This window comes from Haliotis cracherodii, unplaced genomic scaffold (genome assembly GCF_022045235.1).
Source record: "Haliotis cracherodii isolate W230 unplaced genomic scaffold, xgHalCrac1.p SCAF_4, whole genome shotgun sequence".
Classification (NCBI taxonomy): domain Eukaryota; kingdom Metazoa; phylum Mollusca; class Gastropoda; order Lepetellida; family Haliotidae; genus Haliotis; species Haliotis cracherodii.
Genome location: NW_027266297.1, coordinates 11,518,442 through 11,580,782, shown reverse-complemented (window position 1 = coordinate 11,580,782; position 62,341 = coordinate 11,518,442). Strand labels below are relative to the sequence as shown.

General features: G+C 40.2%; 4 protein-coding genes across 4 annotated transcripts; 1 reads left to right on the top strand and 3 right to left on the bottom strand.

The window, feature by feature from the left end:
• The first annotated feature begins 1,794 nt into the window (after positions 1–1,794).
• LOC139478439 (uncharacterized) lies at positions 1,795–9,501 on the top strand. The gene is made up of 2 exons (XM_071260898.1): positions 1,795–1,878; positions 9,106–9,501. The coding sequence occupies exons 1-2, from the start codon at positions 1,795–1,797 to the stop codon at positions 9,499–9,501; spliced, it is 480 nt and encodes a 159-aa protein (XP_071116999.1).
• Positions 9,502–13,856: 4,355 nt separating this feature from the next.
• LOC139480577 (uncharacterized) lies at positions 13,857–31,477 on the bottom strand. Its single transcript, XM_071263717.1, has 27 exons — positions 31,397–31,477; positions 30,918–30,977; positions 30,605–30,765; positions 30,242–30,490; positions 29,984–30,136; positions 29,410–29,864; positions 29,128–29,293; positions 28,705–29,034; positions 28,064–28,594; positions 27,531–27,874; positions 27,241–27,423; positions 26,733–26,994; positions 26,392–26,539; positions 25,925–26,182; positions 25,537–25,809; positions 25,157–25,400; positions 24,220–24,436; positions 17,704–23,340; positions 17,165–17,503; positions 16,694–16,859; positions 16,093–16,549; positions 15,829–15,976; positions 15,530–15,650; positions 15,139–15,380; positions 14,648–14,959; positions 14,460–14,534; positions 13,857–13,993 (listed from the first exon to the last, which is right to left on the bottom strand). Exons 2-27 carry the CDS (start codon positions 30,943–30,945, stop codon positions 13,922–13,924), a joined length of 11,571 nt encoding a protein of 3,856 aa, XP_071119818.1. The 5' UTR covers positions 30,946–30,977; positions 31,397–31,477; the 3' UTR covers positions 13,857–13,921.
• On the bottom strand, positions 31,400–35,561 carry LOC139480578 (vitellogenin-like). Its single transcript, XM_071263718.1, has 9 exons — positions 35,484–35,561; positions 33,990–34,049; positions 33,677–33,837; positions 33,314–33,562; positions 33,056–33,208; positions 32,482–32,936; positions 32,200–32,365; positions 31,777–32,106; positions 31,400–31,666 (listed from the first exon to the last, which is right to left on the bottom strand). The coding sequence occupies exons 1-9, from the start codon at positions 35,536–35,538 to the stop codon at positions 31,415–31,417; spliced, it is 1,881 nt and encodes a 626-aa protein (XP_071119819.1). The 5' UTR covers positions 35,539–35,561; the 3' UTR covers positions 31,400–31,414.
• Positions 35,562–41,062: 5,501 nt separating this feature from the next.
• LOC139480500 (uncharacterized) lies at positions 41,063–59,866 on the bottom strand. The gene is made up of 27 exons (XM_071263592.1): positions 59,797–59,866; positions 58,303–58,362; positions 57,990–58,150; positions 57,627–57,875; positions 57,369–57,521; positions 56,795–57,249; positions 56,513–56,678; positions 56,090–56,419; positions 55,449–55,979; positions 54,916–55,259; positions 54,626–54,808; positions 54,118–54,379; positions 53,777–53,924; positions 53,310–53,567; positions 52,922–53,194; positions 52,542–52,785; positions 51,605–51,821; positions 45,091–50,727; positions 44,552–44,890; positions 44,081–44,246; positions 43,480–43,936; positions 43,216–43,363; positions 42,931–43,051; positions 42,540–42,781; positions 42,049–42,360; positions 41,861–41,935; positions 41,063–41,265 (listed from the first exon to the last, which is right to left on the bottom strand). The coding sequence occupies exons 1-27, from the start codon at positions 59,849–59,851 to the stop codon at positions 41,224–41,226; spliced, it is 11,628 nt and encodes a 3,875-aa protein (XP_071119693.1). The 5' UTR covers positions 59,852–59,866; the 3' UTR covers positions 41,063–41,223.
• Between the last annotated feature and the right edge of the window lie 2,475 nt (positions 59,867–62,341).

Below are 62,341 nucleotides of genomic sequence, written 5' to 3'. Positions count from 1 at the left end.
TCCTATCTGCAAAGGGCTCCATATTGCTGTTTGTGAACAAACACCTTGCCCATGGACTCATGGTGAAAAAACCTGACTCTAAAATTAGCACCGGAGTGTAAGCCTCGTTTTGGGATTAATCAGGGCTTGAAATAAGCCATTGATGGTTATCTTTAAGCCATATATGGACTTAATAATGTTTCAAAGTGACCTATCAAGAGGTTCAGAGATGGACTTTGTTGCACAGTACCAGAGGAGATTCAGTGTCATGTTTGAAACTAAGGCTTTGTGTATTGTTTCATGTATGTTCACATGGTGCAAGGCTATATTACATCTTGTTAGCTTATTGTAATTTATTTCGGTCTCTCAAATCATTTGCTGGCTAAATTTCAGAGGGTAAAAAAACATAACAGCAAGAGATGCATGGCCACATCACTGCAGTTCTTCAACAACTACGCAGGCTGTCTGTGCATTATGGTATACAGTACAAGGTATTGGTCCTTGTCTTCAAATGGGTAAAAGGACAAGCTCCTGGGTATCTTACCTGTCTACAGAATCAGCACCAACCAGCTCAATTGTTGAGGTCAAGGGATTGGCACTTCTGCAAGTTCCGTTCATAGGCTCAAAAAAGTTTTGCGATGGCTCTTTCAAAAGATGAGGTTTCAGGACAAACAAAGGTGGTTTTGAATGATTAGAATAAAACTTGCTAGGAAGCACAGTCAGTTAGCCCGAGTTCAGACCAGCTTGAGCAGAGTGTTCTGAAATAAACTGATGACTGGGATCTTTGCCACGTGGTGAGTACAAGGTGTGGAATAGGCATGGCGAACCATCGTGTTCCTTTCTAGCTAAAACGGAGTTGCCACTACAACTGCTGATAAAACTAAGGTTTTTAAAGAATATCAGATTACAACGGAAAATGGAAAAACTATTCACAAATTAAACAACCATTTCACACTCTCACTGAAATGATTGGGAACATTTAAGGTCATGACATATGCCTTTGTCTTTGGTAAAAAATATGTTTTTCTATCATAAAGTGGGCACGGCTGGACCTGTGCAGAGTAGCGTCCCTTGGGCCTGCCAGATTCTAGTGATCGTAGGTTCGAATCTTAGATTCGTCCTGGTTACGATTCTTAGTTTGTGAGCATGGGAACTAGTCAACTCGTTCAAGAAAAAGTTGCCGACACGCCTTGATATAACTGTAATCCCGTTAGAAGTAGTGTTAAACCCAGTTCACTAACCCATTCACGCCTTGTAACAATCCATTTGTTTTGGCCTAGAATCGAAATACCTTTGCTACAATGTTTATAGTACAAACAATTTTAGAAAACTTCAGTGGTTTCAATAACATGGAACAAGGCCTGTATTCGACAATCTCTGTCTAAATAGAACCAATTGTTCACCAAATCATTATCCTGTATTGACCTGTCTGTGAAGTGCTTCCTCCGTGTCACACCCGCTCGTCCAGGTATCAAGTATCACTCTCGGCTCATTATCTCAGCGTAAACAACGTTCCCCTGCAACAAGCTTCTCGTGGACTTTCTCTTTTGTCCGTATGACAAGCCGCTTTGACTTATACCCTAACTCAACTGAGTATTTGTCTTCATATCAACGCTGGTTACGTTCCAATGCCTGCTATTTGTCTTGCGATTTGTCGATAAGATTAAAACCTTCTATAAATATCAAAAATTTACATTTGAAGTCTAGAGACCACTCGGTAGGGGATTAGAGTTACACGAACGATTTGTGTATTAGGAAACTTGAAAGATTGCCTGGTATTTATTCAGCGTGTGGTCGTAGAATGGTATAGTAATCATGGCTTTTGATGGAGACTCGTTCTATTTGTATACAAGTCTCAAAGAGGAAGATTACACTGAAGGAGTCTATGCTTTGTTACATGTAAGTACTATGTATTTTCTGCTGTGGTGGATGCATGTCTCTTATTGAATAATGCCTACAGTATGTTCAAATTGGAAGTTTCACTCTGGGAGTTTCAAAGTGTTTGCTATGGAATCCTAGAAGGGACTTGTCGCGTTGTCACCCTTACCAAAACAAGCAACAAGTATCATAATTTACCAAAGCGCGCCAACGCGAAAATATCCCTTCTAGGATTCCATATACTCCCTATGGTGGCTGGTTTCTGCAATTTTTCAATTTATATCATCGCAGGTGTTCCGCTACCACGCCTCCCGACTACAGCGTTGTGTCGTCATAAACAAGAGTGTGTGAGTCGGGTGTTACGCCGCTAGTACACATGATTCAGCAATATCACGTCGGGTGACGCCAGGAATGGGATACCCATGATAGGAATCTAACCCGGGTCTTTGAGCTGACTATTAGGCTACCAACAGCCCCCAATAGACAAGCAATAAGTCTGTGTTCGCCGGACAGCGAATGTGTACACTGTAGGATCAGAATATGATATCAATGTACAGCTGTCAGAGTGCCAGAAGCGCCCGTAAAAGTATGCCGACACCCAGAGACGTCGTTTACCGTAAAATAGCGATCTGATGTGATTGTGTATATTTCGGTAAAGGGGCCACTGGCCCATTATAGGTAGCACATTTCATCAAACAATGACGATCATGTGGTCCGGTAAAGTGAGTCAGTGAGTTTAGTGACTGGGCTACCCGTGCTCCTGGGTCGGTTGAATGATTTTGTGTGTTTGTTTGTTGTTTAACGCCGCACTCAGTAATATTCCAGCTATATGACGGCGGTCTGTAAATAATCGAATCTGGACCAGACGATACAGTCATTGACATCATGAGCATCGATCCACGCAATTGTGCTGCTAAGTGTACCTTTGATAATATGTGGTAAATAGAGATATGGACCTTTCACTGTTCATAAACACCTCTCCCAAATCTACGCAAATCAACTCACGAAGTTATCACAGCCTGCCTGAAACTCGTCGAGATAGTTAAACTGAGATCAGCGATAGAAGTGGTGACATCGACACCATGTCATGTTTTTTGCTTTGTTTGTTTGTTGTTTAACGCCGCACTTGGCAATATTCCAGCGATATGAGGGTCGCCTGTAAATAATCGAGTCCAGACCAGACAATCCAGTGAGTGATATCATGAGCATCGATCCACGCAATTGGGAGACGATGACATGCATTAACCAAGTCAGCGAGCCTGACCACCCAATCCCGTTAGTCGCCTCTTACGACAAGCATGGGTTGCTATTCTAACCGGGATCTTCACGGGTACCATGCCACGTGACATCAGATATGTACAATGTTATTGATATCTGACACGCAATAGACAACGGACAGTGACTGTACACATGCATATCAATAATGCAATTAGGGGCACGGGTGGCCCAGTCGTCTAAGGCGCCGCGATTCGCTGTGCAGAGTTGCGTCCCTTGGGCACGCCAGAAACCTATGATTGTGGGTTCGAATCCCGGTTCGCCCGATTATGTTTCTAAGTTTGTCAGCACCATACCCGTGCTCGTGGGTTTCACCGAAGTGGTAAACGTCTGAGACCTGCATCACTTCGGGCTTTCCTCCCACATTAAGCTGACACGCCGTGATATAACTGGAATACTGTTAAAAGCGGCGTTAAACCCAACTCACCCACTCACTTACTCTTCGTAATCATAAACTACTAGTATATGCATATATGGGCATGTTTCTTGAAAATTGTTTGAATACTTAGTATTGTTTCGTGGCACCGTAGTAACCGGGGTAGAATTGTTAACGCCGTGCTGTGTAATTCCATAATAGATCCCAATTTACATTTGCACATTTGCACCTACTCACGACATGGTGCAAATTTGACCCTGGTGTAAATATACACACATGAGTAAACGCGTTCACATGACAAGTATACTCACGTATGTATATTTACGCACGTATGCAAATATACACACATATGTATAGGTGCATGTGAACGTGTAATATACAACCTATTTTTAAACATGTTTTTATATGGTGTTGATGTTGAGTTAAGTTTATCAATTAATAATTTCTCTTCTATTTAATAACAATTAATCATTTCTAAGGGATCAGTTGGTTAAAACCGGCGTAAATTCAGTACCCTTTTCAGTCTACAATCTGATCCAATGAAAGAAACCACAACTAATAGTTAAGGGGTTAACACGGCTTTAAACAGTATTTTATGGTGTCAGCTTGATGTGGGAGGAGAGTCCGAATTGATGCAAGTCTCAGACGTTTACCACTGGTGAAACCCACGAGCACGGACACGGTGCTGACAAAGCCAGAAACATTATCTTGAGAAAGGTCAAATTCTAACCACCGATCATAGGTTTCTGGCAACTGTCCACAGCGAAACGCGAAGCCCCAGCCGACGGGGCCACCCGAGCCCCTGTTTCATATAGGAGGTATACTGGGTACGGATAGAGGAACCAGAGAATAACCAAAGTCGTAATGGCGTACTTAACATGTAAAATTCTATAGTAAAATCAAAGACGGACTCCTAGGTTCGAGGTAGTTCAATGTATTTTTTATCTCTAATTCGAGATAAGCGAGAAAATGTATATGTATTTATATAATGAGATGGTTAGGACCAGAGAATAGGTTCGAGATATCAGTACATTCGAGGTAACGGTGTCCAACTGATTTTATATTGGGGCGCACGAGTGGTTCAGTGACAAAATGCGCAAATTCTCTCTGTAGAGTTGCATTCAGTGTTCGAATCATGCGCCCCGATTATAATCCTTGTTCTGGCTGCTCGTTTGTTTCAAACAAAAACGTCTGTTGGTTGCCCATCACTCCAGACACCGTTGAAATACTGATCAAAGAAGCGTCAGACCCAACCCATTCACTTCCTGGAATATATCCAACAGACTAACTATTGCATGTCACGCACTGAACGATAGGAGTAGGGCCAGTCCACGAATACTGGCACACATTCAAAGTGAGCTTACATTAAGAGTTATTGATTTATTTGTTAACCACAAAACCTACTTATATACTTTCAACCTATAATGGCCAGGAGATTAGGGGAGAAGATTGTATTCTGTATTTACAGTGCCTTTTCTGAGCCAGCTTTTGCTTTAATCCGATTTGAATTCCAATGCTGTATTACAGCGTTGTTCGTTTTGTAGTCAATAGAATCTGTATCTTCAGAAACAAATGAACATAAAAATATAATTGATGTGCATTTTCTCGGACTTGCCTCCTCTCTATGCTGCGTGCTAACCTACTTACAGAGACATACAGATAAACGGGGACAGCCATTCAGACACATACAAACAGACACGGATCAAACATAAAGATAAACGTTGACACAGAGACATACAGACAGAGGTCATAGACATATAAACGAGGACAGCCATTCAGACACATACATACAGACACGGATCAAACATTAAGTAACAAACGCAGGCACATACAGACATACAGCGGTCTTGGACACATAAAAGGTAAAAGACATTCAGACACATACAGACAGACACGGATCATATAGAAAGATAACAAACGCAGGCACATATATAGACATACAAACATACAGACAGCGGTGAAAGGCATATACTGACGGAAATGAATAAAAGAACACCTCGTTGTAGACACAGTAAATTGATATGCTATCATGAGTTCCCAGCCTTATCTACTAGATATGCGTTGGAAACAATGCACACAAACACATCTCAACATTTGATTCTGATATGTGTTGAATTTGTATGCGCGATATTTCAAATGTAGTAACAGTAAAACCTATATCCCCATATATTTCATTGCTCCCTTATTCGTTTCCACCAGTATAATTATATAACTAGCCATTCAGACACATACATACAGATACCGACCGTACATAAAGATAACAAACGTGAACGCATACATAGACATACAGACATAAACAGGGACATCCATTCAGACACATACATACAGATACCGACCGTACATAAAGATAACAAACGTGAACGCATACATAGACATACAGACATAAACAGGGACATCCATTCAGAAAAATACATACAGATACCGACCGTACATAAAGATAACAAACGTGAACGCATACATAGACATACAGACATAAACAGGGACATCCATTCAGACAAATACATACAGATACCGACCGTACATAAAGATAACAAACGTGAACGCATACATAGACATACAGACATAAACAGGGACATCCATTCAGACAAATACATACAGATACCGACCGTACATAAAGATAACAAACGTGAACGCATACATAGACATACAGACATAAACAGGGACATCCATTCAGACACATACATACAGATACCGACCGTACATAAAGATAACAAACGTGAACGCATACATAGACATACAGACATAAACAGGGACATCCATTCAGACAAATACATACAGATACCGACCGTACATAAAGATAACAAACGTGAACGCATACATAGACATACAGACATAAACAGGGACATCCATTCAGACAAATACATACAGATACCGACCGTACATAAAGATAACAAACGTGAACGCATACATAGACATACAGACATAAACAGGGACATCCATTCAGAAAAATACATACAGATACCGACCGTACATAAAGATAACAAACGTGAACGCATACATAGACATACAGACATAAACAGGGACATCCATTCAGACAAATACATACAGATACCGACCGTACATAAAGATAACAAACGTGAACGCATACATAGACATACAGACATGAACAGGGACATCCATTCAGACACATACATACAGACACGGGCCATATAGAGAGTTAACAAACGTGGACGCAGACATTGATATACAGGCAGTTGACACAGACATATTTAATGAAGACAGACATTTGAGAGATATACATAAACAGACAGAGAGCACAAACACACATTCAGACACAGACATGGACATGTATTCACTGAGGCAGAACCACAGACAGACAGACAGACAGACAGATATGAGCACAGACACGGACGCAGACAACTGGAATACCCAGTCGCGGACACATCCATATGCACACAATATTCCACAGATTGCAGACAAACTACAGACACGAACCAGAGACTGCAAACACAGAGATACATTATTAGCATAATGAAACACTCTCACTTATTATATACCACCTTCTATATGACGTAAAATATCATTAATTCCATTCCAAAACATTGTCATCTCAAATGTCACATTTAATCTCAACATAAATATTTCTCATCTATAATCCATATATTATGTTTGCCGAAACTCCGCGTCACGTTTATTCTGGACGTGACATACATCGACCCACAGGTAGGGATCAAGCGTGACGGTGTAGGGATATTAAAACCGAATACCTCTCGCCTACCAAGCATGATATCTGTATTAGAACTGAGCTCATTGAACGCAGAACAATAAGTGCGTGAGTAGTTTTCAATACAGCGGATTGGATTAATAATGCACCTTGGTTGTGTAACCAGAACCTAGCTTTATCCCACGAGCTCGTCTGACCTAGCCAGTCCAGTTCTGTGGGTCATGACGGGAGCAGTATGGTGAAATTAAGGAAGGAAGGCACACTGTTACACATGACTGTCGAAAACAGAGATATTGATTCGGTAGGTTGTTGTTTTTCTACATGTATATATATATATATATATATATATATCAATGGAAAACTACCAGAAACAAGAGACTTCATTTTTAGCTCTCTGTAGCGGTCTGTAAGTAATCGAGTCTGGACCAGACAGTGCACTGATTGACAGTTGGGATACTATAACATGCATCAACCAAGTCAGCGAGCCTGAACACCCGATCCATTTAGTCGCCCCTAACCCGGATTATCGCGGGTCCCTCCCACATCAAGCTTATAGGTATAATATTCGGCGTTAAACCCAACCCACTCACCCTAAAATGAAGCTGTCTGTGTTATTTCAATGTTCCGCAATTACTGTCAATATTGTAGAAGGATCATTTCGACGCCATGACCATATATGTCAACTTACTATTTTCTAAATAAATAGCGAGATCTTAATGGTCGGATTATTATACACGGGATAGCTATGGAGTGGAAGGGTACAATTTCACATTGATCGAGATTCCATCGACACTCCCAGTATGATTCACCACAAAGGCTCACAGTTGGCGCAATTATTTTAAACTGAGTTGAAGTCGTTTTAAATACTAGTAGTTCTGCAGAGTGTCGTACCATTGTTAGGTATCCACTAGTCGTGGGTTCGACTCCAAGACTCACCCTGATCATGATATATCGATCCTTGGTTTGGCAACGTCATATCCTTGCTTGTGGGCTTCACTATAGTGGGGGAACATGTACAGCGTTTGTTACACTGGGGTTTCCAATGCCCTCAAAGTCCAAAATGACTGTCAAATCACAGACTCACTTTAAATTCAAAGACATACTGCAAATACATTAATTTTAATTCAAGTTAATCAAAACAGATGTCTTTGTCAAGTTCTGTTCGAATCCCCAATAGCCAATACTGTGAAATGTAAATATCTAAATATACCTTGACAGACATTCTTCGGTAATTTCCATAATAATTTAGGGATGTTATGACCTTCCCTGTGTGTGAATGTTTGACCTTCATGTATGACCTTCCCTGTGTGTGAATGTTTGACCTTCATGTATGACCTTCACTGTGTGTGAATGTTTGACCTTCATGTATGACCTTCCCTGTGTGTGAATGTTTGACCTTCATGTATGACCTTCCCTGTGTGTGAATGTTTGACCTTCATGTATGACCTTCCCTGTGTGTGAATGTTTGACCTTCATGTATGACCTTCCCTGTGTGTGAATGTTTGACCTTCATGTATGACCTTCACTGTGTGTGAATGTTTGACCTTCATGTATGACCTTCCCTGTGTGTGAATGTTTGACCTTCATGTATGACCTTACTTGTGTGTCATCGTCCCGAACCGGCATAGATCGTTTCTCATGTTTTCAGTCACTGGATTGCCGAGGTCAGACTATTACTTGGCCAGACTATTATTTAAATTCCGTGGTGAAATTCCGTTGGGAAATAATTGACAACATCATGTATTCATATCGGGTACACATAAAAAGGGGAGTAAAACCCAACTCACTCACTCGCCTTCATCTTTGTTGTTTGTATCCACAGCATGTATTTCGTCATGATACTTTTATATGTGCATTTCCGGTACAACGTAGGGACGTCGGATGAGTTGCTATATATGACATGGTAGAAATCATTTGCAATATTATGTTTCAGCCATCGATCACATGGAAGGACTACGTCGACGTGTTTATAAATGGCGGATTTGCCTCAAAGATCTCAATTCATAACACCGTCGACGGGAAAGTATGGGCAGCGTCACATAACGCCGCCTTCCACCCTGTAGAGGTCAAGGACATTATTGACGGCTTCGATGACCCGTCGAAGCTTCACTTACAAGGGATGGGCTTGGGGGGAAGGGTGTTCACCCTCACTAGGGTGACCGGACCCAGTATCATGGTGGGGCGGGATGCCCGCACCGCTGCCGGATGTGTGATATTCAAGGCTAACACGTGCGTGTTGATCGCTTTATACGAAGAGGGCACTCACCCCGGGAGCTGCTACAGCACCATGGTCAAAGTTGGGGATTATCTTCTTGATAGAGGCTTCTGACTTGAATTGAATTGAATTGACTTTTTGTAGCATTAGGATTTCCTTTGCTCTATCCAACAAAGATTATTTGACTCTATTCGCTTCTTGATCCTATCGGATAAGGAACATGTAGAGATTACTACACCAGTAACTGTCAGATACCATTTACCTTACAACGACTTGTTTCAGAACGTATCTAAGGAGCAAAAGGAGAGTAACCTTCATAAACCGTTCTTAGCTCATCGCCATGGAGTAGCTAGTAACGGACCTGGAATTCGGCCTGACACATATGTTTGATAAGTGTTATCTCAAATAGGTTTCGACCCGTGAATATCCGGGGTAGAATAGGTCTTCAGCAACCCATGCTTGTCGTAAGAGGCGACTAACGGGATAGGTGGTCAGGTTCGCTGACTTGGTTGATGCATGTCATCAATCACAATTGCGTGGATCGATGCTCATGGTGTCAATCACTGGACTGTCTGGTTCAGACTCGATTATTCACAAACCGCCGTCATATAGCTGGACTATTGCTTAGTGTGCGTTAAACAACAAACCAACCAACCAAATAGGTTTCTCACCAACCTGTGTGTGAGATAAGAATGTTGACAAGGTTGTTGTGTAGTGAACATGGACGTGTACCGTGGCATCACGGCTTTGTGGATGGTTACGTTGAAGCCATTCTGGACTTTCAAATACAGTGGATTTTCTGTACAACATTCCTCGTTTTTTTGACAAGATGAAAAGAAGAAAAAATGAACAAAGACGCGTCCATATTGACATATAATTTTAATTTAAAGGTTTGCCATGCTGACCAAAGGTGACACTGGAACAATACGAACTGTGACGCGTTTAACCGAAGCAGAGGCAGGATATGAATTACCTCTCTTGAAGTATGGGCGTGGATTATTATATTTCTTCAAACATTCAGATGACGAACCTACAGCCGTGGTGTAAAATACCCATGAACAACAGTTTATAAAAAGTAATCTGTGGGGCTGGGTAACTTAAGATATTTTTTGATAAAATCACCTGAGAGGTATAGTTTCTTTTGCTCCTCGGTATAGAAAGCGACCACAGCGAAGACAAACATGTCACCCTGCACAGGAATCTACCCGTTTCTTAAATGTTTAATAAACATGTAATTAAAAATTCAAGGTATATGACATTTCTCCTGCGTGTGTTTCCGAAGCATAAAAAGGACATTTCTTGTTATGTTTCTCTTAGGCCTCCGTTTGTTTGATTGCTGAACTAATTGCAGACATTAGTGACGTTTTGTTATCATCATGCAGTGGTTGTACCACTGTAATGTTAAACCTGTGATTGTGGGTTCGAATCCCGGTTCGCCCCGATTTTGTTTCTAGGTTTGTCAGCACTTTAACCGTGCTCGTGGGTTTCACCAAATGGTAAAGATCTGATACCTTCCTCACAGCTTTCATCCCACATTAAGCCGACACGCCGTCAGAATAAGGTATTTAGGCGGCGTTAAACCAGCTTCGGACTGTCCCTTAGTGTGTTCCTAATAAATTCCCCATTCGGAACATACTGCGCTTACAACCCTGCCATACTGTACATGTATCGTAATCTCACGAAAACTGCAACACGATTCACTTCCTAAAACACTTGCCTTCAATTATGTGTAGTTATTTACTGTCGTACAACTTTCTATGTACTTACTGGTTTGGCGCCATCGGGAGTGTACGAATGTTTGGCCGCCATTGCTAAGTGAATAAAAAGATTTTTACCGGACAGGTTTCCAACTTGATAAGTAAATATATTGTTGCACGATATTGTGTTCTACAGTTACTCATGTTTAAAGACAAGGGAAGTGAATCATGTTTCATTTGTCGATAGATCACGACGTATGCACTTGGACAGTCCTTAGCTCTGTGTAGCGACAAGTCATTATCACAATCTCTTATAGGGACAGCACAGAGATTGACGAAGATTGACCTGGTGTTATGTAAAATTGGCCTTTATCAATTATAACATGTGTCAAAAACTTGGATTGTCATTGGCGAAGTAAATACAATATCAAAATGGGGTAAAGTGAGTTGTTATACAACAATGAAATAAATAAAAGCGACAAAACCATTTCATTCCTTAACCATTGTTCATTGTTCGATTCCGACTATATCATGAGCATGTGTTCATGAATCACTTTCAAATAGTGATGATACCAGGTGTTAAAGGGGAGCGTAACCTGTCCCAACGGCGGTTTCAGTCACTAACACGGGTGAAAGGCAAGTCAACTGTTAACCTAAAAACAAACCATGTCAACATATGATACAATGTAAACTAGGGGACAGGTTGGATTATTTCAATTCTATTTCCTGTTTTTCACTTTGTGCGTTCCACATCACGCAGTGACTTCGACAGGTTCATGCATCTTGCCTTTTGCCCATTTCCCCCCTTCCACCGATTTACCCCCCCCTGAACTAGAAATAGAAGACACCAGTGAAACCGCCTCATTTGTTTCATATTTAGATCTATGCATAAAGGGACTAAGACTGTTTGACAAGAGGGATGACTTCATTTTTTTCAAAGTCAACTTTCCCTTTGTCGAGCATTATTAGCAAATTTTGAGATACAATCGAGCATGCTCTTTCTACCAAGATTTCAAAGAGCATCATACGACTCTTGCTCAGAAGTTGTTTTTGGTGTTGACATTTCATGTATTTAAATCCTACACATTTAGTGTGGTCTATCTAAACACGTTTAGGATTTAAACTCATGAAATGAGCTACCGTCTCAAAGCCTAAACACAAAACCCCCATAATCTAAACATGTTAACAACAAAAAGCATATGATTCTGTATTATCCTAATGATCTAAATATGTTTAAAGTGCACATCGTTGGGCATTATGTCAAATATGGATAAGATGTAAAATATATATTGAAATTAGATATGAAACTAAGATTCATAGGCATTTGCATAATGCAGAAACCACAAGTGACACAACACCCTACACAAGACTGTATGACAAGAGTGATGACTTCAACTTTCCAGCAGGTAACTTTCCCTTTATATCGAGCAATATTCCTGCAGCTCCAGCTATTGCTCTACATTTCACAACTTTTGAAGTACAATCGAGCATGCTATTTTTCTTCCAAGATTTCAAAGAGCATTAAACGACTCTTGCTCAGAAGTTGTTTGATCAAGCTTACAACATTCAAGGCCTCAGTAAAGCTTTCAAAAAGTTGTATGGTAGATATGTAGAGAACATTTCCAAACTTGACGCATCAGTGAATTATCACGAATTATGTCCGATGCAATTCCCTATTTTGACTTGTACCATATGTTCCCGTGTTTTTTCAGACGTTCAATTGACTTTACATGTGTTTGTGACGGGTGCCACCGTTGGGGCAGAATACGCTCACCTTTTCGCGAAAAGCTTGTATCATCACTATTTGATAGTGATTCATGAACATATCCTCATGATATAGACGAAATTGCTTTTAGCAGAGATTTCTTATGAATATGGAAAGGGTTTTGTCGCTTTTACTTACAACAAACTTGGAACAAAGTTAATATAAAAATGTACAAACAAACCAAGCTTAGTTAATGGCGACCAGGAAAATTTACATTTGTGACGACAACCGTCAACGCAGCACAGGACTACAATCAAGAGGTTTCAGGTTCTTATACCCCGCGGTTTCTAACATTGTTGTGTGCAAACTATTGGTGAACATATATGCATGCATCATTGTAAATCACTGATGACACCAGGTGTTCGTGGTAAACATGTCCTGCCATACCGTTTACACCCACCACTCACACAATTTGCATGAAGAAATACGTGTTTGTTTGTTGCCCGACCATGATCACTTCCTTCCCACATTATGATGACACGCCGTGTCATAACTGAAATTCGGTTCAAGGCGGGTTTAAACTCATCTGACTCGCTGTATTTACAAGTTAGGATATTCTGTGTTTTGTGTTTGGCTACTGTTAATCAGAAAACTAGCTGTTCTAGCTGGGTACTGTTAGGATTGTCTACATAAAGTAAGAGGATATCAACTTGGCACGATGGCGTCCGAACAGTTGTGTTTCACTGAACACAGACTCTTTGAAACAGAATGTGATGGATGTAACATAGTAACAGCGCCTATTTTTGTTATTTTGACACTTCGTTTGCTGATTATATTCCGTGTGTCAAATCGTTCAAGAGGACCTAACATTCTGAATCAGTTAATTCAACTGCAGTCTGTGTTTTACTAGCACTGTAAAATGTATATGTTAGGTTGGTGGAATAACATACACGTGTGTTGTGGCCATTACCATTGAGAAAACCTAATAGAAGTGATAAGGATCAAAATGGTACAGGTCAATGTTTTATTTTCAAATAATGCAATATATTGAACATAAAGATCATTCAATAAGAACTGTACATTATACACAATGAAATAAATAAATTATTAACATATTACAATAATCTCAAGATCATTTTGGGACATGCCAGCTTCTGGCTCGGTAACGACGGCGCTGTCTAAGTGACTTCTTCATCACGAACTCCTGCAACAAATGACAAATGAAAAGGGCTTAGTTCTATTCTTACAGTGTCAACATTGAATAACTCAGGGACCAACTCACTGCTTCATCACTGACCAGTAGACATGTTATACACGTACGCCAAAGGGACACAACTCTGCACTGCGAATTGCTGATTGGCACACAGCTAGGCCTCAGGTGTTTCGCTGTGTTTGTTTGTTTGCTGTTTAACGACGCGATCAGCAATATGCCAATCCGTTAGTCGCCCCTTACGACAGGTATAGTCTTCACGTGAATTGACGACAAGTATAATCGCCTTTTACGTCAAGCATGGGTTGCTGAAGACGTATTCAAACCCGGATCTTTAAGGGTGAATATTTAGCCACAGATGTGATATGTAATATATTTTATTTTTAACCATGTTTGGTTGTAGTAAAAATTTATTACTATTTTAAACATTATAGGCCACGAACTGTTTCATTCTACTTACATTGAGCTCTTCAGTGAACTGGTCATCGCCTGGTTTGGTTTGATTTGCAGATCTCCATTTGATGTTAGGCATATACTGAAACACAGTGAAATATAGGTAGTTTTGTGTTGAGTGTGTTAATTGTGTTATTTCAAGTTGTTTGGTTATTTTTCTCTACCAGTGAACAATGGCGTACGAGAAGTATATACCTTGTCGTAGTATTGCTTGATGGTTTCTCTGTCCGGGGTGTATCGGTCTACAGCATTCTTGACCCTGTCAACATAGGCGTCCACCTCGGGAAGGGAGTCCAGAGACTTGAGTGGGATGGGCAGGTACACATCCATCTGGATTTCACCATGCTCAGGGTCCCACACGGTGACCTTGGATTTCTCCAGAAAGTTCAGGTACTGTCGGTATTTCTGGATCTCCTCCTCAACCATCTCCTTGATGATCTCATAGATGCTGCTGAGGTGCTCTTGTAGATTTTCCTCCACCTGCCAGTAGTTGTATGCCCACACACCCTGAAAGAGGAATACGTATCGTTTGCATCCTTTTATCTTTATCGAACATTTAGGTTTATGTTAACTTGCATTCTTTGTGGTATTACTGTATGCTTCAGTAGCATTGGAACCTACACATATCACCCACTGAAGTTTAACAACTTGAGTTGATGATGTCAATTTTTCATATTTCAAGTTACCTCTTGGTAAACGTTGTTGGCGACGGATCTCATGTGTTTGACATCTTCATGTTCCAGGACATTGGCGAGATTGCTGTTGATCATCTCACGGGCATTGTAGATAACAGAGTTGTATTTCTCGGGGATGTTCCAGCTATTTACTCTCTCCTGGACCATTGTGATGTACCTTTGGTAGTCGATGTCAGACATTCTGGCTTTCAGGGCAATAAGTCTTGGGTGGTTCTTGATTCTGTTTATGGATTCTGCAAACACATAGCCCAGAATACTCATGTATGATATTGGTATAGAGAACGACATTTTACTTTCTTCACCATCACAACTACAAATATAGATACAATTGTATTGTATAGATCTGTCCAGATCCGTAGTATCTGATACAATAGACTTGTACCTGAAACTCCATCCTGGATTCTTTGAGATTGGAATTGGTATTGATCCTTGAGGGCTTTCAGTTGGTCATCAATCTTGCCAATAAAATCAACAGCGGATCTCACACTATAATCGATGACAGTCTAAAATAAAAAGAAGCTTTCATTGAGCAAGTTGTGTATGTAAGGAATTTATAGACGCCTTACAATAAATGATTAGATATAAATTCAATGGTTGGGATGCTAATGTGATCTAAAGTGTTACTTTGCAACACTGTATTTCAATGTCATTTCCCAGTGAATGAGAATCAAGGCATTTTACCTTTAGCGTAGTAAGGGACTGGGATACCATCTCTTGGTACTCTCTGTTGATTGGGTAGTTCTTCACTTCCTCCAGGTACGAGGTCATTGCCTCGCTGATCTTGGCAAACCTGGCTTTTGTAGCCGTGACAAAATCCTTGTAGCTCTCACTGTTAATATAACATAAAAAGAACATGAAAATATACAAAGCAATGTAAGCAATGTAAATGCTCCTTCAAAACTATTCCCAATTCTGCCAAAATAGTAAGAAAAAGCAATTACTTACAATGTGGATAGGAATGTTTCTCCCAGGTCTGCAATATAGAGGTCGTTTCGGCTATACATGCGCCTGATGTCACGTCTGATGTCATCTAGCTGAGCCTCAATGCTTGCCATCTCTCTTTCAATGAGCGTTACGAAAGGGGCAATGTCCTCACTGAAAGCTGTAGCAATTCGTTGGTATTTCCCAGTGATTTCTCGTCCAACAGATTCATAGATGTCATGGAATTCACTCTTTGCCTTCTGACCAAACCTCCGGACCTTGTCAGTCAAGTACTCCTGCGTTTCCTGAACAACTTCTGGTCTCCAAGAGATCCTGGTGTGGAGGATTCTTGATGTGTTAAGACGAACGAACACAAGACTGTCGGTGAGTCGTCTGCTGTTGGTTGTACTATACAGTTCAGCTTTCACTGCAGTTGAGTTGATGTAGTTGGCATGCAAGTTGATAGTGTTACTTGGGTTATCTGAAAATCACAGTTCCATAATGAATAATAAATAATATAAGTGTGTAAGTTAAACTATAAGCATATTGTGACATGAATCGCAAGACAACAACGTTTATATTTCAGCGATGTGATACAACAACCAGTTTCAGTTTGTTTAGTTACCAAGGTCATAGTTCGTCTGGAAGTCAACAAATCTCCTCTCCTTGTCAAAAGTCATCACACATTTGAGAGTGCGGTCATCACCATAATTGTTACTGATTCTGAGACGATAGGGGTTGGTGGTGTCAACCTCTCCTGACAGAGTCATCGTCGTCAGAGGAGACATCATCTATGGACAAAAACAATACACATCTACAACTGTTTCCTTTTCATTGCCATAATCGCATCTACTTTTAATATTTTTGATCCACAAAATATCATAATGTTAAAGGAAGTGATGAAATCTTTCTGGCCAGCGGGTTTTCCATCATAAGCTTAGGAAACTTGCAATGCCATTTAGTAGAGGCCAGCATGTCTACGTGTCTGATTTTGATGTTGTTCAAACCGTTATGTCATAAGACAGAGAGAGAAAAGTTGAATTGTTTCCAAAATTGGAATTGATTAATTTCTATGCAAAGTGTATTGTATCCGTACCTGAAGATCAAGTTGCTTTCTGATCCGGTTGATTTCACCACGCAGAGCAAAGTTCTTACGCTCACGTCTGGCAGTCAGGTACTTGGCATTCATACCACCAGTGTACTTCTCTCTGGACATTCCAATATTGGATGTCAGACTCACATCAACATCAGTGTAGGGGTGTGAAATCGCCACTGTCATGCTGTAGTTCTTGTTGGAATAGCCATATGAAATGTCCTCAACTTTGGAGCTGAGGGTGAGAGTCTTTCTGGAGTCTGAAGAGTAAGAGAGTTCTGTCTTGCCATCAAAGAGGGTTCGTCCATCATTCAATGTCAACTCAGTGTCAACCTTGATGTCCTGTAAAAACAAGTCAGTTGCATGTTGACATAAGTTACGTTAATTAATTTCTTATATCAAGATATGCAGCACTGAAATTCAAATTCAGTGTTGACAAGTGAGTGATTGAATATTGCTTAACGCCACATCAGCAATTTTGCAGGTATTCACGGCGATCATTGTTGACAAGACTGAAAGGAATAAAAATCGCCTTGACCCACCTTTCCAATGGAAGGCAGTTTCAGGCTAAGCTCGGCTCTCTTTTGGACGTCAGATGGAGAAAGAACAGCTTTAATACCAACTTGTTTCGTCTGATCACGGACAGCATCCCAGAAGAAGGTACCATCCATTATCTTTCTTCCACGGGCATTGCTGAATGAACCATCCATTTGGAATCCCCGCACAGGAGTTCCCAGGCGTAGTGATCCATCGTACATTGTGCTGTATCTGCGACTCTTATCAGTCAGGTCCAGATCATAGGAGAACATCTGTCCGGCATCTTCATTCCAAATAAGTTGGCCCACACTCTTGGTCTGACTTCCACTCTTGGCAATTGTACCAGTGACACCGAGTGTTCTAGCAGGGTGGATTAATTTGATTGTCATAGCCTTATCAATGGTGTTTCTTCCACTTTGGTCATTGAGGGAAGTTTGGAACCTGACATTGCTCTCTGGTTCATCTCTATCCCAGTTGACAAACAGATCAGTGTCGATGCTGTTGTCTGCAAACTCACCAGACACAGTGTACTGCATGGCTCTTGGCTTCCTGAATGTAATAATGCTTTCGTGCTTGTTTGCCTTGTGGTACTCCATGTCTACATCCAGGACAGTCTCTCCGTTGTAGTCAGCTTCAATCGTCTGAGTTGACCTTTCATTCCCTCGACTGTGTTGGATTTTCAGTGCTGCTTGTCTCAAAGGTTTAAAAGGCGTAGACAAAGAAGCATCTGCAGATAACTGTTTCTCCGCGAAGTTGCTTGAGTATACGTAGGATCCATCCAGAGTTATCTGCTTCCTCGGCGCCCAGGCAGCTACAATGTGGGATCTTTGTCTGCTTCTTCTCAGCGTGTTTTCTACAGAGAGTTTAAGGTTGTCTGTGAGAGAAACTAAGGCATCCATTTCAAATGGAGATGTGTAGTGAAGAGCAGCTTCTCCAGACACTGTACTAATGAGTGGAGATTTCATGTCCAATGTGGACCTGAAGTTCTTCCATTCTCCATTATGGGTGATTGAAATTTCATTGTTGTCAAAGTTTTCCAGAGGGGTTTTAAGTGTAGCTGTGGCTGTCATCGGAGATGTTGAGAGGTCAACTGTAGAGTCCAAAGAGAATGTATTCCTTCTTCCTGTACTTAGCTTACTGACCAAGACATACCTGTCCATGGACTTTCCCATACTCATTTCTGCACTCATTTTTCTTTGCGACCCATACTGAACGTCAGCATTGCACTTTAGAGAGTTACTATCTCCTCTATGCCTGTATTCGACCTTTGTAAACTCATAACTGCTAAATGGAGTTTTCACTTCAATACTTGACTGGATACGTCTCAACCTATTGTTCATGTGGTTGATTTTTCCAGATAGTTCCTTACCATCCATGTACCTAATAGTTCCCTCCGATGAAAAGCTATTTAGGACACCAGAGTGATCAAACTTGAGTGCAAGATCTGTGAAATCTTCAAAGGGAGTAACAACGCTGACTTCTCCGTGAATGTTGTCATCAGATCTGAGAGCTGCTTTAATGTTAATGTTTTTGTCACCGCAGTTTGCTGTGAGGAAGGCTGTGAGGTCCTCAAGTCGCCCATGCTTCCCAAGTTTGATGGCATAGTTGTTTCCACTTCCGGCCATAGTATACGCAACATTACTTTCCATGTTGATGGCAAGATCTTCCATGTTGAACACCACATTACCTGTGAGTGTTGCATCTCGACCCATGTTGGCAGACACCTGGCTTTTAAAGTTGGAAAGGATGCCATTATGATCAATGTTGAATGTTATTTCCTGTATGTATGGGTCTCTTAGTACAAAGGCTGTAACAAGACGTCTTCCTGTGAAACGGTTGTTCAGAGATACCTCAGAGACAGCATCACGAAGAGAAATCTGTGCACCTGTCCTAAGATTCCTCAAAGTGCCTTCCCTGTTTGCTTTTATCTTAAGACTCTCATAGCCTTCCATGTTTGTGAGGATGACAAGATCTAATTTGCTTGACTCTCCATGCATAACACTAGAATCAGCAGTCATGGTCTTTCCAGCCATCTCAAACTCTGCGTGGCTTTTACAGTTACCAAGAGGACCTTCATGGGAGATAATCAGTTTGGAGACCTCAAAGGATTGAAATGGTGTTCTGACTTCAGCTGACACATCTATCTTAGGAGATTTCATTGCAGAAACTTCAGCTGTAATTTTCTTGCCTGTACCATATTGAACTTCAGCATTAGCTGATATGTTTTCATCATTCATTGTGTGATGGTAAGTAGCTGATTTGGAACCAGTAAATGGTGTTCTGATCTCTGCTTTAGTATCAATCCTTCTTATGCCATTATGAGAGAATGCAACAGTGCCTTCAGCAGCTTGTCCATCCATGTACCTGATGACACCCTCGCTATTGAATCTGTTCATATTCCCTGAATGTTTCACGGTCATACCAATGTCTCTGAATGGCTCAAAGGGTGTTTGGATCGTAAGACTTCCATCTATATCTGTGATCATCTTTAGTGCTCCTCTGATTTCAATACGCTTGCCATTGTATTCTCCAGTCAGGTGGCTGTTCATGTTGTTTGCCTGTCCTTCTTTGTGGAATGTTATTCCGATGTTCCTGCTACCTTGATCATATTTTAATCGAAGGTTTGTATTAAAATCGATGGTTGGTTTCCTCAGGGTAAATCCTGTTTGAGATGACAGAGAATATGTACTACCAACAGACCCTTCTAACTTTGTTGTAAAGCTTGTGAGTTGCCCATTGTGATCAACTGACATGTGGATGTCATCGGTGAAAGGTGCTTTGATCAGTAGCACAGAATCAAGTGATGAAGATGTCAATCTGTTGGTGAAAGTGGCTTCAATTTCCTGTGCATCAGCATATGTCAGGGTGAGACCTGATTGCAGGCTCCTTATTCCCCCTCTCCTGTAGACCGATGCTTTGGTTTCCTCAAAGTTGGTAAATGGTGTCTTCAGTGAGAAGGAACCCTTTGTCCTGTCTCCATGTTTAAATTTAATGTCCATTTCACATGTCTTATCGCTGTTAAATTGAAGCTCTGCATGACTCTTGAAATCAGTTGGTTCACCTTCATGACGAATGGAGGCTGATAGTGTCTTTAAACTTCTGAAGGGTGTTACAATCATAACTGATCCATCAATATCATTGTTCCATGACAGTTTTAGAAGTCCTGTTATTGGTCTATAGGGTGCATATGTCACATCAAAATCAGACTCGATACCTCGACGGCGAAGGGCATGATTAAAACTTACAGAAACATGCTCAATGTTTTCAAATGGTGTGCTGAGCATTATATTCAGATGAATATTTTCTAGTGAATTCAGTTGATATGTGACATCAAGGAACAATTTCTCCTTTGGGTGGTACTCAACCTCAATTCGAGAGTGCCTCTTGCCATTGTTCTGTTTCTGGCTCGAGAGGATCATCTGCATATATCGAAGTGTTTCAAGGGGAGTATCGATTCTAAGCTTTCCTGAAACATCTGAATTGGCATAGTTCCAGTTCATAACTGCAGCATACTTCCCAGTGGTTGGCTGAAGCTCAAAATCCGCTCTGCTGTCAAAGGTCATGAGTCCACCACTGAACTCGATTCCTGCATCCAGCACACTCAGATCATCAAAAGGTGTCTTGAGGGTTACTCTTGCCTTCTTTACCAATCCAGTGTTGATGTGAGATTCCAGTTCAATGGATTTTCTGGGAGCATAATCTAAGCGAGCATCTGACAGCCATTCACTATTTTCATATTTGTGAGAAGACTTGAGCAGAATGTTTCTGAAGTTCCTGTATGGAGTGGTAATTCGAAGCTCACCATCAAGGTTTTCAATTGATGCAAGATCAATCGACCCATCTGCTGAAATCATTTTGCGTGGCGCCCATTCAAATTCTAAGTGGCTAGACATCGGGTAAGAGTTGTATCTTGAGTTGAATTTTCCTTTCAGGTCTTGTGTGACTGGTGTAGTAATGATAAAGTCAAATTCTGCCAATTCAGTTGATCGCCTGTAGTTGATCTCACTTGATGCAAGGGTGGATTTGTCCTTCTTGAAATGAGAAATGCTACGGATATATCCTCTGCCAACGGCATTGTTCAAAGAGATGTCAATATCCCTCACAGGTTCCCATGGTGTTTGAAGAACGATGCCTCCTGTTGTAGTGTATCTTGCAGAAGAGTCATGATTGCCAGACAGATCGAAATGAACTTTTCGCTCTCTTCCCCACTCAGATGTCAAAGTGGTCTTTAACTCTCTTTCTGTGTTTCTGTGAGACCATGTGTTCGTCATTCTTATCTTTGGTGCCATAAGGGTTAATTCTCCAGCATTTTGGTACTGCCAGCCAGTCAGAGCATGTGTCATACCAAGGTTATATTGATACCGATCACCATTTACATCAGCTGTAACTTCTGTCACAAATTTCCTGTTATCATCTTTGTGTTCCATTTGTAGGGCGATAGACTTCATTTTGGGAATGTTGGACATCAGAACCAAACTGCCTTCAACATCACGATCATATAAGTCTCCTTTGTTTTGAGCAGAGATGGTGAATTCAGCATTTCTTCCTTCAAAGGCCCCTTTGATGTTGGTATTCAATCTTTGGTCAGAGATAGAATGTTCCAGTTCAGCATTCATTCGTCCGTATCCTTTGAAGGGTGAGCTAGCTGTTATTCTTAGATCAATGCTCTTGGGGGAGTATGGCTTCTTCAAAACAATGGCACCATTGATTGCATTTCCTTGAGAACCCCAAATCAATTTGGCTGTTGAAGTGTACTTTTGGGGACGATTATCAGCACTCATTTCAGCTGACATTTCTTCGAACTTCTTGAAAGGTGTTTGCAATTTGATAGAACCTTGAATGTTCCGACTGTTGTATGACCCTTGGTTGCTGTACGTAGTGTCAAGAGAGATCTGTTTCTTAGATGACCAGGAGAAGTCAGCATGGGAAGTCAAGGTATTTCCACCCTGGTGTTTAACATTCAGTTTCAGGACTCTTGACGGATATTTCAGTGATAGAGATGAATCAATATCGCTGACTGATTTGTAGTCAATGCTGCCTTGTGCATTTACTTTCTTCTGAGTGTCATTGTTAGCATCCCATTTCGCATCAACAGATCCAGCATAGATAGTTCCCTTTTTGCCACCCTCTACTTCAACAACGATGTGGCGGGCTGGGTAGGTAAGATCCAGTGACCATTTTCCTTTTGGATCCTTGGTATATTTGTAGGCTGTAGCAACACCATAGGACTTCTTGGCATGATCCACCTTTCCTGAAACCCTAAAGTCTTTGAGGTCCAGATCTATCTCACCCATAACCCTTGTTGGATTCATGGAATGAAGATTAATCTGTGAATCCACACTGTGGATGGTTCCCCTTTGTTTACTGTAAGTTGTGACAACCGTCGACTTGGCTTTGTCCAGTTTGAGAGTGATTTGATGTGTAAAATCTCTTTTCTTCTGTGTGAGATCAGTCTTCAAGTTGATATCTTTGAATGGGGAGTCCAAATTGAAGATACCAGACATTTTCATGGCCTTCTTGCTGCTGTCCTTTAAGTTAAGGAAGGCTTTTATTGCCTTACCTTTAGCATAGTCTAGTTGCACGTTTGATACAAGGATGTTCTTATCATGCTTGTGTTTTCCCTTCAGTCGGATGTCAACTTTCTGAAACGAATAAATAGGCAATGTATAGCATGATTGTTTTGAAATGCTTAGATAACTCACTTAAAATAACATACACTGAATTCCTCTTCTAGATACTGTCTTAAATTATACAGGGTTCAAATTGCTTCAGTACAGGTTAGCACAACTTACTTGATCAGTTATCATTTCCAGACATGGATATGTAAAACTCCACACAGGTTTTTCATTCATGGTTATTATAGAGTCACATATATGGTCACAATACTTTCAACAAAATGTTGAAATATTTAATGTTTATTAAATATACTATTTTGGGATCTTTTATTAGTACTTTAGAAGGTTGGTTCGGATTGGAGAAATATTTTCCCATTGAAATAAATTTTCAAGTATAGTAGTAGTGTTTGGTGCTTGCTATAATTCCTTAAGGATGTGTCCAGTTTGCATCAAAGTAATCATGTGAAAATGCTTAGGTTTTGCCTTTTACGCCAAATGGAATCTGTTTAATCGAAACTGATCATTCTCTTGTGTTGACATTTATCATAAATGTAAAAGATGGACTCCACACTTTTGTTAAAAATAGACCCTTTACTTTTTAAATATGATTCAAATTCTACCAAGACAGGCATGTTTACACACACACACACACACACACACACACACACACACACACACACACACACACACACACACACACACACACACACACACACACACATACATATATATATATATATATATATATATATATATATATACAAGCAGTTCACAGCTACAAGCAAACCTTCAGATACAAACAAACCGTATTTTTACTTCAGATAAATGTTTGGATTAATAAACAATGACAGTAACACATATACTTTAGAACTCGAATATCTTCAGCACTATCTATCTTTGACATACCTTTAGTGGGAATTTAGCTTGCATGTCATATTTGACGTTTGCTGATTTGGCTCCCACTTCGTGGTTGATATCAACTGTAGTAGAGATTGTTTTAATTGAATCCTTCTGCTTCTTTCCATACTTCAGCTGCATGCTACCTCCAGTCTGTTTTTTGTTGTGGGTGAAGTCCAGATCTGTTTGGAAGTTCCAGTCCTTGTTTTTCTTCGACACGAAGTTTCTGAAGAGGCAGAATGTACACTTCAGATTTTGTGAAAAAATGGCCAACCCTTTCCATAATCAAATGAAATAAGAATCAATTGTACATTGTCAATTGCATGTGTTTATGAATCACTATCAAACAGTGATCATACCGAGTGTTTGCGAGAAGGAGAGCGTATCCTGCCCCACCCCATAAACACATGCCAAGGCAAATTTGGAAATGTTCCCCATACGTCTACCATAAAACATTTTGAAAGCTTTACAAAGGCATTGATTGTTATTACCCTGATCTAACAGCCTTTGAATAAGAAATCTTTGAAATCTCTGTTGGAATATTGCACGACATAAAGATAAAGTTGGCTATTGGAGTGTTGAAATTACCCTCCTTGTCATACGGTCTTGTGGATAGCTTTTTTATACAAAGGTGACTCTGACCAGATGTTACTACTTTTATTTCTCGTTCATATAGTTACATCAGTTGAAGGGAGTTGGCTATTTGATAAATAGTAAACGATATTATATTAGCTGAAACTAAAGTTACACTTATAAGCCAGATTTCCTCGCTTTGATTTAGCCCATTCGACCTATTTTTTTTATTCATATGCATAATAAAACAGATCAGCAAAAACGGGAGTACAATTGGTGCCTACCTTTTCCCCTAAATGTCTTATCTGCAAATGTCACATAGATGGTAATTTTGTAAATTGATATCAATGAATGAATGTGGATTTGTACTTACGCATTCAGGTTATATTTCAACGTTGACTTTGTACTTCTGTTGGTAAATTTGGAACTGATATCAAACTTATTTGGTTTGATGGACTTCAAGGCAGGAACACTGTAGTCGACGGTAAGTTTGGAGGACACAATATTCTTCTTCTTCAGATCAACGCCACCCTCAAGTCTGACATTGACGAACCTGGATCTCACTCTAACTGAACCTTTGTATTCGACATTTTTTCGACTGTTGACTCCGAGTTTCCCTATGAAATAAAATAGAACATGCAGTTAGACGTTGACGTTGGTTATATACATTTTATAATCATAGTAATTACAAAGATTACTAATCGATTACTAAGGAAAACATGTCTCTGGAATGACGCCGATAAATCAACTTACATGAGGCTGTGAGTGGCTTAGGAAGGACCTTATAGATGGAGAGGGACATGTTACCCTCGATCAGTTTCTGAGGCTTGTAAAGGGAGGTTCCATTGAGGTTGATCAGTTCATACTCAGGCATTGAGACAACAAATCTTGGGATGATTTTGATGATGGGGTTATTCTTGCCAGTGTTCTTGTGGATGAGGCTGGCATCAAGGCTGTAGCCTTCTTTCTTGCCCAAATTGAGTACAACTGTCATGCTTCTTTCATTCTTGGTGTTCTGGAGGTTAGCTGTAGGAACGAAATCATGAACCACAAGTTAATTTGTAACATTCATAAGGAAGTAAGGCAGCTCAGAAATGACGTGCTGTGAAAAATGAAATGATAAATGTTTAGATAAACTTACATTTGAGCATGACTGGCTTGGCAGTGATTCCTTCAAGAGACAGGTCAATGGTTGCTTTCCTAGATTCCTGAGTGTTTACAGAGCCAGACAGAAGAATAACTTTGGCTCCTGGTTGTCTGATCTCAAAGCGTGGTTTGTATGTCACAGCATCCTTTCCTTTGACTATCTTCACTTGTCCCACTAAGCCATACTCATCTTTGTCATCCAACAAAAGGTTACCACCAACTCCAAGCAGCTTTTGGTCAGTGTCCAAATTGCCTGAAAGTAGATACACAATGTCTTAGTTAAATAACGGTCATTGAGACGGATATAGGGACGTTGTTGACATACTATTGAATTATATATGTTTTGATTCTCAATAACCGATGGTAGGGTGGACGAATGACATTGCCTTATGGTGACATAAAAACACAGTACAGTACTGTACAAATGTACTTTTCCATTGTATTTGTAAGGTATTTGTGTACCTCTTACTGTTGCCTTTTTCCAGGGTGAAACTACCTCCAGTTCCAACTCCTTATTCTTGTAGTTGACAGTAACATCCATGGACAGGGCTCTGTTTACTCTAGATCCAGGAGTGTCAAAAGCAAGTTTAGCTGTGCTGGAGACCTTGTTCTGAACAAACCAGGTTAGATTTGTATATGTAATAGGGAAATGAAATATAGTTTAATCAATAGCTCATAATGTATCCACATGATGGAAATAGAAACATTCCTGAAACTTTAAGCACAATAGATTTATATGTCCAATAGTCTGACAAATATGTGGTAAATGTTAGTTTATGGGTATGATACTAAACTACACTTACCTCAGTGCGCTTAGCCAGAAGTGTATAGCCACTGTGTGAGTCTCTCTTTATAAGAGTCATGCTGTAGGAAAATGGACCAGTGAATGGAAAGTAGGGAGCTCCATTTGTTAAGGATGCATTGGCCCATTGGAATTCATTGCACAGTTCAACACCAGTAATTTGTGCGAGTCTTTCACCTGTGCACAACTTCAAGTCCTGGCGATTTTCTGTGATAAGTTTCTCTTCTTGTTCGAGATCCCCATGAATTGAGAAGAAGGTGGTCCTGAAACACGGAAGAATAGTTGATGTTCAATGTTGCAAAACACATATTTATATATGCATATGCCTAACAAACAGGGAAGCAATTTACAAGAAATAAAACTGTCAAAATGAAGATGCTTTTGCAGCATCCAAACACATCCAGTTCTGAGGAGAATGCCACTGCAGGTGGTACCAACAACCAGTATGATTACAAAGGATTGGAAAAGACATTGGAGATCACAAAAAGACAGATGGGTAGCCTACATACTTGACGTCAAAGATTTCCATCTTTTGTTGCGGTAGTTCCAGTTTAGCACTGAGAATCTTGCCACGAGTCAGTTCTACACGACCCTTGAGGGCAGTGCTGGAGTGCCAGGTGTTGAAGACACGAAGACCAGACTTTGTCACGAAGGCATCCATACTCATTGTGCCAGCAATCTGTATTGCTCCACTGAAAGTAATGAAGAAACATGTATTCTCTAGCACCAATAACTGAGTGTTAGGTATATGTCATTGTTTTATCTACCATTAACCCGTTCTTATAAAGAACAAAAATACCTTGGTTGGATAGTTCCATCAACGAGGAGACTGCGTGGCTTGGTGGCAACTTTGCGGAGATCTACTCGACCAGAGGCCTTAAAACTGATGGTAGCTGTTCCATTGACGGTCAGGTTGAGGGGGAGACCGGAGCTGGTGGGGATGATCATGCTGCTGTCCAGGATCATCATACTCTGAGTGAAGGAGTAGTCATGCTTCTTAGACATCTTGATCAGAAATTCAAGGAAGTTGAACTTGGAAGCAGACGTCAAGGACTCCATTCCCTTGAAGTGTTTGTACAACATCTCGTTGCCAAAGATCCTCATGTACATGGCACCCCGAAGTTTGTCAAGGTCAGCTCGACTCTGGAAATATAAATGGTCAATGCTAGAGAAGAACCAGTCTAGATTATCTGCTGAAACAGATTCCATTTGGCGTAGACGGTAGATTCGAAACATTATCATCAGCTCATACACTTAATATGTATATTGAGTAGTGTCTTATACAATGTGGCTGTACATAGATAGTCTGTATTGAATGAAGTTCAAAATTACCTGTTCTGTGTTTTTCTTGTTGGAGTTCTTGTCACCAAAGTAGCCGTAAGGCCCCAGATAGGTTTCCAGGAGGTATTCGAGGCCTTCAATGCGACCACCAATTTCCAGCAAATTGATAGAGTTTCCAAAGAGATCCACTGTCAGGTTCATCATTGCAGATCTAGGAATGAAAGACTTCTCAGAAAAGATCAAGTTGCTGTCAACCATGGCACCAGTGTTAAATTTCTCCAGGAAAAGAGAGCCTTCATAGTTGCGGGAATACTTCAGGGTCTCCAGATCAAATTCTCTCTGAAGAGTCTTGTCCTCCAGAATGCGCCTGATTGTCTGCTTCTGTGGACTGGCTGTTTCCATCAGATTGGTAAGATGAGACCAGACAAAGGATCCAACCTGATTAGCTTTCTCTGACGCAAGGGTTTCTTGGATTCTACTGAGGACATCTTCTGAAGGACACCGCATGAGAGCCAGGTAAGCAGCAATTCTCAGCTCTGAGTCCTCCTCTCCATCTCTGTAGATGGTCATCACTTCATTTCTCTGAAATGGATAGAATTTAGTATCAATCAATTCAATGTTCTTATTCGTCAGTAGTCAATCAATGTACAGTAAGAGTAAATATCAAAACGTTATGAAGCAAAACAACTCACATCAGCAGAGCATGGAAGGCGACGGAAGGCTTCGACAGCTGCAACCCGGACTTCTATTGGATTTCCTTCTTTGGTGAAGCAATTTCTGATGCTGTCAACAACTCTTTCTGAGTGACCTGCATTTCCAATGGCACGCAAAGTCATCAGAATTCTATTGAGTTTATTGTCTCTTACATAGCAACCATAGTCAATGTTCTTCTCTAGGCTTGAAAGGATGTTGGTAACAGCAATCTCATCCGAACAGCTTGGGTTATGGCTACAGTAGTTGTTGATCATACTGGACACAGGTAGCATGGCTTTCAGACTCAATTCTGGGGACTCCACAAGGGCCTATCAAACAGAAAAGCAAGTAGCATATCTTTATTATTTTGCTTCAGTACAAGCTAAGGTTACATACATGTTAAATGTCTCATTATGTCTTACCTTGACATTTTCAAGCATTTCTAATGTTGGATGGTGAATGAGTGCAAGTGAGATGATCCACATTTCAGCCTGGGTTCCGGTCACATCTTTTCCAGTCAGGAGTTCGGTCAGAAATTGAACAGCAGCGCCTGTGCTTGCCATAGGAATGGCATCAGTGAAGAACTTCCTACAATACACATTAAATGCTGTTGTTGAAAAAGAATCTCTACAGGACTGAGATGCTACTCTTAAACATGATTGATGTTTACTGCATTAATACAATAATAACAAGAAGTGTCTTACATGGTGCGCTCATTGTTGTCACTGCAGAGTGAACCTCTCTTGACTTGATTGTAGACACCATTAAGGGTTGTGACATCCATGTTTCTGATAATGTAGACAAGTTCAGAAAAGAGACGTGGTGTGTCTGGTCTGACGTCTTCCCTTGTATCCCTGCAGATTTCCTGGAGTTTGTTTTCTGCCTCCCTCCTTGGTTCAGCACGTTGGCCATTTCCATAAACGTGTTCATAGATCAGACCTGTACGGCTGCCGATCAAATCAGGCCTTGTTGTAACGCCAGATCTCTCAGACTTGAAGTTGAGTCTCTGGAGAACTTTGGTTGTGGCACCATTGGTGTCCTGAGAAAAGGGTCTGAAGGTGTGTGTCTCCGTAATAAGTGCACTCTTTAGGCGACCATTCTTGTCCAGTTCCTGGTCATTTTCGTGTGTGCTCTTCATCAGTGGCATGGACTGGATATCCTGAGGAAGATCCAACAAGGAAATACTGAGCAAGACAACTTGTGAATGGCAATGTACATCATATCGGTTTATGGATGTAACTACACAAAGTAAATGTAGTTTTCAATAAATATACTCACCGATGGCACTCTGTATGGCATGGCATGGACAGAACTCTGGTAACCATGGCGATCGGTGCATCCAAGAATATCCTTGACTTTCTTGATTGACGTGCTGTACCATCCAGAATTGGTTACTTTGTAATCTGTATAGCAGCTGCCAGCAATATCTCTCTAAAAAGTCAAAATCGGAATAAGTCACATGTCCAACTTATACCTATGATACAATAATTCATCAATCTTTCCTTTTTAGTCAGAAAGGGGAAAAGTGCTGCTTACTTCTTTTATTCTCTGGTCTGTGTCAATACGATCCATGCTGTTTTGGACAGCAGTTAGAAGACCCCTCTTGATGTTGAGAGCCCATGTTGTTTCACCATCAGCTGGACACAGTTCCTCTACCACGCCATCTTGGAAAGAGAATCGAAGGGGGAATCTTTCTAGATTCCTCTTGAATTCCCCAGTTTCGTCAGCATATTTCATGGGGTTGGAAGAATAGGGATCAGATCGGTACACTTTGACATCGTGAAGCTGAGTAGAGGAAATACAAAATACTTGTCACAACTGGCTTCATTTTCACTTTTATGGTGCGTTTCCAATTAAAACGTATACATGTTTGTTACATGCCTTTTTTTAGTTACCTACCCGTAGAGCCATTTCGCACTTCGACAGCACTTCGATGTCAGCACTTGCCCGGATACCAAGAGACGCTCGTTCACTGGAGGCTCCCTCCATGGACGTCTGTGTTTGAACGTTGTACACAAACTCATACGTCGTTCCGGGGACGTAATTAAATTTGGATGTGCCTATAAATAACAACGTTTAGGTTGGCCAGTTTGACTTAAATGTTAGGTGGATGGGAAGCAAACAATGTTAAATGTAACTTATTGCGTCTTCTTTTGTATTTTTGGAAAATGTAGAATATGATATAATGTGGCGAATGCCTTCAGTTTCTTACCTGTGCATGATTTGGCGCATGATCTCATGTCTTCATCTCCTTGTCTCACACTGATAGGGCCTATCACAAAAAGGTTATTGTTACACAATGTCCAATCACTATAATGCATAAATTCATGCATAACACAAACTGCCGGGCACAAGAAAGTATACACTTGAAATATGGATTTGAACAAAAAAAACTTCAAACATTATCAAAGCGTTACTGGGCTGTCCTGTTGTGAGATACTCATTGATAGGACACATGCAATGTCGCCAATGATATCCGTGTTAAATACATCACCATCGGATATACATTTTTGTTTGTTTCATTTCTAGCCACTATTTAACATGGGTGTATGCTTTATTTTGGTGACTCATACAGCTCTGAGTGTGCAAGTTCGACTTGGATTGTAGTACTTCATTTCACAAGAAAGGTCCTGGGTGCGATCCCCTTCCGCGTCATACCAAAAGATGTAAAAAGTTTATATTTGTTGTTACCTTGTCTGGCGCTCGTTATTATTCTCTCTGAAGAGTCTTGTCCTCCAGAATGCGCCTGATTGTCTGCTTCTGTGGACTGGCTGTTTCCATCAGATTGGTAAGATGAGACCAGACAAAGGATCCAACCTGATTAGCTTTCTCTGACGCAAGGGTTTCTTGGATTCTACTGAGGACATCTTCTGAAGGACACCGCATGAGAGCCAGGTAAGCAGCAATTCTCAGCTCTGAGTCCTCCTCTCCATCTCTGTAGATGGTCATCACTTCATTTCTCTGAAATGGATAGAATTTAGTATCAATCAATTCAATGTTCTTATTCGTCAGTAGTCAATCAATGTACAGTAAGAGTAAATATCAAAACGTTATGAAGCAAAACAACTCACATCAGCAGAGCATGGAAGGCGACGGAAGGCTTCGACAGCTGCAACCCGGACTTCTATTGGATTTCCTTCTTTGGTGAAGCAATTTCTGATGCTGTCAACAACTCTTTCTGAGTGACCTGCATTTCCAATGGCACGCAAAGTCATCAGAATTCTATTGAGTTTATTGTCTCTTACATAGCAACCATAGTCAATGTTCTTCTCTAGGCTTGAAAGGATGTTGGTAACAGCAATCTCATCCGAACAGCTTGGGTTATGGCTACAGTAGTTGTTGATCATACTGGACACAGGTAGCATGGCTTTCAGACTCAATTCTGGGGACTCCACAAGGGCCTATCAAACAGAAAAGCAAGTAGCATATCTTTATTATTTTGCTTCAGTACAAGCTAAGGTTACATACATGTTAAATGTCTCATTATGTCTTACCTTGACATTTTCAAGCATTTCTAATGTTGGATGGTGAATGAGTGCAAGTGAGATGATCCACATTTCAGCCTGGGTTCCGGTCACATCTTTTCCAGTCAGGAGTTCGGTCAGAAATTGAACAGCAGCGCCTGTGCTTGCCATAGGAATGGCATCAGTGAAGAACTTCCTACAATACACATTAAATGCTGTTGTTGAAAAAGAATCTCTACAGGACTGAGATGCTACTCTTAAACATGATTGATGTTTACTGCATTAATACAATAATAACAAGAAGTGTCTTACATGGTGCGCTCATTGTTGTCACTGCAGAGTGAACCTCTCTTGACTTGATTGTAGACACCATTAAGGGTTGTGACATCCATGTTTCTGATAATGTAGACAAGTTCAGAAAAGAGACGTGGTGTGTCTGGTCTGACGTCTTCCCTTGTATCCCTGCAGATTTCCTGGAGTTTGTTTTCTGCCTCCCTCCTTGGTTCAGCACGTTGGCCATTTCCATAAACGTGTTCATAGATCAGACCTGTACGGCTGCCGATCAAATCAGGCCTTGTTGTAACGCCAGATCTCTCAGACTTGAAGTTGAGTCTCTGGAGAACTTTGGTTGTGGCACCATTGGTGTCCTGAGAAAAGGGTCTGAAGGTGTGTGTCTCCGTAATAAGTGCACTCTTTAGGCGACCATTCTTGTCCAGTTCCTGGTCATTTTCGTGTGTGCTCTTCATCAGTGGCATGGACTGGATATCCTGAGGAAGATCCAACAAGGAAATACTGAGCAAGACAACTTGTGAATGGCAATGTACATCATATCGGTTTATGGATGTAACTACACAAAGTAAATGTAGTTTTCAATAAATATACTCACCGATGGCACTCTGTATGGCATGGCATGGACAGAACTCTGGTAACCATGGCGATCGGTGCATCCAAGAATATCCTTGACTTTCTTGATTGACGTGCTGTACCATCCAGAATTGGTTACTTTGTAATCTGTATAGCAGCTGCCAGCAATATCTCTCTAAAAAGTCAAAATCGGAATAAGTCACATGTCCAACTTATACCTATGATACAATAATTCATCAATCTTTCCTTTTTAGTCAGAAAGGGGAAAAGTGCTGCTTACTTCTTTTATTCTCTGGTCTGTGTCAATACGATCCATGCTGTTTTGGACAGCAGTTAGAAGACCCCTCTTGATGTTGAGAGCCCATGTTGTTTCACCATCAGCTGGACACAGTTCCTCTACCACGCCATCTTGGAAAGAGAATCGAAGGGGGAATCTTTCTAGATTCCTTTTGAATTCCCCAGTTTCGTCAGCATATTTCATGGGGTTGGAAGAATAGGGATCAGATCGGTACACTTTGACATCGTGAAGCTGAGTAGAGGAAATACAAAATACTTGTCACAACTGGCTTCATTTTCACTTTTATGGTGCGTTTCCAATTAAAACGTATACATGTTTGTTACATGCCTTTTTTTAGTTACCTACCCGTAGAGCCATTTCGCACTTCGACAGCACTTCGATGTCAGCACTTGCCCGGATACCAAGAGACGCTCGTTCACTGGAGGCTCCCTCCATGGACGTCTGTGTTTGAACGTTGTACACAAACTCATACGTCGTTCCGGGGACGTAATTAAATTTGGATGTGCCTATAAATAACAACGTTTAGGTTGGCCAGTTTGACTTAAATGTTAGGTGGATGGGAAGCAAACAATGTTAAATGTAACTTATTGCGTCTTCTTTTGTATTTTTGGAAAATGTAGAATATGATATAATGTGGCGAATGCCTTCAGTTTCTTACCTGTGCATGATTTGGCGCATGATCTCATGTCTTCATCTCCTTGTCTCACACTGATAGGGCCTATCACAAAAAGGTTATTGTTACACAATGTCCAATCACTATAATGCATAAATTCATGCATAACACAAACTGCCGGGCACAAGAAAGTATACACTTGAAATATGGATTTGAACAAAAAAAACTTCAAACATTATCAAAGCGTTACTGGGCTGTCCTGTTGTGAGATACTCATTGATAGGACACATGCAATGTCGCCAATGATATCCGTGTTAAATACATCACCATCGGATATACATTTTTGTTTGTTTCATTTCTAGCCACTATTTAACATGGGTGTATGCTTTATTTTGGTGACTCATACAGCTCTGAGTGTGCAAGTTCGACTTGGATTGTAGTACTTCATTTCACAAGAAAGGTCCTGGGTGCGATCCCCTTCCGCGTCATACCAAAAGATGTAAAAAGTTTATATTTGTTGTTACCTTGTCTGGCGCTCGTTATTATGGGGCTAAAACAAGGACTGGTCAACTCGGAGTTAGTATACTGTGTATGAGTGGGTTATTCATGTTAAACTGCGGCATTGTATTTCAGTTAGTTAGCACTAGTAGTCCGGACTAGTACATGCAGACACAAACACATACACACACGTGCATGCACGTCGCTATATTCACTTCACATCATTTCACAAGTAGTGTGTAGTTTATTTCAGTGTCCGGAAGATAAATTGTTAGCTTATGAATCGCAGTACTCGTAGTTAAAGATAAGGATAATATTATTTAAAACAAAGACTTGCACAATTTTGGGGTGTTAGAGTCAGTAAACATTTGCGGTCAGTGCTTCAAAATAAACAATTTGTATTCTGTGAAAGGTGGAACAAAGGAACTTATTTTTCCCACAACACGATATTTTTATGACATCAAAACAATTGTTTGGGTAAAATCTGAGGACAAATTGATTTTACTGGAACAAACTATTTTCATCAGAAAAGGCGGCCTGATTCTTCACACACATGCGTTACATCAGGATATGGCGTCCGTGAAAAACAACGAAAAATAAGACTTACTCCTGTAAGTTCACTGCACTAATTGGAACACCATTGTTAAAGATGCATGTCGATGATAAGTAAAATTAGGAGTTTTCAGTATATAGCCTCCATATCGCAATACATTGGTATACTATGTCGCTAATATCAAAGCATTTCATAATGTAAATTAAGACATTTTTGGGCAATATATTACTAATCATAGCATAATATTATACAACGTGTCTTTTCATCATGTCCTTCTTGTCTGTGCCATTTTCTTCTTTCCTGTGCAGTTTTACAAATAATAAACACAATTATTTTAATAAATCTCGCCAAGGCACAATACATTCAGAAACGTTGATATACTTTACAGTAAACGGATTGCTTCCCTTATGCAATCAATCCCATCACTCCACATTCGTCTAACTTCAGTGTTAAACCATCGGTCAGACAACGTAATTAAGTGAACTTACCTGCAATGGCCGTGGCCAGTATGGCGCCGACTACCAGTAAAAAGCTGGCCTCCATGGTGTGAAGCTCGGAGATGTACTAGCTAAGCTTGAGTCTCCGGTGGAGGTGCTCCTTCTTTTATACTTAGCAAGTCCAGAATCACCGGTCAAAAGTCAATGTCTATTGTCATCGCTTACTGCGCATCTGTCACATTTGTGAATATCAGCATGGCAACACTGCGCATGCTTCGATAACATACACACTTACTCTAATACTAGGAAATATGCTGAATTGTAGTGGTTTATCTATCTGACAAGATTAGATGGCCTTTCCTGTCAACAGCATTTCAGTTTGAGTGATAATATTCTCCTGACCGTAGGTATATTTATCACTGACCCCGTGAGATGTACCTGTTGTATCTTACAGCCTCGCCTTGTCACAAGATTAACTATCAATGTTTCTATCTAAGTCGTTCTTCTAAGTGTTTCTGTTTGGTTATTTGTTTGGACTGATTTTACACAATTCTGTGGATTTCACACATTTGTCCTGCACATGGAACTTAGAAGTGGTGTGAAGTAACGTATGCTTGTCGGAAGATATTGAACGTGACTTGGCTGATCGCATCTCGTCATGACTTGATAGTGGTGATCGCTGCTCATGTTTTCAATGACTAATACGTCTGTTCGAGACTCGAGTATTTTCAAGTCTCCGGGATGTAGCTGGTCTACTGCTGACTTCAATCCAACCGATATCCCTAATCATACAGGCTAAACTATTTGAAGCCTTGGCTGAAACTGCACAAAGCACTGTAGAATAATGGGACATTAGGGAGAAATCACCCCGCTGTTCTAGGTAGACATTGATTCGTATTCCGCGTTTTCAATATATAACATGACATGTTTTGCAATGGTAAGTATTGTCTGTTGTACCTTTACTCAACAGTAATGTGAGGTGTTGAAGTGAATGTTCAACCCTCACTGATAACAATGTTTATCACACTTGATAACAATGTTATCATCGAGATCCCTGTCAACACCATTATCATGTACGTATTCCAGATAGCACAGTCTGCTATGTACTGAAAGCCCCTAATTACATTTCATTGTGACAGCATTACTAAATATCGGTTTATTGTCATGACTGTGGATTTTCTGATCAGGGACTGTGGCGATATATGATTTTGATTACTGTCATCGGGTGGTCATTAACCCTACATGCATTCACTGTGAAGGCACCGGGGTAGAATAGGTCTTCAGCAACCCATGCATGTCATGACAGGTGACTATGCTTGTCGAAAGAGGCTACTAACGGGATCAGGTGGTCAGGATCGCTGACTTGGTTGATGCATGTCATCGTATCTCAACTATGTGGATCGATGTTCATGATGTCAATCAGTGGATTGTCTGAGCCAGATTCGATTATTTACAGACCCCAGTTATATTGCTGGAATATTGGTGAGTGCGGCGTTAAACAACAAAAACAAACAAACACTATGAAGGCAACTTATAATTATAAATAAATCAAAGATTTTCATTTTCATTTTATATAGCCCTTTACTGAATATTTTCTACATATACCTCGCTTTGTAAGGACAGGGAAGAATAATGTGCCCTTTGTGTCCTTTGTGACAATGTGTCCAAAAACATATATAGTTCGTTATTTTTAGATAAATTACACAAAATTGAGCACCTAAAAATTAAAAACCAAAAGCGATCTCAAAACAAATCTGAAGCTAACTGAGAAAACCATATATGAAACCCTGAACTTCTTGATCTATACAAATCAAAACGGAAGTGTCACTTAAGCTGCAGGCATATCGATGATCCGATATCGCTTAATAATGGTCAAATAACCAATTCCCTTTAACTGATTTACCCACTTCAGAAACCAGTGAAACTGTCCCATCTATTTCATATTCATGTGTGACAAAAAACTGTTCACAAGACTGTTTGACAAGGAGGATCACTAGAAAATTCCAATAGTCAACTTTCCCTTCATGTCGAGCAATATTCCAACATCTCCTGGTTTTAGTGTACACAATTCACAACTTTTGAGGTACAATCGAGCATGTTTTTTACACGCAGATGTCGAAGAGCGCCATACGACTCCTGCACAAAGGTTGTCAGATCATGGTTACAGTTTTCAAGGCCTTAGTAAGGATTTCAAAATGTTAAATGATAAACAGGATAGTTCCAAATTTGACATATCCGTGACCAAAATGATGTTCGACACAATTCTCTATTTTGACTTGTACCATGTGGTCCAGTGTTTGTTCAGGTGAACACTTGACCTTTCCTTATAACTTGTGATGGGAGGATAGATACACGCGCCATTTCGCGAACATCGGTGCCATTCACTATTTGATAGTGAATCATGAACATATGCATAGTCGGTATCGTGCAATGACCTATGTTGTTATAGAAAAGTTTTTGTACAGTTAATTTAGTAAAGGAAAGTGACAAATGTCGTTTGTTCTACAACATTTCTTACCTTTAAAATGTGTTTGAAACAGCGGCCTGTGCGTATTGAATAAATGTATAGTTTTAGAAAATAAATAAGTTTGATTGACAAAACCTTGATGCCAGGTGCGTGTTTGGTCAAGAACGATTCACTAATTACTGTTCTTTGTGTATGATCTCATCACTTTTTTACCATTTTGTTTAATCTTGTATTTACAAGAGATAAAACTGCTTTAGATATTTCTACATCTCTGTAATGTGAACAAAACATAACATGTACCCTGTGACATGTTAGGCGAACCGTATACCATTTATCCTTATAGTTTCATACGTAAAGAGTATGTTTCAGATCTTTTATTTCTAAACAAAATGTTTACTTGCGGAAAAAGGTAACTTGGCTTCATATAAACAGATGATTGAAAACAGCCAAAGACTGGACCAAATAGCTTTACGTCCTGGTTCAATCTGTCGTACTCGTCTCTCCATCTTATCACAGACAAGTTCTATGAGGGTGATCTGGAGAAACAGCAGGTCATGGCAGTACAGGAATGTTAAGATGCCTCAAAAAGTCTGTTACAAAACGGGGGCGTTCGGATAGCCTAGTGGTTAAAGCGTTCGCTCGTCACGCCGAAGACCCGGGTTCGATTCCCGACATGGGTACAATGTGTGAAGCCCATTTCTGGTGTCCCCCGCCGTGATATTGCTGGAATATTGCTAAAAGCGGCGTAAAACCATACTCACTCATTCACTGTTACAAAACGTGCAACCTAAGGGCGGGCACTATCCTGCTGCAACGTGACGTTAAGTCCCCGCATTTGCACAAAGGGTAGAACATGATTTCGAACGATGTCGTACGCCATTAAATTTGCCATTAACAATGATGAGTTGTGTTGTCCCATGAGATGTGATGCCATCCCATACCATTACACTTCCACTGCCAAACTGATGACGAGTAAATAATAGCTAAAAAAGCCCTTTCCATATTCATAAGACATCTCTGCCAAAAGCAGCTCTATTCAATTGTATAATTCTGAACATATCGTGGGCATGCGTGATGATTCCCAAGCGATCGGCGCCGTCACAGACACATGCAAAAGTAAATCTATTGTTCGCCTGAAAACACACTGGGACATATGGTACAGGTCAAAATGGGGAATTGAATCTGACATCATATTTGTCACTGATGCGTTAAATTTGGAAACTTTTGAAAGCTTTACTGAAGCCATGGATGTTGTAACCTTGATCAAACAACTTTGGAGCAAGAGTCGTATGACACTCTTTGAAATCTTCGTCGGAAGAGGATGCTCGATTGTATCTCAAAACGTGTTTATATATGTTGGAGTTGCTTGACATAAAGGGATAGTTGACTGTTGGAAAGTTGACTTCAAATTAGGATCCTAATGTGGTCGAATCGGGCGATTAGTGGATCCTGGCACTTACTTTTCTTAACCAGATGATATAGCACACGAGAGTGATTTAGAGTTGACATCGCCACACTGCTTAAAGGAAATATTGATAAAAAAAACCCAAACAAATACTAAGATTTCAGATATAAAGTAAATGTCCTTGGCATCGTTACAATGCCATAGCAGAACTAAACGTTGCATATCTCCTTCATAACCTATGTGTGAGAACAGAAATGTTTCATTGTTTCAATCATTCAGTCCATACGAAGAATCCGTAGAATCTTATATACTATCCTCCTTACACTAACTACAACTCCTATTCTTGAGAGAAGTGTTTGCACACAAAAACTTCTGAAACACACAAGTGGTAATCGATGTGCAGTCTTTTGTCCCTGTAAATCAGATATATCACAGGACCAGTAGCTTCAGTAATTACAGAACCAACGTCAACGTAAACGCAAATACTCAACACGCGCAAACTTTGTTTTTTGGATCATTTTCTGCATGTGTCACTTGTACATATGTGGCAACTGTGACAAATATTTACTCAGATACGTGTCCAGATGCTCCGAAAGACAGTTGTATGACATCTTGTTCCTGACACCACGGGAACCATTACATAAACCCAAGCCTGAATAAAGTTAAAGTGTGTTAAAAACCATTACTGACACTTGTTTTAGAAATATACTACTGCATGTTTCATATAGATTATTTTCCCTTGAAAACATCTGTGAGACATAGTGTCGAAGTATTAACGCTGCATGAGAGGAAAGCAGATAGGAAAATATGTGTTTCCTGCAATACGGATTTAAATCTAAACTTAAACCTTTTATGTGCATTTTAAGTTACCGAATAATATTTAATGCAATGCGATAAAAGCATCTAATTTTAATGGAAAAAGTTTAAATTTAATAAACCCTGTAAACCTCTAGTAGTTCGAGTAACTGTAACTGATCCATTATGAAAGTCCCAGAGTTGAATATTCTTTAAGATTGTGCAAACCTAATTGGTAATCAAATTGAATCTCTTTTGTAAAAACGGTTTGCGTAAGACCAATGGCTTCTAAATTTGATAATAATGTTATAATGTTTTAACGTTCACTGTGACGAAATAGTGACTTTAAGCGAAATGTACGTTATTTCACGATCCAGTTATACCAATTCTGGCATAATTGATGTTAGAAACAATAAGCTGACCATTGTCATTAAATACTAGTGATCCTGATGAAGGTGAAGTTTGATACTACTAGAAGAAATACAAGTGACAAAACCTGTTCAATAATCATAAGATATCTCTGTTGCAAGCAGAGCGCATTGTACGATTACGACTGTAAGCATGTTTTTATGTATCACTATTAAACAGTGACGATACCAGATGTTCTGTAAAGGTGAGCGCGTACTGTTAGGATTGTCTACATAAAGTCAGAGGACATCAACTGGGCACGATGGCGTCCGAAACAGTTGGGTTTCACTGAACACAGACTCCTTGAAACAGAATGTGATGGATGTAACATAGTAACAGCGCCTATTTTTGTTATTTGGACACTTCGTTTGCTAATTATATTCCGTGTGTCAAATCGTTCAAGAGGACCTAACATTCTGAATCAGTTAATTCAACTGCAGTCTGTGTTTTACTAGCACTGTAAAATGTATATGTTAGGTTGGTGGAATAACATACACGTGTGTTGTGGCCATTACCATTGAGAAAACCTAATAGAAGTGATAAGGATCAAAATGGTACAGGTCAATGTTTTATTCAAATAATGCAATATATTGAACATAAAGATCATTCAATAAGAACTGTACATTATACACAATGAAATAAATAAATTATTAACATATTACAATAATCTCAAGATCATTTTGGGACATGCCAGGTGTTCAGATGCTTCTAGCTCGCTAACGACGGCGCTGTCTGAGTGACTTCTTCATCACGAACTCCTGCAACAAATGACAAACGAAAAGGGCTTAGTTCTATTCTTACAGTGTCAACATTGAATAACTCAGGGACCAACTCACTGCTTCATCACTGACCAGTAGACATGTTATACACGTACGCCAAAGGGGCACAACTCTGCACAGCGAATTGCTGATTGGCACACAGCTAGGCCTCAGGTGTTTAGCTTTGTTTGTTTGTTTGTTGTTTAACGACGCGATCAGCAATATGCCAGTTATATGATGGCGATCTGTAAATAATCGTGTCTGGACCAGATAATCCAGTGATTGACAGCCTGAGCATCAATCCACGCAATTCGATTACGATGATACGCACAGCCAGGCCATTGGCCTGACCAACCAATCCGTTAGTCGCCCCTTACGACAAGTATAGTCTTCACGTGAATTGACGACAAGTATAATCGCCTTTTACGTCAAGCATGGGTTGCTGAAGACGTATTCAAACCCGGATCTTTAAGGGTGAGTAATTTAGCCACAGATGTGATATGTAATATATTTTATTTTTAACCATGTTTGGTTGTAGTAAGAATTTATTACTATTTTAAACATTATAGGCCACGAACTGTTTCATTCTACTTACATTGAGCTCTTCAGTGAACTGGTCATCACTTGGTTTGGTTTGATTTGCAGATCTCCATTTGATGTTAGGCATATACTGAAACACAGTGAAATATAGGTAGTTTTGTGTTGAGTGTGTTAATTGTGCTATTTCAAGTTGTTTGGTTATTTTTCTCTACCAGTGAACGATGGCGTACGAGAAGTATATACCTTGTCGTAGTATTGCTTGATGGTTTCTCTGTCCGGGGTGTATCGGTCTACAGCATTCTTCACCCTGTCAACATAGGCGTCCACCTCGGGAAGGGAGTCCAGAGACTTGAGTGGGATGGGCAGGTACACATCCATCTGGATTTCACCATGCTCAGGGTCCCACACAGTGACCTTGGATTTCTCCAGAAAGTTCAGGTACTGTCGGTATTTCTGGATCTCCTCCTCAACCATCTCCTTGATGATCTCATAGATGCTGCTGAGGTGCTCTTGTAGATTTTCCTCCACCTGCCAGTAGTTGTATGCCCACACACCCTGAAAGAGGAATACGTATCGTTTGCATCCTTTTATCTTTATCGAACATTTAGGTTTATGTTAACTTACATTCTTTGTGGTATATCTGTATGCTTCAGTAGCATTGGAACCTACACATATCACCCAGTAAAGTTTAACAACTTGAGTTGATGATGTCAATTTTTCATATTTCAAGTTACCTCTTGGTAAACGTTGTTGGCGACAGATCTCATGTGTTTGACATCTTCATGTTCCAGGACATTGGCGAGATTGCTGTTGATCATCTCACGGGCATTGTAGATAACAGAGTTGTATTTCTCGGGGATGTTCCAGCTATTTACTCTCTCCTGGACCATTGTGATGTACCTTTGGTAGTCGATGTCAGACATTCTGGCTTTCAGGGCAATAAGTCTCGGGTGGTTCTTGATTCTGTTTATGGATTCTGCAAACACATAGCCCAGAATACTCATGTATGATATTGGTATAGAGAACGACATTTTACTTTCTTCACCATCACAACTACAAATATAGATACAATTGTATTGTATAGATCTGTCCAGATCCGTAGTATCTGATACAATAGACTTGTACCTGAAACTCCATCCTGGATTCTTTGAGATTGGAATTGGTATTGATCCTTGAGGGCTTTCAGTTGGTCATCAATCTTGCCAATAAAATCAACAGCGGATCTCACACTATAATCGATGACAGTCTAAAATAAAAAGAAACTTTCATTGAGCAAGTTGTGTATGTAAGGAATTTATAGACGCCTTAATATAAATTCAATGGTTGGGATGCTAATGTGATCTAAAGTGTTACTTTGCAACACTGTATTTCAATGTCATTTCCCAGTGAATGAGAATCAAGGCATTTTACCTTTAGCGTAGTAAGGGACTGGGATACCATCTCTTGGTACTCTCTGTTGATTGGGTAGTTCTTCACTTCCTCCAGGTACGAGGTCATTGCCTCGCTGATCTTGGCAAACCTGGCTTTTGTAGCCGTGACAAAATCCTTGTAGCTCTCACTGTTAATATAACATAAAAAGAACATGAAAATATACAAAGCAATGTAAGCAATGTAAATGCTCCTTCAAAACTATTCCCAATTCTGCCAAAATAGTAAGAAAAAGCAATTACTTACAATGTGGATAGGAATGTTTCTCCCAGGTCTGCAATATAGAGGTCGTTTCGGCTATACATGCGCCTGATGTCACGTCTGATGTCATCTAGCTGCGCCTCAATGCTTGCCATCTCTCTTTCAATGAGCGTTACGAAAGGGGCAATGTCCTCACTGAAAGCTGTAGCAATTCGTTGGTATTTCCCAGTGATTTCTCGTCCAACAGATTCATAGATGTCATGGAATTCACTCTTTGCCTTCTGACCAAACCTCCGGACCTTGTCAGTCAAGTACTCCTGCGTTTCCTGAACAACTTCTGGTCTCCAAGAGATCCTGGTGTGGAGGATTCTTGATGTGTTAAGACGAACGAACACAAGACTGTCGGTGAGTCGTCTGCTGTTGGTTGTACTATACAGTTCAGCTTTCACTGCAGTTGAGTTGATGTAGTTGGCATGCAAGTTGATAGTGTTACTTGGGTTATCTGAAAATCACAGTTCCATAATGAATAATAAATAATAAAAGTGTGTAAGTTAAACTATAAGCATATTGTGACATGAATCGCAAGACAACAACGTTTATATTTCAGCGATGTGATACAACAACCAGTTTCAGTTTGTTTAGTTACCAAGGTCATAGTTCGTCTGGAAGTCAACAAATCTCCTCTCCTTGTCAAAAGTCATCACACATTTGAGAGTGCGGTCATCACCATAATTGTTACTGATTCTGAGACGATAGGGGTTGGTGGTGTCAACCTCTCCTGACAGAGTCATCGTCGTCAGAGGAGACATCATCTATGGACAAAAACAATACACATCTACAACTGTTTCCTTTTCATTGCCATAATCGCATCTACTTTTAATATTTTTGATCCACAAAATATCATAATGTTAAAGGAAGTGATGAAATCTTTCTGGCCAGCGGGTTTTCCATCATAAGCTTAGGAAACTTGCAATGCCATTTAGTAGAGGCCAGCATGTCTACGTGTCTGATTTTGATGTTGTTCAAACCGTTATGTCATAAGACAGAGAGAGAAAAGTTGAATTGTTTCCAAAATTGGAACTGATTAATTTCTATGCAAAGTGTATTGTATCCGTACCTGAAGATCAAGTTGCTTTCTGATCCGGTTGATTTCACCACGCAGAGCAAAGTTCTTACGCTCATGTCTGGCAGTCAGGTACTTGGCATTCATACCACCAGTGTACTTCTCTCTGGACATTCCAATATTGGATGTCAGACTCACATCAACATCAGTGTAGGGGTGTGAAATCGCCACTGTCATGCTGTAGTTCTTGTTGGAATAGCCATATGAAATGTCCTCAACTTTGGAGCTGAGGGTGAGAGTCTTTCTGGAGTCTGAAGAGTAAGAGAGTTCTGTCTTGCCATCAAAGAGGGTTCGTCCATCATTCAATGTCAACTCAGTGTCAACCTTGATGTCCTGTAAAAACAAGTCAGTTGCATGTTGACATAAGTTACGTTAATTAATTTCTTATATCAAGATATGCAGCACTGAAATTCAAATTCAGTGTTGACAAGTGAGTGATTGAATATTGCTTAACGCCACATCAGCAATTTTGCAGGTATTCACGGCGATCATTGTTGACAAGACTGAAAGGAATAAAAATCGCCTTGACCCACCTTTCCAATGGAAGGCAGTTTCAGGCTAAGCTCGGCTCTCTTTTGGACGTCAGATGGAGAAAGAACAGCTTTAATACCAACTTGTTTCGTCTGATCACGGACAGCATCCCAGAAGAAGGTACCATCCATTATCTTTCTTCCACGGGCATTGCTGAATGAACCATCCATTTGGAATCCCCGCACAGGAGTTCCCAGGCGTAGTGATCCATCGTACATTGTGCTGTATCTGCGACTCTTATCAGTCAGGTCCAGATCATAGGAGAACATCTGTCCGGCATCTTCATTCCAAATAAGTTGGCCCACACTCTTGGTCTGACTTCCACTCTTGGCAATTGTACCAGTGACACCGAGTGTTCTAGCAGGGTGGATTAATTTGATTGTCATAGCCTTATCAATGGTGTTTCTTCCACTTTGGTCATTGAGGGAAGTTTGGAACCTGACATTGCTCTCTGGTTCATCTCTATCCCAGTTGACAAACAGATCAGTGTCGATGCTGTTGTCTGCAAACTCACCAGACACAGTGTACTGCATGGCTCTTGGCTTCCTGAATGTAATAATGCTTTCGTGCTTGTTTGCCTTGTGGTACTCCATGTCTACATCCAGGACAGTCTCTCCGTTGTAGTCAGCTTCAATCGTCTGAGTTGACCTTTCATTCCCTCGACTGTGTTGGATTTTCAGTGCTGCTTGTCTCAAAGGTTTAAAAGGCGTAGACAAAGAAGCATCTGCAGATAACTGTTTCTCCGCGAAGTTGCTTGAGTATACGTAGGATCCATCCAGAGTTATCTGCTTCCTCGGCGCCCAGGCAGCTACAATGTGGGATCTTTGTCTGCTTCTTCTCAGCGTGTTTTCTACAGAGAGTTTAAGGTTGTCTGTGAGAGAAACTAAGGCATCCATTTCAAATGGAGATGTGTAGTGAAGAGCAGCTTCTCCAGACACTGTACTAATGAGTGGAGATTTCATGTCCAATGTGGACCTGAAGTTCTTCCATTCTCCATTATGGGTGATTGAAATTTCATTGTTGTCAAAGTTTTCCAGAGGGGTTTTAAGTGTAGCTGTGGCTGTCATCGGAGATGTTGAGAGGTCAACTGTAGAGTCCAAAGAGAATGTATTCCTTCTTCCTGTACTTAGCTTACTGACCAAGACATACCTGTCCATGGACTTTCCCATACTCATTTCTGCACTCATTTTTCTTTGCGACCCATACTGAACGTCAGCATTGCACTTTAGAGAGTTACTATCTCCTCTATGCCTGTATTCGACCTTTGTAAACTCATAACTGCTAAATGGAGTTTTCACTTCAATACTTGACTGGATACGTCTCAACCTATTGTTCATGTGGTTGATTTTTCCAGATAGTTCCTTACCATCCATGTACCTAATAGTTCCCTCCGATGAAAAGCTATTTAGGACACCAGAGTGATCAAACTTGAGTGCAAGATCTGTGAAATCTTCAAAGGGAGTAACAACGCTGACTTCTCCGTGAATGTTGTCATCAGATCTGAGAGCTGCTTTAATGTTAATGTTTTTGTCACCGCAGTTTGCTGTGAGGAAGGCTGTGAGGTCCTCAAGTCGCCCATGCTTCCCAAGTTTGATGGCATAGTTGTTTCCACTTCCGGCCATAGTATACGCAACATTACTTTCCATGTTGATGGCAAGATCTTCCATGTTGAACACCACATTACCTGTGAGTGTTGCATCTCGACCCATGTTGGCAGACACCTGGCTTTTAAAGTTGGAAAGGATGCCATTATGATCAATGTTGAATGTTATTTCCTGTATGTATGGGTCTCTTAGTACAAAGGCTGTAACAAGACGTCTTCCTGTGAAACGGTTGTTCAGAGATACCTCAGAGACAGCATCACGAAGAGAAATCTGTGCACCTGTCCTAAGATTCCTCAAAGTGCCTTCCCTGTTTGCTTTTATCTTAAGACTCTCATAGCCTTCCATGTTTGTGAGGATGACAAGATCTAATTTGCTTGACTCTCCATGCATAACACTAGAATCAGCAGTCATGGTCTTTCCAGCCATCTCAAACTCTGCGTGGCTTTTACAGTTACCAAGAGGACCTTCATGGGAGATAATCAGTTTGGAGACCTCAAAGGATTGAAATGGTGTTCTGACTTCAGCTGACACATCTATCTTAGGAGATTTCATTGCAGAAACTTCAGCTGTAATTTTCTTGCCTGTACCATATTGAACTTCAGCATTAGCTGATATGTTTTCATCATTCATTGTGTGATGGTAAGTAGCTGATTTGGAACCAGTAAATGGTGTTCTGATCTCTGCTTTAGTATCAATCCTTCTTATGCCATTATGAGAGAATGCAACAGTGCCTTCAGCAGCTTGTCCATCCATGTACCTGATGACACCCTCGCTATTGAATCTGTTCATATTCCCTGAATGTTTCACGGTCATACCAATGTCTCTGAATGGCTCAAAGGGTGTTTGGATCGTAAGACTTCCATCTATATCTGTGATCATCTTTAGTGCTCCTCTGATTTCAATACGCTTGCCATTGTATTCTCCAGTCAGGTGGCTGTTCATGTTGTTTGCCTGTCCTTCTTTGTGGAATGTTATTCCGATGTTCCTGCTACCTTGATCATATTTTAATCGAAGGTTTGTATTAAAATCGATGGTTGGTTTCCTCAGGGTAAATCCTGTTTGAGATGACAGAGAATATGTACTACCAACAGACCCTTCTAACTTTGTTGTAAAGCTTGTGAGTTGCCCATTGTGATCAACTGACATGTGGATGTCATCGGTGAAAGGTGCTTTGATCAGTAGCACAGAATCAAGTGATGAAGATGTCAATCTGTTGGTGAAAGTGGCTTCAATTTCCTGTGCATCAGCATATGTCAGGGTGAGACCTGATTGCAGGCTCCTTATTCCCCCTCTCCTGTAGACCGATGCTTTGGTTTCCTCAAAGTTGGTAAATGGTGTCTTCAGTGAGAAGGAACCCTTTGTCCTGTCTCCATGTTTAAATTTAATGTCCATTTCACATGTCTTATCGCTGTTAAATTGAAGCTCTGCATGACTCTTGAAATCAGTTGGTTCACCTTCATGACGAATGGAGGCTGATAGTGTCTTTAAACTTCTGAAGGGTGTTACAATCATAACTGATCCATCAATATCATTGTTCCATGACAGTTTTAGAAGTCCTGTTATTGGTCTATAGGGTGCATATGTCACATCAAAATCAGACTCGATACCTCGACGGCGAAGGGCATGATTAAAACTTACAGAAACATGCTCAATGTTTTCAAATGGTGTGCTGAGCATTATATTCAGATGAATATTTTCTAGTGAATTCAGTTGATATGTGACATCAAGGAACAATTTCTCCTTTGGGTGGTACTCAACCTCAATTCGAGAGTGCCTCTTGCCATTGTTCTGTTTCTGGCTCGAGAGGATCATCTGCATATATCGAAGTGTTTCAAGGGGAGTATCGATTCTAAGCTTTCCTGAAACATCTGAATTGGCATAGTTCCAGTTCATAACTGCAGCATACTTCCCAGTGGTTGGCTGAAGCTCAAAATCCGCTCTGCTGTCAAAGGTCATGAGTCCACCACTGAACTCGATTCCTGCATCCAGCACACTCAGATCATCAAAAGGTGTCTTGAGGGTTACTCTTGCCTTCTTTACCAATCCAGTGTTGATGTGAGATTCCAGTTCAATGGATTTTCTGGGAGCATAATCTAAGCGAGCATCTGACAGCCATTCACTATTTTCATATTTGTGAGAAGACTTGAGCAGAATGTTTCTGAAGTTCCTGTATGGAGTGGTAATTCGAAGCTCACCATCAAGGTTTTCAATTGATGCAAGATCAATCGACCCATCTGCTGAAATCATTTTGCGTGGCGCCCATTCAAATTCTAAGTGGCTAGACATCGGGTAAGAGTTGTATCTTGAGTTGAATTTTCCTTTCAGGTCTTGTGTGACTGGTGTAGTAATGATAAAGTCAAATTCTGCCAATTCAGTTGATCGCCTGTAGTTGATCTCACTTGATGCAAGGGTGGATTTGTCCTTCTTGAAATGAGAAATGCTACGGATATATCCTCTGCCAACGGCATTGTTCAAAGAGATGTCAATATCCCTCACAGGTTCCCATGGTGTTTGAAGAACGATGCCTCCTGTTGTAGTGTATCTTGCAGAAGAGTCATGATTGCCAGACAGATCGAAATGAACTTTTCGCTCTCTTCCCCACTCAGATGTCAAAGTGGTCTTTAACTCTCTTTCTGTGTTTCTGTGAGACCATGTGTTCGTCATTCTTATCTTTGGTGCCATAAGGGTTAATTCTCCAGCATTTTGGTACTGCCAGCCAGTCAGAGCATGTGTCATACCAAGGTTATATTGATACCGATCACCATTTACATCAGCTGTAACTTCTGTCACAAATTTCCTGTTATCATCTTTGTGTTCCATTTGTAGGGCGATAGACTTCATTTTGGGAATGTTGGACATCAGAACCAAACTGCCTTCAACATCACGATCATATAAGTCTCCTTTGTTTTGAGCAGAGATGGTGAATTCAGCATTTCTTCCTTCAAAGGCCCCTTTGATGTTGGTATTCAATCTTTGGTCAGAGATAGAATGTTCCAGTTCAGCATTCATTCGTCCGTATCCTTTGAAGGGTGAGCTAGCTGTTATTCTTAGATCAATGCTCTTGGGGGAGTATGGCTTCTTCAAAACAATGGCACCATTGATTGCATTTCCTTGAGAACCCCAAATCAATTTGGCTGTTGAAGTGTACTTTTGGGGACGATTATCAGCACTCATTTCAGCTGACATTTCTTCGAACTTCTTGAAAGGTGTTTGCAATTTGATAGAACCTTGAATGTTCCGACTGTTGTATGACCCTTGGTTGCTGTACGTAGTGTCAAGAGAGATCTGTTTCTTAGATGACCAGGAGAAGTCAGCATGGGAAGTCAAGGTATTTCCACCCTGGTGTTTAACATTCAGTTTCAGGACTCTTGACGGATATTTCAGTGATAGAGATGAATCAATATCGCTGACTGATTTGTAGTCAATGCTGCCTTGTGCATTTACTTTCTTCTGAGTGTCATTGTTAGCATCCCATTTCGCATCAACAGATCCAGCATAGATAGTTCCCTTTTTGCCACCCTCTACTTCAACAACGATGTGGCGGGCTGGGTAGGTAAGATCCAGTGACCATTTTCCTTTTGGATCCTTGGTATATTTGTAGGCTGTAGCAACACCATAGGACTTCTTGGCATGATCCACCTTTCCTGAAACCCTAAAGTCTTTGAGGTCCAGATCTATCTCACCCATAACCCTTGTTGGATTCATGGAATGAAGATTAATCTGTGAATCCACACTGTGGATGGTTCCCCTTTGTTTACTGTAAGTTGTGACAACCGTCGACTTGGCTTTGTCCAGTTTGAGAGTGATTTGATGTGTAAAATCTCTTTTCTTCTGTGTGAGATCAGTCTTCAAGTTGATATCTTTGAATGGGGAGTCCAAATTGAAGATACCAGACATTTTCATGGCCTTCTTGCTGCTGTCCTTTAAGTTAAGGAAGGCTTTTATTGCCTTACCTTTAGCATAGTCTAGTTGCACGTTTGATACAAGGATGTTCTTATCATGCTTGTGTTTTCCCTTCAGTCGGATGTCAACTTTCTGAAACGAATAAATAGGCAATGTATAGCATGATTGTTTTGAAATGCTTAGATAACTCACTTAAAATAACATACACTGAATTCCTCTTCTAGATACTGTCTTAAATTATACAGGGTTCAAATTGCTTCAGTACAGGTTAGCACAACTTACTTGATCAGTTATCATTTCCAGACATGGATATGTAAAACTCCACACAGGTTTTTCATTCATGGTTATTATAGAGTCACATATATGGTCACAATACTTTCAACAAAATGTTGAAATATTTAATGTTTATTAAATATACTATTTTGGGATCTTTTATTAGTACTTTAGAAGGTTGGTTCGGATTGGAGAAATATTTTCCCATTGAAATAAATTTTCAAGTATAGTAGTAGTGTTTGGTGCTTGCTATAATTCCTTAAGGATGTGTCCAGTTTGCATCAAAGTAATCATGTGAAAATGCTTAGGTTTTGCCTTTTACGCCAAATGGAATCTGTTTAATCGAAACTGATCATTCTCTTGTGTTGACATTTATCATAAATGTAAAAGATGGACTCCACACTTTTGTTAAAAATAGACCCTTTACTTTTTAAATATGATTCAAATTCTACCAAGACAGGCATGTTTACACACACACACACACACACACACACACACACACACACACACACACACACACACACACACACACACACACACACACACACACACACACACACATACATACATATATATATATATATATATATACAAGCAGTTCACAGCTACAAGCAAACCTTCAGATACAAACAAACCGTATTTTTACTTCAGATAAATGTTTGGATTAATAAACAATGACAGTAACACATATACTTTAGAACTCGAATATCTTCAGCACTATCTATCTTTGACATACCTTTAGTGGGAATTTAGCTTGCATGTCATATTTGACGTTTGCTGATTTGGCTCCCACTTCGTGGTTGATATCAACTGTAGTAGAGATTGTTTTAATTGAATCCTTCTGCTTCTTTCCATACTTCAGCTGCATGCTACCTCCAGTCTGTTTTTTGTTGTGGGTGAAGTCCAGATCTGTTTGGAAGTTCCAGTCCTTGTTTTTCTTCGACACGAAGTTTCTGAAGAGGCAGAATGTACACTTCAGATTTTGTGAAAAAATGGCCAACCCTTTCCATAATCAAATGAAATAAGAATCAATTGTACATTGTCAATTGCATGTGTTTATGAATCACTATCAAACAGTGATCATACCGAGTGTTTGCGAGAAGGAGAGCGTATCCTGCCCCACCCCATAAACACATGCCAAGGCAAATTTGGAAATGTTCCCCATACGTCTACCATAAAACATTTTGAAAGCTTTACAAAGGCATTGATTGTTATTACCCTGATCTAACAGCCTTTGAATAAGAAATCTTTGAAATCTCTGTTGGAATATTGCACGACATAAAGATAAAGTTGGCTATTGGAGTGTTGAAATTACCCTCCTTGTCATACGGTCTTGTGGATAGCTTTTTTATACAAAGGTGACTCTGACCAGATGTTACTACTTTTATTTCTCGTTCATATAGTTACATCAGTTGAAGGGAGTTGGCTATTTGATAAATAGTAAACGATATTATATTAGCTGAAACTAAAGTTACACTTATAAGCCAGATTTCCTCGCTTTGATTCAGCCCATTCGACCTATTTTTGTTATTCATATGCATAATAAAACAGATCAGCAAAAACGGGAGTACAATTGGTGCCTACCTTTTCCCCTAAATGTCTTATCTGCAAATGTCACATAGATGGTAATTTTGTAAATTGATATCAATGAATGAATGTGGATTTGTACTTACGCATTCAGGTTATATTTCAACGTTGACTTTGTACTTCTGTTGGTAAATTTGGAACTGATATCAAACTTATTTGGTTTGATGGACTTCAAGGCAGGAACACTGTAGTCGACGGTAAGTTTGGAGGACACAATATTCTTCTTCTTCAGATCAACGCCACCCTCAAGTCTGACATTGACGAACCTGGATCTCACTCTAACTGAACCTTTGTATTCGACATTTTTTCGACTGTTGACTCCGAGTTTCCCTATGAAATAAAATAGAACATGCAGTTAGACGTTGACGTTGGTTATATACATTTTATAATCATAGTAATTACAAAGATTACTAATCGATTACTAAGGAAAACATGTCTCTGGAATGACGCCGATAAATCAACTTACATGAGGCTGTGAGTGGCTTAGGAAGGACCTTATAGATGGAGAGGGACATGTTACCCTCGATCAGTTTCTGAGGCTTGTAAAGGGAGGTTCCATTGAGGTTGATCAGTTCATACTCAGGCATTGAGACAACAAATCTTGGGATGATTTTGATGATGGGGTTATTCTTGCCAGTGTTCTTGTGGATGAGGCTGGCATCAAGGCTGTAGCCTTCTTTCTTGCCCAAATTGAGTACAACTGTCATGCTTCTTTCATTCTTGGTGTTCTGGAGGTTAGCTGTAGGAACGAAATCATGAACCACAAGTTAATTTGTAACATTCATAAGGAAGTAAGGCAGCTCAGAAATGACGTGCTGTGAAAAATGAAATGATAAATGTTTAGATAAACTTACATTTGAGCATGACTGGCTTGGCAGTGATTCCTTCAAGAGACAGGTCAATGGTTGCTTTCCTAGATTCCTGAGTGTTTACAGAGCCAGACAGAAGAATAACTTTGGCTCCTGGTTGTCTGATCTCAAAGCGTGGTTTGTATGTCACAGCATCCTTTCCTTTGACTATCTTCACTTGTCCCACTAAGCCATACTCATCTTTGTCATCCAACAAAAGGTTACCACCAACTCCAAGCAGCTTTTGGTCAGTGTCCAAATTGCCTGAAAGTAGATACACAATGTCTTAGTTAAATAACGGTCATTGAGACGGATATAGGGACGTTGTTGACATACTATTGAATTATATATGTTTTGATTCTCAATAACCGATGGTAGGGTGGACGAATGACATTGCCTTATGGTGACATAAAAACACAGTACAGTACTGTACAAATGTACTTTTCCTTTGTATTTGTAAGGTATTTGTGTACCTCTTACTGTTGCCTTTTTCCAGGGTGAAACTACCTCCAGTTCCAACTCCTTATTCTTGTAGTTGACAGTAACATCCATGGACAGGGCTCTGTTTACTCTAGATCCAGGAGTGTCAAAAGCAAGTTTAGCTGTGCTGGAGACCTTGTTCTGAACAAACCAGGTTAGATTTGTATATGTAATAGGGAAATGAAATATAGTTTAATCAATAGCTCATAATGTATCCACATGATGGAAATAGAAACATTCCTGAAACTTTAAGCACAATAGATTTATATGTCCAATAGTCTGACAAATATGTGGTAAATGTTAGTTTATGGGTATGATACTAAACTACACTTACCTCAGTGCGCTTAGCCAGAAGTGTATAGCCACTGTGTGAGTCTCTCTTTATAAGAGTCATGCTGTAGGAAAATGGACCAGTGAATGGAAAGTAGGGAGCTCCATTTGTTAAGGATGCATTGGCCCATTGGAATTCATTGCACAGTTCAACACCAGTAATTTGTGCGAGTCTTTCACCTGTGCACAACTTCAAGTCCTGGCGATTTTCTGTGATAAGTTTCTCTTCTTGTTCGAGATCCCCATGAATTGAGAAGAAGGTGGTCCTGAAACACGGAAGAATAGTTGATGTTCAATGTTGCAAAACACATATTTATATATGCATATGCCTAACAAACAGGGAAGCAATTTACAAGAAATAAAACTGTCAAAATGAAGATGCTTTTGCAGCATCCAAACACATCCAGTTCTGAGGAGAATGCCACTGCAGGTGGTACCAACAACCAGTATGATTACAAAGGATTGGAAAAGACATTGGAGTTCACAAAAAGACAGATGGGTAGCCTACATACTTGACGTCAAAGATTTCCATCTTTTGTTGCGGTAGTTCCAGTTTAGCACTGAGAATCTTGCCACGAGTCAGTTCTACACGACCCTTGAGGGCAGTGCTGGAGTGCCAGGTGTTGAAGACACGAAGACCAGACTTTGTCACGAAGGCATCCATACTCATTGTGCCAGCAATCTGTATTGCTCCACTGAAAGTAATGAAGAAACATGTATTCTCTAGCACCAATAACTGAGTGTTAGGTATATGTTATTGTTTTATCTACCATTAACCCGTTCTTATAAAGAACAAAAATACCTTGGTTGGATAGTTCCATCAACGAGGAGACTGCGTGGCTTGGTGGCAACTTTGCGGAGATCTACTTGACCAGAGGCCTTAAAACTGATGGTAGCTGTTCCATTGACGGTCAGGTTGAGGGGGAGACCGGAGCTGGTGGGGATGATCATGCTGCTGTCCAGGATCATCATACTCTGAGTGAAAGAGTAGTCATGCTTCTTAGACATCTTGATCAGAAATTCAAGGAAGTTGAACTTGGAAGCAGACGTCAAGGACTCCATTCCCTTGAAGTGTTTGTACAACATCTCGTTGCCAAAGATCCTCATGTACATGGCACCCCGAAGTTTGTCAAGGTCAGCTCGACTCTGGAAATATAAGTGGTCAATGCTAGAGAAGAACCAGTCTAGATTATCTGCTGAAACAGATTCCATTTGGCGTAGATGGTAGATTTGAAACATTATCATCAGCTCATACACTAAATATGTATATTGAGTAGTGTCTTATACAATGTGGCTGTACATAGATAGTCTGTATTGAATGAAGTTCAAAATTACCTGTTCTGTGTTTTTCTTGTTGGAGTTCTTGTCACCAAAGTAGCCGTAAGGCCCCAGATAGGTTTCCAGGAGGTATTCGAGGCCTTCAATGCGACCACCAATTTCCAGCAAATTGATAGAGTTTCCAAAGAGATCCACTGTCAGGTTCATCATTGCAGATCTAGGAACGAAAGACTTCTCAGAAAAGATCAAGTTGCTGTCAACCATGGCACCAGTGTTAAATTTCTCCAGGAAAAGAGAGCCTTCATAGTTGCGGGAATACTTCAGGGTCTCCAGATCAAATTCTCTCTGAAGAGTCTTGTCCTCCAGAATGCGCCTGATTGTCTGCTTCTGTGGACTGGCTGTTTCCATCAGATTGGTAAGATGAGACCAGACAAAGGATCCAACCTGATTAGCTTTCTCTGACGCAAGGGTTTCTTGGATTCTACTGAGGACATCTTCTGAAGGACACCGCATGAGAGCCAGGTAAGCAGCAATTCTCAGCTCAGAGTCCTCCTCTCCATCTCTGTAGATGGTCATCACTTCATTTCTCTGAAATGGATAGAATTTAGTATCAATCAATTCAATGTTCTTATTCGTCAGTAGTCAATCAATGTACAGTAAGAGTAAATATCAAAACGTTATGAAGCAAAACAACTCACATCAGCAGAGCATGGAAGGCGACGGAAGGCTTCGACAGCTGCAACCCGGACTTCTATTGGATTTCCTTCTTTGGTGAAGCAATTTCTGATGCTGTCAACAACTCTTTCTGAGTGACCTGCATTTCCAATGGCACGCAAAGTCATCAGAATTCTATTGAGTTTATTGTCTCTTACATAGCAACCATAGTCAATGTTCTTCTCTAGGCTTGAAAGGATGTTGGTAACAGCAACCTCATCCGAACAGCTTGGGTTATGGCTACAGTAGTTGTTGATCATAGTGGACACAGGTAGCATGGCTTTCAGACTCAATTCAGGGGACTCCACAAGGGCCTATCAAACAGAAAAGCAAGTAGCATATCTTTATTATTTTGCTTCAGTACAAGCTAAGGTTACATACATGTTAAATGTCTCATTATGTCTTACCTTGACATTTTCAAGCATTTCTAATGTTGGATGGTGAATGAGTGCAAGTGAGGTGATCCACATTTCAGCCTGGGTTCCGGTCACATCTTTTCCAGTCAGGAGTTCGGTCAGAAATTGAACAGCAGCGCCTGTGCTTGCCATAGGAATGGCATCAGTGAAGAACTTCCTACAATACACATTAAATGCGGTTGTTGAAAAAGAATCTCTACAGGACTGAGATGCTACTCTTAAACATGATTGATATTTACTGCATTAATACAATAATAACAAGAAGTGTCTTACATGGTGCGCTCATTGTTGTCACTGCAGAGTGAACCTCTCTTGACTTGATTGTAGACACCATTAAGGGTTGTGACATCCATGTTTCTGATAATGTAGACAAGTTCAGAAAAGAGACGTGGTGTGTCTGGTCTGACGTCTTCCCTTGTATCCCTGCAGATTTCCTGGAGTTTGTTTTCTGCCTCCCTCCTTGGTTCAGCACGTTGGCCATTTCCATAAACGTGTTCATAGATCAGACCTGTACGGCTGCCGATCAAATCAGGCCTTGTTGTAACGCCAGATCTCTCAGACTTGAAGTTGAGTCTCTGGAGAACTTTGGTTGTGGCACCATTGGTGTCCTGAGAAAAGGGTCTGAAGGTGTGTGTCTCCGTAATAAGTGCACTCTTTAGGCGACCATTCTTGTCCAGTTCCTGGTCATTTTCGTGTGTGCTCTTCATCAGTGGCATGGACTGGATATCCTGGAGAAGATCCAACAAGGAAATACTGAGCAAGACAACTTGTGAATGGCAATGTACATCATATCGGTTTATGGATGTAACTAAACAAAGTAAATGTAGTTTTCAATAAATATACTCACCGATGGCACTCTGTATGGCATGGCATGGACAGAACTCTGGTAACCATGGCGATCGGTGCATCCAAGAATATCCTTGACTTTCTTGATTGACGTGCTGTACCATCCAGAATTGGTTACTTTGTAATCTGTATAGCAGCTGCCAGCAATATCTCTCTAAAAAGTCAAAATCGGAATAAGTCACATGTCCAACTTATACCTATGATACAATAATTCATCAATCTTTCCTTTTTAGTCAGAAAGGGGAAAAGTGCTGCTTACTTCTTTTATTCTCTGGTCTGTGTCAATACGATCCATGCTGTTTTGGACAGCAGTTAGAAGACCCCTCTTGATGTTGAGAGCCCATGTTGTTTCACCATCAGCTGGACACAGTTCCTCTACCACGCCATCTTGGAAGGAGAATCGAAGGGGGAATCTTTCTAGATTCCTCTTGAATTCCCCAGTTTCGTCAGCATATTTCATGGGGTTGGAAGAATAGGGATCAGATCGGTACACTTTGACATCGTGAAGCTGAGTAGAGGAAATACAAAATACTTGTCACAACTGGCTTCATTTTCACTTTTATGGTGCGTTTCCAATTAAAACGTATACATGTTTGTTACATGCCTTTTTTTAGTTACCTACCCGTAGAGCCATTTCGCACTTCGACAGCACTTCGATGTCAGCACTTGCCCGGATACCAAGAGACGCTCGTTCACTGGAGGCTCCCTCCATGGACGTCTGTGTTTGAACGTTGTACACAAACTCATACGTCGTTCCGGGGACGTAATTAAATTTGGATGTGCCTATAAATAACAACGTTTAGGTTGGCCAGTTTGACTTAAATGTTAGGTGGATGGGAAGCAAACAATGTTAAATGTAACTTATTGCGTCTTCTTTTGTATTTTTGGAAAATGTAGAATATGATATAATGTGGCGAATGCCTTCAGTTTCTTACCTGTGCATGATTTGGCGCATGATCTCATGTCTTCATCTCCTTGTCTCACACTGATAGGGCCTATCACAAAAAGGTTATTGTTACACAATGTCCAATCACTATAATGCATAAATTCATGCATAACACAAACTGCCGGGCACAAGAAAGTATACACTTGAAATATGGATTTGAACAAAAAAAACTTCAAACATTATCAAAGCGTTACTGGGCTGTCCTGTTGTGAGATACTCATTGATAGGACACATGCAATGTCGCCAATGATATCCGTGTTAAATACATCACCATCGGATATACATTTTTGTTTGTTTCATTTCTAGCCACTATTTAACATGGGTGTATGCTTTATTTTGGTGACTCATACAGCTCTGAGTGTGCAAGTTCGACTTGGATTGTAGTACTTCATTTCACAAGAAAGGTCCTGGGTGCGATCCCCTTCCGCGTCATACCAAAAGATGTAAAAAGTTTATATTTGTTGTTACCTTGTCTGGCGCTCGTTATTATGGGGCTAAAACAAGGACTGGTCAACTCGGAGTTAGTATACTGTGTATGAGTGGGTTATTCATGTTAAACTGCGGCATTGTATTTCAGTTAGTTAGCACTAGTAGTCCGGACTAGTACATGCAGACACAAACACATACACACACGTGCATGCACGTCGCTATATTCACTTCACATCATTTCACAAGTAGTGTGTAGTTTATTTCAGTGTCCGGAAGATAAATTGTTAGCTTATGAATCGCAGTACTCGTAGTTAAAGATAAGGATAATATTATTTAAAACAAAGACTTGCACAATTTTGGGGTGTTAGAGTCAGTAAACATTTGCGGTCAGTGCTTCAAAATAAACAATTTGTATTCTGTGAAAGGTGGAACAAAGGAACTTATTTTTCCCACAACACGATATTTTTATGACATCAAAACAATTGTTTGGGTAAAATCTGAGGACAAATTGATTTTACTGGAACAAACTATTTTCATCAGAAAAGGCGGCCTGATTCTTCACACACATGCGTTACATCAGGATATGGCGTCCGTGAAAAACAACGAAAAATAAGACTTACTCCTGTAAGTTCACTGCACTAATTGGAACACCATTGTTAAAGATGCATGTCGATGATAAGTAAAATTAGGAGTTTTCAGTATATAGCCTCCATATCGCAATACATTGGTATACTATGTCGCTAATATCAAAGCATTTCATAATGTAAATTAAGACATTTTTGGGCAATATATTACTAATCATAGCATAATATTATACAACGTGTCTTTTCATCATGTCCTTCTTGTCTGTGCCATTTTCTTCTTTCCTGTGCAGTTTTACAAATAATAAACACAATTATTTTAATAAATCTCGCCAAGGCACAATACATTCAGAAACGTTGATATACTTTACAGTAAACGGATTGCTTCCCTTATGCAATCAATCCCATCACTCCACATTCGTCTAACTTCAGTGTTAAACCATCGGTCAGACAACGTAATTAAGTGAACTTACCTGCAATGGCCGTGGCCAGTATGGCGCCGACTACCAGTAAAAAGCTGGCCTCCATGGTGTGAAGCTCGGAGATGTACTAGCTAAGCTTGAGTCTCCGGTGGAGGTGCTCCTTCTTTTATACTTAGCAAGTCCAGAATCACCGGTCAAAAGTCAATGTCTATTGTCATCGCTTACTGCGCATCTGTCACATTTGTGAATATCAGCATGGCAACACTGCGCATGCTTCGATAACATACACACTTACTCTAATACTAGGAAATATGCTGAATTGTAGTGGTTTATCTATCTGACAAGATTAGATGGCCTTTCCTGTCAACAGCATTTCAGTTTGAGTGATAATATTCTCCTGACCGTAGGTATATTTATCACTGACCCCGTGAGATGTACCTGTTGTATCTTACAGCCTCGCCTTGTCACAAGATTAACTATCAATGTTTCTATCTAAGTCGTTCTTCTAAGTGTTTCTGTTTGGTTATTTGTTTGGACTGATTTTACACAATTCTGTGGATTTCACACATTTGTCCTGCACATGGAACTTAGAAGTGGTGTGAAGTAACGTATGCTTGTCGGAAGATATTGAACGTGACTTGGCTGATCGCATCTCGTCATGACTTGATAGTGGTGATCGCTGCTCATGTTTTCAATGACTAATACGTCTGTTCGAGACTCGAGTATTTTCAAGTCTCCGGGATGTAGCTGGTCTACTGCTGACTTCAATCCAACCGATATCCCTAATCATACAGGCTAAACTATTTGAAGCCTTGGCTGAAACTGCACAAAGCACTGTAGAATAATGGGACATTAGGGAGAAATCACCCCGCTGTTCTAGGTAGACATTGATTCGTATTCCGCGTTTTCAATATATAACATGACATGTTTTGCAATGGTAAGTATTGTCTGTTGTACCTTTACTCAACAGTAATGTGAGGTGTTGAAGTGAATGTTCAACCCTCACTGATAACAATGTTTATCACACTTGATAACAATGTTATCATCGAGATCCCTGTCAACACCATTATCATGTACGTATTCCAGATAGCACAGTCTGCTATGTACTGAAAGCCCCTAATTACATTTCATTGTGACAGCATTACTAAATATCGGTTTATTGTCATGACTGTGGATTTTCTGATCAGGGACTGTGGCGATATATGATTTTGATTACTGTCATCGGGTGGTCATTAACCCTACATGCATTCACTGTGAAGGCACCGGGGTAGAATAGGTCTTCAGCAACCCATGCATGTCATGACAGGTGACTATGCTTGTCGAAAGAGGCTACTAACGGGATCAGGTGGTCAGGATCGCTGACTTGGTTGATGCATGTCATCGTATCTCAACTATGTGGATCGATGTTCATGATGTCAATCAGTGGATTGTCTGAGCCAGATTCGATTATTTACAGACCCCAGTTATATTGCTGGAATATTGGTGAGTGCGGCGTTAAACAACAAAAACAAACAAACACTATGAAGGCAACTTATAATTATAAATAAATCAAAGATTTTCATTTTCATTTTATATAGCCCTTTACTGAATATTTTCTACATATACCTCGCTTTGTAAGGACAGGGAAGAATAATGTGCCCTTTGTGTCCTTTGTGACAATGTGTCCAAAAACATATATAGTTCGTTATTTTTAGATAAATTACACAAAATTGAGCACCTAAAAATTAAAAACCAAAAGCGATCTCAAAACAAATCTGAAGCTAACTGAGAAAACCATATATGAAACCCTGAACTTCTTGATCTATACAAATCAAAACGGAAGTGTCACTTAAGCTGCAGGCATATCGATGATCCGATATCGCTTAATAATGGTCAAATAACCAATTCCCTTTAACTGATTTACCCACTTCAGAAACCAGTGAAACTGTCCCATCTATTTCATGTTCATGTGTGACAAAAAACTGTTCACAAGACTGTTTGACAAGGAGGATCACTAGAAAATTCCAATAGTCAACTTTCCCTTCATGTCGAGCAATATTCCAACATCTCCTGGTTTTAGTGTACACAATTCACAACTTTTGAGGTACAATCGAGCATGTTTTTTACACGCAGATGTCGAAGAGCGCCATACGACTCCTGCACAAAGGTTGTCAGATCATGGTTACAGTTTTCAAGGCCTTAGTAAGGATTTCAAAATGTTAAATGATAAACAGGATAGTTCCAAATTTGACATATCCGTGACCAAAATGATGTTCGACACAATTCTCTATTTTGACTTGTACCATGTGGTCCAGTGTTTGTTCAGGTGAACACTTGACCTTTCCTTATAACTTGTGATGGGAGGATAGATACACGCGCCATTTCGCGAACATCGGTGCCATTCACTATTTGATAGTGAATCATGAACATATGCATAGTCGGTATCGTGCAATGACCTATGTTGTTATAGAAAAGTTTTTGTACAGTTAATTTAGTAAAGGAAAGTGACAAATGTCGTTTGTTCTACAACATTTCTTACCTTTAAAATGTGTTTGAAACAGCGGCCTGTGCGTATTGAATAAATGTATAGTTTTAGAAAATAAATAAGTTTGATTGA

Bases quoted from the DNA above. Each gene is read 5' to 3' on its own strand.
- LOC139478439 (XM_071260898.1), top strand. From the start codon at position 1,795: ATGGCTTTTGATGGAGACTCGTTCTATTTGTATACAAGTCTCAAAGAG. The intron at 1,879-9,105 runs GTAAGTACTATG...ATTATGTTTCAG, and splicing joins GAGTCTATGCTTTGTTACAT to CCATCGATCACATGGAAGGA.
- LOC139480577 (XM_071263717.1), bottom strand. From the start codon at position 30,945: ATGAGATCATGCGCCAAATCATGCACAG. The intron at 30,766-30,917 runs GTAAGAAACTGA...TGTTATTTATAG, and splicing joins ATGCGCCAAATCATGCACAG to GCACATCCAAATTTAATTAC. The intron at 29,294-29,409 runs GTAAGACACTTC...TGTGTATTGTAG, and splicing joins GACAACAATGAGCGCACCAT to GAAGTTCTTCACTGATGCCA.
- LOC139480578 (XM_071263718.1), bottom strand. From the start codon at position 35,538: ATGGAGGCCAGCTTTTTACTGGTAGTCGGCGCCATACTGGCCACGGCC. The intron at 33,838-33,989 runs GTAAGAAACTGA...TGTTATTTATAG, and splicing joins ATGCGCCAAATCATGCACAG to GCACATCCAAATTTAATTAC. The intron at 32,937-33,055 runs GTGAGTATATTT...GATCTTCCTCAG, and splicing joins TGCCATACAGAGTGCCATCG to GATATCCAGTCCATGCCACT.
- LOC139480500 (XM_071263592.1), bottom strand. From the start codon at position 59,851: ATGGAGGCCAGCTTTTTACTGGTAGTCGGCGCCATACTGGCCACGGCC. The intron at 53,568-53,776 runs GTACACAAATAC...ATCTACTTTCAG, and splicing joins GAAAAAGGCAACAGTAAGAG to GCAATTTGGACACTGACCAA. The intron at 42,782-42,930 runs GTACAAGTCTAT...ATGTGTTTGCAG, and splicing joins AATCCAGGATGGAGTTTCAG to AATCCATAAACAGAATCAAG.